Here is a 72,089-nt window from a genome sequence, read left to right on the forward strand (position 1 = left end):
ATCAATTAAATGTACAAATTCGAGAAAAACGTCCTGGCTTACAACACAAAAAAATAATTGTTCATCAAGACAACGCACCAGCGCACAAGAATGTTTTAACAATGGCTAAAATCAACGAATTAAAGTACGAGTTGCTTGACCACCCACCTTATTCTCCTGATTTAGCTCCCAGTGAATTTTACTTGTTCCCAAATCTAAAGAAATTCCTTGCTGGCAAGCGTTTTACCTCAAATGAAGACGCATACATGCCACCAAAGCCCCCTTTTTCGCTTCTACGTCTTCTATTATATAATACACACAACTCTCCTCATCTCTACACCCATGAAAAATGTTCTAACATAAAAAATATGTTTTACCCAAATATATCAAATTGAGATATGTTACAAAATGTTGCAAACATATATTTGTTTGGACCCGAACATATTATGTTTGGATCCAAACAAATATTTGTTTGCAACCGGTCCCAAACATATATTTGTTTGGATCCAAACATATTTCTAACATAATTTTTTCTGCGTGCAGTTACCATGGGGATTATATAAGATAAGAATACAAGTTAGAGACCTAGTAATGATCTTCATTGGCTTTATCGTGGTAAATTTTAAGATTTCTTTATTGACTATTTAAGATTTATTGAAATTGACTAAAATATAGCAAAATTATATTCGCGTTGCATGGCTCAATCTACATTGTCGAACGTATTGAAATTGACTAAAATATAGCAAAATGATATTCGCGTTAAGCCGTGAAACAATTTGTTACTGTAAATAAGAAGAAAGGAATCAGTCGGCGTTGTCCGGCGTCTGTTCAATACCCTGAGCCTAATAATTGTACAAATCTAAAATCCCCACAAATAACGAAAATCGGGAGGCATCGTTATACGAGACCTATTTATGTACATACATGGACTATATTGACAATTTTTGGTAGAAATGTTTTATGAGATCTGGGAACCTCAAGTGTTAAATTACATGTAGTTCGATCAAGAAATGTTGCTAAAACCCTCAAAATACCGAAAATGTAAAGGTGCCGTTCTATGGACCTATGTTAAAATGTTTAATGGAGATAATTTGTGACCTCTGTTAAAAAATATTTTTTTTCCTTTTAATGTTACTTCTTGTTTCTTCAAAAATATTCACTGCAACTGAAAAAAAACTGGTTGCTCAAAAATAGCCGGTTCGTCAACTGGATTGAGGTAGTTGTGGAAATTCGTACTCATGGGTACGAATAGTACTCAATTTTACTTCTTGTTTCTTCAAAAATATTCACTGCAACTGAAAAAAACTGGTTGCTGAAAAATAGCCGGTTCGTCAACTGAGATTCGCAACTTCAGTTGAAGGTTGCCATACATAAAGTAATTTTGACTCCACTCAACGATAATTGCTATCGATAATCGACCCCTAAGATTGCTGTTGGCGTGTAGGATTGAGGTAGTTGTGGAAATTCGTACTCATGGGTACGAATAGTACTAAATAGTACCAAATTTTTTACAATTTGGATTTGGGTGAACAGTTAGAGCTGGAATCCTGAAATTTGTTATTAAGATTACAGTTGGAGTGTAGGATTGGGGAAGTTTTGGAAATTCGCACTTATGGTACGAAAATTACTAAATGGTACGGAACGTAGTACAATTAGGATTTGGATGAACGAATAGAGCTGGAATCCTGAAATGTGGAATCAAGATTACTGTAGGAGTCTAGGATTGAGGCAGTTTTGGAAATTTGTACTTATAGGTACGGAAAGTACTAAATTTTGTACAATTTAGATTTGGGGGAACAGATGGAGAAATGGAATCCTGAAATGTGGAATCAAGATTACTGTTGGAGTGTGGGATTGAGGATGTTTTGGAAATTCGTACTTTTGTGTACGAAGAGTTTTAAATGGCACTAAATTTAGTACAATGTTGATTTGGTTGAATGAATAGAGCTGGTATCCTGATATTTGGAATTAAGACTAGAGCTGGAGTGTACGACTGAGGAAGTTTTTGAAATTCGTACTTATGGTTACGAAAAGTACTAAATGATACTAAATTTGGTACAATTTGGATTTGGGTGAACGGATATAGCTGGAATACTGAAAATTGGAATGAAGATTACTGTTGGAGTGTAGGATTGAGAAAAATTTTGAAATTCGTACTTATGGGTACGAAAAGTACTACAGGGTACTAGATTTGGTACAATTTGGATTTGTGTGAACGGATAGAGCTGGAATCCTGAAATTTGGAATTAAGATTACAGTTGGAGTGTAGGATTGAGGAAGTTTTGGAAATTCAAACATATAGTACGAAAAGTACTAAATGGTACTGAACTTGGTACAATTAGGATTTGGGTGAACGAATAGAGGTGGAATACTGAAATTTGGAATTAAGATTACTGTTGGAGTGTAAGATTGAGGAAGTTTAGCAAAATTTGTACTTATGGGTAGGAAAACCACTAAATGGTACTAAATTTGGTATAGTTGGGATTTTGGAGTTTAGGATTGAGGTAGCTTTGGAAATTTGTACTAATTGGTACGGAAAGTACTAAATAGTACTACTTTTTGTACAATTTAGGTTTGGGTGAACGGAAATTTTGGAATTAAGATTACTTTTGGACTGTAGGATTCAAAAATTTTTTGGTACTACATTTAGAACAATGTGGATTTGGGAATCAGGTAGTTTAGGTAGTTTACGAGTACGAAAAGTAGTAAATGGTACTAAATTTGATACAATGTGGGTGAACAGATAGAAATGGAATCCTGAAATTTGAAATTAAGATTACAGTTATTATTTTGTATTAATGTCAGTGTATTGTTGAGATATATGGTTGTCGAAATACGTACCATAAATATACGCAAATTACTAAATGGTACTCAATTTAACCCACTTAGCGCCGAGAATTTTTTTATTTTTTCATTTTCTCTAAAATGAGTAGTTCTCCTGTAATTGGACTATCTTTTAAAAATGCCGAAATCTTGGAAGGGCAATATCTGTGTATTTGTACATGACAATCCCTTGGTTTTTGGTGAAGAAAATACTCTTACTATATTCCTAACAAATCCCTGACTTTATATGAATGTAAACTTTATGATTAAATTTTTAACGCATATTTAATTTTTTCATAAAAAGTCGAAAATTATTGTTATGTGGGGTTAAGATGTGGAGTTAGCCTTCTAAATACATACTATGAAAAGTACTAAATGGTACAGATTTTGGTATAATTCGTTATTGTGTAAAGGGGTGAGCAGGAATTTTTGAAATTTTAGGAGGAGGTTTCAGAAATTCTTATTTTCTTATACTATAACTGAGTTTGCGGGAACTGATAAAGCTAGAAATGAGAATCGCGGTGGTTATAAATGCTTGATCAGGAGTACGGAAAATATTTTATTGTTGCATTAAAGATAATATATTGAGTTTTTTTTTTAAATACGTACAAATTCTGAAATTTTTCATGAGGGTCGCTGGTTGCGGAAATGGTATTGGAAATACCTACTATAAGGCTACGAAAAGTACTAAATGGTAGTAAAATTTTTCTTGGGTTTATTTGTTTACAAGAATGTTTTACCTTCTGAGGACAGAAAGCCCTTAGTTAAAATGCCTCAAAAATGTGGCTCGCTGTTAAGTAAAGGTGAGATATGGCAGAGTTTTTATACCCTCAGCATTTATGTTAACGAGGGTATATACACTTTCATACGGGCAAAATGTGCCTCATCGAAATAATGGTTTTAGACCCCAAGTATGTTTGGACGAAATGTGTTTCAGATAATTTGGAGTTGATTTAGCCATGTCCGTCCTTCTGTCTGTCTGGCTGGCTGGTGCGCACGATAACTTTCGAACGGAGCAACCGATTCGATTAAAAATTTGGCTTTCGTAATATTTTGCCCAAACTTAGTTTAAGTTCGAAGATGTGTTATATCGGTCCACTCCTTCCGGTACCTCCCCAACAAAAGTTCGAAAATGCTCGGAAAATTTGCGCGCACGATAACTCTTGAAGGGAGTAATCGATTTGGCCCACACTTTGTACATCGTGAAAGTTCTATCAGACTTAGATAAAGTTTAAATATGGGCTCAATCGGTCCACTCCTTTGGGTACCTCCCACACAAAATTACGGAAAAGTTCAGTTTAGGACCTGCTCTCGAATCGCTTAGATTTTTATTGTAACAGCTTGTATTCGCTGTCCCCCAGACGACGGTACAAGTTTCGTAAGGTGCAAGTCCATACTTCCTGAGAAAATAGCCTGAAAGGTGCAAAAAACCCCTATGACACCGTGATTAGTGGTTGGAGCGCAAGATAAATCTCGAACGGATCTGCCAATTCGGTCCAAAATTTGGCCTTCGTAATATTTTTCCAAACAAAGTTTAAGTTCGAAGATAAACCATGTCGGTCCGCTCCTTCAGGTACCTCCCTCACAAAAATTCAAAAATCTTCGAAAAAAATATGCGCACGATAACTCTTGAAGGGAGTGACTGATGTAATCCATACTCTGCACATCCTAATATATCTACCAGATATAGATCAGGTTCGAATATGGACTATATTTGTCCACTCCTTTGGGTACCTTCCACACAAAATTTCGGATAAGTTTACTTTGAGACCTGCTCTCGAATCACTTTGATTTTTGTTGAAGCGATTTGCATTCGCTACCTCCATTACGACGGTAAAAGTTTTTTCAGGGGCAGGTCCATATTTCGAACTGTTCTACCGATATGGTGCAACATTTGGTCTTCATCAAGACCAAATGTTGCCGACTGACACTTTTTTACTTGTTTTTTTTTTTTTTTTTTTTTTGAAAATCGAACAAAAGTGATACGAACACTACTTAAATAAAAATTAATATTTATACCCTACACCACTATGTGGAAAGGGTATTATAAGTTTGTTTTGGTAAAAATTCATGTAACACCGCGAAATATTCGTCGGAGACCCCCAATGTGGTATACCAATCTTCATATCTCGGTGAGATAAAGCGATTTTGAGATGTGTGTCCGTCCGTCTGTCCATTATAAATTTTAATCAAACCCCAGGCCGCAATTATGGACCGATCGTCACGAAACTTGGTATGGGTGTCGGTTTCACATCAGACTAGATCGCTATTTTAATTGGTGATGATCGTGAAATATTTAGCGGGTGAAATGGACCAAAAACATAACTTTTATCCGATTTTGTAGCTGCTCTGTAGGTCGCAATAATAGTTGGATTGCCTCAAAATTTTAAATAAGGTAAGAGTATATGACAAAGAAGAAGCTTGCAATTTGAGAAGGCGATCAGATAATATTTAAAGGGTTAAATGGACCACAACTTTTGTGTGAAAATTGTGAAAAGTTTTAATTTAAAGCTTATATCTTTTTTCCTGGAAGAGACAATCCGGGAAAGTAAGCTATACTTGGAAGAGAAACGCTTGACCTTTCAATTGATGCCAATTATGTTGGTGTACATGATTAGATAACAGAGTTACAGCCTAATATATTCCGTTATTTGTTTGTAGTGTAATAATAAACTCGTTAGAAGTCGCAATTATACATCAATAGTCACGAAATTTTGCACCGGATAAGAGTATAGGTCGAAAAAGATGCCTACAATTTTGAATGATGATCTGATATTCTTTAGCGGGTAAAATGGATCATTACTTTTGTATGAAAAATATAAACATTTTATTTTTGGTCGATATTTAAATTCCTTAAGGACATATATATTAAGGACATATATATAAGTAGCCTACATATGGAAAAAATACTGACCTTTGCAATCTGATGTAAATTGCAATAAAGTGTTTTCTAGATAACGGGCCTACTGCCTAATATATAATGGGTTCTGGGTATAGAACCACATTTTTATCCCATGCTACATATTGTCCCTCCAAAATTTTATGTAGCACCTCGAAATATTCGTCCTAGACCCCTTTTTTGGTATGCCAAAATTCATATCTCGACGAGATAAAGCGATTTAGCGATGTGTGTCCGTCCATTAAAAATTGTAAACAAGCTTAAGGCCGCAATTATGGACCGATTGTAACGAATTTTTTTAAGGAGGTTGGGTTCGGGCCAGAATAGAAATGATTAGTTTTTGGTGATGATCGTGAAATGTTCAGGGGATGAAATGGAATTTTAACCAATTTTGTAGCGGCTCTGTAGGTCAAAATAATAACCCGCAAAATTTTAAACAAAGTTTGAGTTAATGATGAAGAAGAAGCGTACAAACCAACGCGAAGATCAGATAACACTTAGCGGGTTAAATGGACTGAAACTTTTGTGTGAAATTGGTAAAAAAAATTGGTAGCGGTTAAACAACGGAAGTAGTAGTTCTACATAAGTGGGTTTCACTACATTTTAGTTTGTGTGAAGTAAATTTTCCTTTCCTGCTACAAAAATGTCTTTGTCATGCTAGATAACTTTTCGGTTTTGGTCATAAGTATTATACATTACATCTCTGATATTTGATAATTAAATTTTCACAGTCATTGAAAAGAAGTTCGGTGGAGAGCGATTGTCCAGGGATAGTGGTATAGGGTATCCCATGGTCGGCTCCGTCCGACTATAGACTTTTCTTACTTGTTTTTAAATCAGATGCTTTTGTGTTTTTAATATTCTTTTCACCATACCAAAAATTAAAAAAAAAAAATATTTTTTCTGCAGGGAGGGCACCTTCAGAAAAGTGATATAACTCAAAAAACGCAAAAAACCGCTAATTGGAATATGGTTTAGTTGATTCAGAACCGTTTTCTGAAGATATTCCCGGTGGCAGAATTTCAGACAAAGTTGGAAAATTTTTTAAAAGTCTGTAATATAAAACTATAATTTTGTAAAAAATCTTAGGTTGTATCATATACGACGTTTTTTTCCACTGTAACTTTTTGAACATTTTGAAGAATAGTCTGGCTTAATCCTATTGTTTTTGTATTAATATTTTAGAACATCTAATTTATAAGTGGAAAAAGTTTGCCGTTGTTCGCCAAGGGGTGAGGCAGGGAAGATTAGTTTCGATCTTCGCCACAGGAAATCATCAGTTCCTTTGTTTCTTCTTTGTGAGTGTTTGAAAACACTTTTCTCGGGGTTGTGTGAGGTTGCCAAAGACTCACACTCACAAACAAGAAACAAGCGAACTGATGAGATCCTGTGGCGGGTATCGAAACTAGTCTTCCCTGCCTTACCTCTTGGCGAACAAAGCCAAACTTTTCCACTATTAAACAAGTGAGCAAAGGCTACAGCCGGGACGGGGCCGACCATGTGAAACCCTACACCACTACCTCTGAGCATAAGTTTTTCACTGGTAAACATTTATTTTAGGTAATATAATCCGACTACCACCAATCACCTGTAGCGTGATGGCAAAAAAATGGAAGAATTGGTTGGGTTACCGACTACTGTGGTATCTCCCTTGTTTGACCACCTTCGCCATCCTACTTTACACCAATGTGAAGGTAATATTTTCTTCATCCACTGGCAGGCTTTGCCGTTGAAATACCCCTAATAAAAGGCGATATATACACAAAGAATAAAACTTTGAATTTGTCTCCACATGAATTTTCCCCATTCCGTCCCCTAAATATTATGCGACAATCACCAAAATCAATAGGATTCTTCATCTGTGGGCCCCCATGAACACCAAAAATTTCGTGAATATCCGATCAAAATTCCAACCTGTAGCGTGATTACAAAAAATGGAAAATTTGGATATATTACTGACTTTCGCGATATCTCGGTTGTTTGCCCACTTACACCAACATACTTTGCATCAATATAAAGGAGATCTTTTCTTCTTCCATTGGCGGACTTTACTTTTGGAATACTCCTACCAGTAGCGGAGATATTCGCATAAGAAAAAAAAGTTGACTTTTCTCCACATAAACTTTTTGCTTATTCCGACTCCTGAGTATTATCCGACCATCACACAAACTTAATAGGATTCTTCTTCCATGGGACCCGCATCAACTCCCAAAAAAATCGTGACGATGACTTTTTCTCCAAATACATTTTTCGCCCATTCCGACCCCTGAATATTATCCGAATATCGAATAAAATCAATAGGCTTCTTCCCCTCCGGGACCCTCATCAACACCCAAAATTTGGTGACGATCCAATCAAAATTGCGACATGTAGCGTGATTACACGGTTTAGTTGGACAGGCGGACAGACGGACGGACGGACACACTTAGGCAGATCGACTCAGCTCGTCGAGACATTCATTTTGGTATATAAGGGTGTTTTCTTAAGCTGGATAGAACTTTAAATTGTAAAAAGTAACACAAAAAATTAAAATTTGATGAAACTTTTTTTTTTATTTGTTTCAGTATACTCTGACAAATCATTATGAATAGACTCACGCTTGAACAACGCTACGAAATTATCCAAATTTACTTTGAAAATCAGTCGTCGATTCGCGCAACTTATAAACGACTTCGTCCGTTGTTTTATCGCAAAATTGTGTTCAGCGATGAGGCGCATTTTTGGCTTAACGGGTTTGTTAATAAGCAAAATTGCCGCATATGGAGTGAGACCAATCCACAAGAGACCCTACAGTCTCCATTACATCCAGAAAAATGCACCGTATGGTGCGGTTTTCACGCTGGTGGCATCATCGGACCTTATTTCTTCAAAAATGAGGCCGGAGATCACGTTACGGTCAATGGAGATCGTTACCGCACCATGATCAATGATTTTTTGTTTGAAAATATGGATGACATTGATCCGGAGGAGATGTGGTTTCAACAGGATGGCGCTACGTGCCATACGGCGAACGCAACCATCGACTTATTGAAATCAAAATTTGGCGATAAGTTGATTTCGAGAAGTGGACCTGTCAATTGGCCTCCAAGGTCGTGCGATTTGACACCTCTCGATTATTTCCTGTGGCGCTACGTGAAGTCACTGGTTTATGCTGATAAACCAGCAACAATTGATGCCTTGGAGGCCAGCATTGTTCGTGTTATTCGTGACATACGGCCAGCAGTGCTCGAAAAAGTGGCCAAAAATTGGACGTCCAGAATGCACTTCGTCAAGAACAGCCACGGTGCCCATATGCCCGAAATCATTTTCAAATGTTAATGTCACGTATTGATCTTTCGAATAAAAAAATTTTGATTACAATTTAATTTTTTGTGTTATTTTTTACAATTTCAAGTTCTATCGGGCTTAAAAAAACACCCAATACATATATGTATAGGTCTACGACCATTATTTCGATGCGTTACAAACTTTTTGGCCAAGACTAACTTATAATACCCTCCCCACATAGTGGATTAGGATTAAGCCAGACTATTCTGAAAAAACAAATTTGTATCAGCTTTCCCAATAAAAAAGTTACCAACGTTATTTTATGAATAATATAATATATATGTGTTTGATTACACTGTGCAACATTTTTAAGGTGATCTTGTGCAAACAATTCGAACTGAGGATTTTTTGAAAGTACAGACCCAAACGACAAGAAACCCTAGTTGGGTTTTGTTGTGTCAGATCCAGCTCGGATATTATGGCCCCATCTAAACATGGTTAAATATTGAGTTTTTAAAGAAATTCGGGGCTATATCTCTGAAACCAATGCTAATCTTCTTCTGACCTCTGAAGCAAATTTGTAGATAAGGACAAGAATACAATATTTGGAGAAATAATGAACTCGAAAAACCACATTTATTGCCTCAAATTTCAAAATATATGCAAAAATACCACAATTTTTATACATTTCGCGCCGTATCTCAAAAACCGTAAATTTTTTCTGAATATTTTATTTTGGAAAAATATCCCCTGCAACATGTCATTGTTGTAAAATGCCTCTATCCCGTTGTTTTCAGTACATTTTTCAATGACGATTTAATAAAAATGTCAATAATGTAGTGAAATCCGAAATGCGAGAATAAACTGTTGGTGTGAACTGTGTTTGAAATAAGTGTTGTAAAAGATATGAGGCAAAATAACGCTGAAACAACATGAAGTAAGCATTTTAGAGTTTCAGAATGTTCTAAAGAATTGTTGAACTTTATTTGGAAGATTTTTGCAAAAGGTTACTTGGTTCAACTCCCAATAGTTTAGCCGATACTGACCAGAATTTCAGCAATTATGTAAAAATTTCTATACTTTATAGATTTTGATGCCCTAGATGGAGTTTTTCTTATGTGGTTTCTTCAAAAGATAAGTTCTACTAGTTTATGGCTACAATATTGCTAAAGACAGCAAGGCCAAATTCCTATTCGTTTCTGAGATAAAGGACTGATAAATGCAAAAAAGTGTAGATTTAGCCCGGTTTAGATGAGGCCATAAAATCCGAACTGGATCTGACAGGACAAAACCCAACTAGGGTTTTTGTAGTCTAAATATGTACTTTCAAAAAATCCATACTAGATGTTGTTTGCATTTTCAGTGTTGCATAGTGTTATTACCAAACTCTAACAAATTGCGTTTATATTCGGCTCTAAGTTTTAATCTTTTCTAATATTTTTTATTTTGCCTTCGAAATTTCGACTTTTACTTCGAATTATACCACAAATTTTAAATATTTTTGAAAAAAAATTGACATGTTCTTTCTTCAGATCAAAAATCCTGTCCAAATTACCTACAGGGGCTTGGTGATTATATTAAAACCCCAAAAGGAAATTTTCGCATTAAGTAAAGTTTCTGAGTTATGGCGTGGTTAATTTTTTGCGGTTATTGTAGCTTCGTTTTGAGATGACATATCGTAGGTGTCATGCTTAAGTGTTCCATACGTCATTTTTGATAAAGGTACCTTACAAGGTTTTGAAACATGCTCTTTCAGATTTTTTAGTCGGTTTTTCTCTATCTCTTATAAATGCTGAGATATTCTGATGCCAATTTATTCCATATCCGCCTTGCGACTTGCCTTTTTAGTTCCATATCCATATCGTTTGGCGTATGGAACAGAAACAAACAAAATGATGACGTTTGGAACAAACAATTGCCCAATTTTTTTCAAGTTGCGAATAATGTGACGTATGGAACAAATAGTTTTAAAGGACTTGGTTTAAAAACTGAAGAATAATAGTTTTTAAATGTAAATATTTTTAAATATTTTACTGTTATATGAAACTAAATTTATTTTCGCTTAATTTTAACGCCTAACACAAAACATATAAGATAAACTAAACAAAAAATCGTGATGAAGGCTTTTTATTATGTAGCACTTTTCTGACTTTTCCCCGCGACACACTTCGTTCGTTTTTAATTCGTCGTTTTTAATTAGAAAAGTCGTGGGGCTACTAATCTCATTGCGATAAATATTTTTCTAAAAAAATCAAAAAAAGTAATAAACTAAAGCACGTGTGTTGCAAACAATGAAATGACCATCGGGCTGCAATTCACGAGATCTCGAGGCTTTTTTCGCAACAAAACACCGGAAACATTATTCCCATGTCGCTGTATATAGAAACATAAATTCCGGTCCAATTGTTGCTAATTGTCCCCCACTGTAGCAAATGGACCAAAGAACAAAACATGCGGTATACATTAACTGCCCAGTTCCCAAAAAAGGGAACAAAAGTAGCAAAACCAATAAACATACACACAAAAAACCAATACCCATGTCTGAACGCGTATGTGTGTGTCTTTAACCAGATGGAAAAATGGGGGAAATGACCATTTATGTGTAATTTTCTACATTAACAGAGTATGAATGAAATGGAGGGGGTAAATCAGAGTTTAGTTGACCGTATATAATCACATTCCCGAATGTTTCGGCATACATTCACAACTTAATGCGAAGAATATCACATACACAGCCATCGCACATCGATTTTTGGGGGTAGAATTAAATCCTTTTTTAAAAAAAGCCGCTTAGTATGGCATTATAAGAGAGAAATGACCATTACATCCAAACCAAAAAGAAAGAAAATATAGTTACTTGTGAATGAAAAAAACAAACAGGATGATGGCAAAACAATTTTCTTACATTTTGGTGTTTACGTCGTCTAGAAATTTCTTCTGAACTTCCCAAGAACCAACACATTGTGGAACTTTGTAAGAACCATCACATTGTGTGAAGCAATAAATGCGAAACAAATAACGTTTTTTTCTTGAATAAGCTGCAGGGCTAAGCATTGTATCATTGATGAACTGATAATTTGTGAATGAATTTTTCGTTGCTTTGTTTATTTGTTGCATATCGATGTACTGCTGGCCATTTTTTCATGATAAAGCATTTGCTGATGTATTTATCTCAAAATATTTTTTGCCATAAATATTTGAAGCTTAGATTTCTAGAAGAATAACTTTACTATTCGTGATATTAAAGATATGCGTTCAGGTTTTACTTTTATATATATTTTTTAATTAAACATTTGAGACGAATATGTTCAACATTTTCGCACAGTTATAGTGGTCCTGTGTACAGCGATATTGTGTGTTTGGCGGGCAAGTTCATGCTTTCTCGAAATCTAATTTTATGCTAGGAAGCACCGACGTAGCCAAATAATTTTCGTTCCCATAGGCTATTTGCTTATGTTACACATTTTTTTAATTTTTGAGTAAAATTTGTAAACTGTTTTAAATTTTTTAATATATATGAAAATATTTACAAGAAGTATTACAGAGAACTATTTAACTACATTGGTATTATTGTCCAACATATTTGAAAGTATAAATATAATGAACAATTTAGGTTTCTTGAGCAATTTTCTGCATAGTTGTTGTTAAGTTTTAAAGTGTTATTTAAGCATTTAATCTTAATTTTAGGCTGACTGTACGTGTTACTGGGTTCAGAACAATACGTTTATTTGTATTTATTGAACGTTTGTAGCATATTACGCCCAATACTTTGACTTATAAACAAAAATCATTCATGCGATGTTTTGTTTTTGACATTTTTTATGAGAGCAATTCAACAATAACAGATAAAATCTCTTAATTTTTGTGGTTTTAAACATTTGTCAAAATCTCAACAAGTATTTGCGGACAGGAATATACCCTGAGCTTGTGTGAACTGAAACTTTCATGTATGGATAGAACGAATAGTGACTACACAACCGAAATCCTTTAACCCAAAGCTATGTATTAGGAGATTTTCAGAATTGTGTAGCCATTTTCGGACGTATGAACTTGACAACAAACAGACGGATTTTATCATTGATCGCAAGTGTTGCGGAGCAGGTGTCTGAAGAAATGGACCGGACCCACATAGTTCATTTTGAAAGTAGATCTTATTTTGGGAGTCATTTGTTTAAAAATATATTGCGCCCACCAGTCAATTCAGTTCGAAGGTCTGTGAGGGATGTACCCAGTATGGTCCATTTTCGAGCTAAAACTAAGTTTGGTCAAAATATTACTAAATCCAAATTTTAGATTTTAGCTGAAATTTTTGAAATTTGGGGGAAAAATACCAGAAGGAGCAAACCGAAAACCACCATCTTCAAACTTTATATAGGGCTCGCAGAAATAATGCGATAAACAAAGTTTGGACCAACGCAGTATCCATTTCGAAAGTTGTCGTGCGCACAAGCCACTCTCTTTTTCTCTGGAAGTATGGACTTGCCCCTGAAAAAACTTGTACTGTAGTAATAGGGGCCCCGAGAACACTTGTTGCAAAAAAGCAAAGCGTTTCCATAGAGGTCTTTTTATTTATTAATTTATTTATGTTTGTTTTGTTTATTGTTGAAGATTCAATCTCATTTGATTGCTTGAGTGGACTATTCCCCCATTGGCTCAACTTCATTTATTACCCTCTATTACAGAGAGTAATGTTTATCTAAACGAACTGTTTTTCGCAAAAAAGGCATCATTTCAAAAACTGAGAAGGCAATTGATAATTGCCTTCGCCAGGATGAAATCATGATATTGGTAGCGATCAGTAAAATTTTGCAACACTGTCAGTTCGTTTTGAAAAACATTACTCTCTGTAATAGAGGGTAATAAATGAAGTTGAGCCAATGGGGGAATACTCCACTCAAGCAATCAAAATCAATTTATTTATTTCATATTTTTATTTATAACTAAATTATTAGCAGCCATGAAGCCATGACTTCTAAGGTCTTAAGCTTACCCAGGCATATTTACTAATTATCCAGAGAGGTCTTAAACTGCACTTCTCTGAACATTTTTGAAATACTCTGTGGAAGGTTACCGAAAGAGTGGATCGATATGGTAAATTTTTGGACAACATATCACGAAGGCCAAATTTTAGACCGAATCGGTTGATCTGTTCGAATTGTCGTGTTCTCCAGGCAGCCACCCAGACGGACGAACATAGCTAAGTCGTCTCCAAGTTTTCTGAAACAGATTACTTCCAAACACACTTCGGCCCTAAAACCATTATTTCGGTGAGACACATTTTGACTAAAGACTGAGAGTATAAAAGAATGTATACGTGTATAGACCTTGGATTGGGCGCCAGAAATGCATTTTAAAAGAATTCAAGACTGGCTGCCAAAGTTTTCCTTGATCCTGATTCGTTTATGAGAAGAACCACGATAGGAAACCAGTATTTCTATAAGAGAAGTCAAACGATTGGACTCCAAAATTAGTCTATTAACAGATGCACGATTGGGCGACAGAATTTGTCATTTACATACCCGCGATTTGGTGCTAGAATTTCATGAGGGACATCCTCACTATTGCTCAGCACTAGTTCTCTATCAAGAAAACCACTATCGCCCTTCAGAAATTCTTTGTGATAAGATCTACGATTGAACACCAACATATCTTTACGGAAACAACTACAATTGGGTTCTTTATGACAAAAACAACGATTGAACACCCGAATTTCCGAAATTGACAAATTTGCCATATTCTGACACCGCAGCGTGATAAAATACCAAAAAAAGAAGACACGCCTCTCGGCGTTTTTTTCTTTATATATAACTCCTAAATTCTACCTGTAAATATAAAAAAACACTAGTGGATAACGCCATGATATCCAAACGTTCCCTCTGCATAAATCAATTCTCTACTAATCCCATTTTCCTTCCATAAATTACTCAATAAAAATGGAGTGGAAAATTGAAGCCGTGATTTTGAACTTTTGTGAAGTAGGAAACAAAGGAAAGGTCCTCAACATTCCATGTAAACAAAACTTTTCAAAACTTTAGTAGACAATAATTGATGATCAAAAATCTTCTGATATAGGAGAGCAATTACTAATGACGTAGGAATAAAACTTACCATAGTATTTCTGAACATTGAAAAATGGGATTACCAAGCAGGACTGTAGAAAAAGTTTGAAGTTTCAATTAACTGACATAATTTCGCATATGCAGTTATCTAATGAAGTGCGATATATATACTAATTCCCAAGCTTTGCTTTCGTCTGCCACAAAAACAACATTCAATACGCCTGAAGATCGGCTTAACCCCCGTGAAACGTAGCGTAATGGTTGAATGCGAGGGACTTCGGTAGACTCCTATTTTTTCAATGTATATATGGTAACATGGGGCGCCTTCGCCAGCGCCGATTTTCTTGAAAACTATAACTGCTAGAAAAATGCCGTTAAAGGGAAAATTGTTCGCTTAACGAAGATCTTTCATCTCCTAAAAGTTGGCATTTCTATCAAATATATGATTGCTGATGCACGCGGTTTCATGTTTTTGAGGTATTGCGAAAAATATTCATGGTAGGTATATTTTGTGATATCTTGTATACCTTTTGTGATATCAAAATTATACTTTATACCGTTAATAGACAACTGCTGAAGAATATAAATCCAAATAATTTTAATGATAAAAGTAATTATAAATGTCAATATATTCATATTATGTACTATGTAGGGGGTGGGGCGGCTACGCCATGATAGGGGTGTAGTGGGTTAATGTGAGAAATATGTCAGGTTTAACTTAAATTGTTTATGCTATTGATATACCACACTATAATGTGAAGTTGAAATCAAATATTGTGCTAAACCTATCTAATTTGGCAATATTTTCATTTTATACCTAAATTCAAGGTACCTACATACATCAATTAACGGCTGGAATATGTTTCTTTTTGTAAATTTTAGAATCATTTTTGATTATTAAATAGAAAACATGTTCCTTTTATGCATAATGTTGATATTTTAGGAAGAAGTATGGTCAATGTCCGTTTAGATTCCGTTGATGTATGCCCTATGTAGATGGCGAAGCTACCCCATGGGTGGGGAGGCTTCGCCACTTTTTAGACATTTTGTAAATTCTCCAAAATAATATTTTAAAAACAAAATTATAATCATTTATATATCAAAACTTATAGTCAAGATATGCTAATATTTTTACCAAAAATAATATTTGGAAAAACATAAATGGTGTCGATATGAGAACATTTTGAACAAAAACGTGGCGAAGGCGCCCCATGTTACCATAATAGGTCTAATAAGCTCAACTCGAAAGAAAGTAATTAAAAAATTAAATGTTAAGAAATTTCTAAGGTTTTCCGATTGTATACTCTTTCTTTTGGTCTGACCGAAGTGATATCACTGAATTACATAACATTTACCGTAGTTGTGAGTTATTTGATAAATGATACACCCAAAATATATATGAGATTATTAATATATCCATTGTTTAGAACATACATTAACTCTGATATATTGTCAACAAAGTTCTGAAAACAAGGGGAAATTGGCCAAGAAGTCTTACGTCATTTTAATTAAAAATAGTAATGAAAATTATTTATTCTTTAGAGTGTAATTATTGAATTATTTACTCACCACAAATATAAACACATGCTAAATATACATGTTAATATAGTAATATTACTTGATGAGTCTTGAACTCAGTTGTAATAAATGAAAAAAGTAATATAAGTCTAAAATAAGGTATACATCATTGCTAAATAAGAAATTTTCGCTAACGTGAACTTTCAAAATTTTGGTCAGTATAGTAATGTTGGCGATATCTCTTGAGTATTTCAGCCATGGAAAACGTCTCTACAAGTGGCAACTTAGGATATGCCGTTCGGTCTCGGCGATAAAAACTATTATTGATATGTGAATCCATTTATATAAGAGAAGCCTCCCTTGTCTGTACTGGGATGTTTGTGGAAAAATATATAAATTATACATTTCTAAAAATATTCGACAATTCACATTGATTAGCCCCTCCTGCTACATCTTCAAATTGTTTTTGGATATCAGATTCCATTTTGGAATACACCTAAAATAAATAAATAAATATATATACAATGCAATTTGGTATATTTGATAATTGGGAAAATTGCGAGTTTATTGAAGATCTATCGTCCAAAAATTGTGCAATTGTACCTCACATATGCTTCGAAAATAGTTCATTGTGGGCATATACTGTAATATCAAAAATATATTTTATACCGGTAGAAATAACTAACAATGAATAGAAATTCAAAAATTATGCATGCAAACAAATTTATAAATCCCAAAATTATTCATATTCAATTACACACCAAAGAAGAAAGTATAAGTCAGCTGCGCTAACGGTGATATACCCTCAGGCTCTGTTGTATAAAAATATATTTATTCGGTAACACGAATTTGCTTCAAAATACGTGGAATCTGTAGGTATCGTAATATGGGGTTACTAGCAAAATGCCCGCTACTTTGTATGCGGAAAAGGAATAATATTCAAATAAACAATATTTAATATAGTTTTAGCTCTACTTGTTCACCCAATGCCAATGGTATTACATGTAGAAACCTTTCATACATTTAAAGATGGATTTTAATCAATATTCTGATCCAATCTCAACAGTGATCCTCACAACAAATTTCATTTATCGATTCACTCAATACCAGTGCTTCAATATTAAGTATTACTTAATACTTCTAGTACATTTATTGCACGACCACTTCTAAAAATGAACCTGACAAATAAATAATATACCAGAATTCCACTTCTATTCCTTAGCCCAATACCAAATTTATTGCAATTTTGTACTTTGCACACACTAATTAAATAATCCCTGTATCATTGCTACACCAACGTCAAATTTAATACCATTTAGTACATTTCGTATTTCTCAATAAGTCAGCCAGCCGTCAGCCTAATTTCAGGATTTGTATGCATTTCAAAATATCCAAACACCAACACCATCCCTCATACAACAATTCGAAATTCCACCTTTATTCCTTCAAGCAACGCCAAACTGGTACCAAATTCAGTACTTTTATCCAAAATTAAATCCCAACCGCAATTTAGTATTTTTCGTACACATAAGTACGTATACATAATACCGAATTTCACATTTCCAGCTCTACTAATTTACACAATAAAAATTTGAACCAAATTCTGTGCCATTTTGTAATTTTCGTACACTTATTGTACGTATATCCACAACCACATTCATATCTCAACCCTACACATCAAGAGGGTCCATAATACCATAATACCGTCAGCCTAATTTCAGGATTTGTATGCATTTCAAAATATCCAAACACCAACACCATCCCTCATACAACAATTCGAAATTCCACCTTTATTCCTTCAAGCAACGCCAAACTGGTACCAAATTCAGTACTTTTATCCAAAATTAAATCCCAACCGCAATTTAGTATTTTTCGTACACATAAGTACGTATACATAATACCGAATTTCACATTTCCAGCTCTACTAATTTACACAATAAAAATTTGAACCAAATTCTGTGCCATTTTGTAATTTTCGTACACTTATTGTACGTATATCCACAACCACATTCATATCTCAACCCTACACATCAAGAGGGTCCATAATACCAAATTTCCGAATTGCATCTCTAACTTCAACTTCATAATACCATTAATACTTTTCGTATGAAAGTACGAATTTCAATAACTATCTCCAACAGTAATTCCAAATTTTTAGGATTCTACCCTATCCGTCCATCCAAAACTAAATTGTACCAAAATTTAATACCATTTAGTACTTTTCGCTACAATAAGTACGAACTTCCAAAACTATCTCAGTCCTAAACACCAACAGTAATCTAAATTTCAGGATCCCAGCTCTCTCCGTTCACCCAAATTCAAATTGAACCAAATTTAGTACTTTTCGTACCCATTAGTACGAATTTCCAAAACTTCCTTAACCCTACACCAACACCAACAATAACTCGAAATTTCTGGATTCCTGCTCTATCCGTTCACCCAAATATAAGTTGTACCAAATTAAGTACCATTTAGTACATTCCGTACCCATAAGTACGAATTTCCAAAACTACCTCAATCCTACACTCCATAAGTAATCTTAATTATAAATTTCAGGATTCCAGCTCTATCGGTCCACCTAAATTTAAATTGTACCAAATTTAGTACCATTTAGTACTTTCCGTACCCATAAGTACAAATTTCCAAAACTTGCTCAATCCTGCACCCCAATAGAAATCTTAATTCAAAATTTCAGGATTCCAACTCTGTCCCTTCACCTAAATTTAAATTATACCAAATGTAGTACCCTTGTACCAAATTTAGTACTTTTCGTACCAATAGGTACGAATTTCCAAGACTAAATCAATCCTACAGTCCAACAGTAATCTTATTTCCAAATTGCAGAATTCCTGGTCTATCCGTTCACCCAAATCTAAATTATGCCAAAGTTAGTACCATTTAGTACTTTCCGTACCCATAAGTACGAATTTCCAAGACTAACCCAATCATACAGTCCAACAGTAATATCAATTCCAAATTTCAGGATTCCAGCTCTATCCGTTCACCCAAATCTAAATTGTACCAAATTTAGTACCATGTAACACTTTCCGTACCCATAAGTATGAATTTCCAAATCTACCTCAGTCCTTCACTCTTAATTCCAAATTTCAGGTTTCCAGGTCTATCCAAATCCAAATTTTACCAAATTTAGTACCATTTAGTACTTTCCATACCCATAAGTACGAATTTCCAAAACAGTAATCTTAATTCCAAATTTCAGCATTCCAGATCTATCCGTTCACCCAAATCTAAATTGTACCAAATTTAGTACCGTATACAACTTTTCGTACACATAAGTACGAATTTCCAAAACTACCTCAATTCTACAATCCAAAAGTAAATAAATTCAAAATTTCAGGATTCCAGCTCAAGGTCGGGAAGTGGTGTTGATATAAGGAAATGATTTTGGAAATTCATACTTATGTGTACGAAAAGTACTTAATGGTACTAAGTTTGGATTTGGATAGACCTGGAAAACTGAAATTTGCAATTAAGATTACTGATGGAGTGAAAGACTGAGGTAGTTTTGGGAATTCGTACTTATGGGTACGAAAAGCACTAAACGGTACTAAATTTGGTGCAAATTGGATTTGGGTGAACGGATACCAAATCCAATTTGCACCAAATTTAGTACCGTTTAGTGCTTTTCGTACCCATAAGTACGAATTTCCAAAACTACCCCTATATCTCAATCCTATACTCCGTCAGTAATCTTAAATCCAAATTTCAGATTTCCAGCTCTATCCTTTCACTCAAATCCAAATTGTACTAAATTTAGTACCATTTAGTACTTTTCGTACACATGAGTACGAATTTCACAAACCATTTCCTTTTATAGATACCACTTCCCAACCTTCATTTCCATACCAAATTCCAAGTTTCCAGCTAAATCCGTTTAAAATATACAATTCGTACTAAATTGAGTACTTTTCGTACACTTACAGGTCGAATTTCCCAAAACCCTCTGGTACATCTTTCTAACTCTCCATTAGTTACCCTAATTCCAAATTTCAGAACTCTAGCTCTTCCCGTTTGCCTAATACAAAGGGTACCATATTTAGTACCTTTTAGTACTTTTCGTGCCCTTATAGGTCGAATTTTCAAAAACCCAGCCTTATCTCACCCCTACACACCGACAACAACCCACAGTCAAAATTTCAGCTTTTTAGCTTCAGCGGTTTCGTCTGGGCGATGATATGTCAGTCACTCACTCAGTCACTCAGTCACTCACTAAGCTCTTTTATATATATATAGATACCAAATCAATTTCAGTATGCTATCTTCTGAGTTTTAGAAAAGTTTGAGAATTATTTTATCAGATTTGTAATTTTAGTTGGAGCCGGCAGGGGTTTTGGAACTTCTGGACTATTATCTCAGGAAGTATGACTTACCCCGGAAAAGGGACCAGGATAGGGACCGTGAAAAGAACCTTCTTCAAAAAAAAAAATCAAATAGATCTGATACGGGTCCTCACACTGCACTTTTCCTAATTTTGTGTGGGAGGAACTCGAAAGACGGACGGATATAGTCCATATTCCAACATAATACTTGACTGGATGAAATAATACGATGTGTAAAGTTTCGACCTATCAGAAAATCCCCTTGAGAGTTATCTTGCGGATTTGCGGCGCAAGTACAGTCTGCTGAAAAAAATTAAAAACTATTCGAGAGGACTCTAAATTTCTCTCTTCCGAATTTTGTGTGGGTACAATAAAGTATGGACCGATATAGGTTATCCGATCTATATCTGGAAGGAATAGTAATATATGGAAAGTTTGGAGTAAATCGATTGCTCACTTCGCCAGTTATCGTTCACACAATTTTTCGAAAACAATTTTGAACTTTTTTGGGGAAGTTGTGGACCGACATAGCCTACATTCGAACTTAAACAAAGTTTGGGCAAAATATTACGAAGTATAAAATTTGGTTCTAATCCGTAGATCCGTTCGAGAGTTATCGACCGCACCGGCCAGTTAGACATTAGGAGAGACATATGAACGGATAGGGCTAAATAGGCTCCAAATTGTCTGAAACGAATTTCGTCCAAACATATTTGGGGTCTAAAACCAATATTTCGACGAGACACATCTTTGGTCGTAGTTTGTTTGTATCCCCTCTACCCTAAATCCTGAGGTATAAAATAGATGGCGAGGCGACACCATGCTGCAATATTTGTATAAAAAATCCAATTTGACAACCGAACTGAAAATTTCTCTGTCATGATTGAGACAATTTGTAGCATGGGAGGAAATTGTGGTTCTCTACACAAAACCCGTTATATATTAGGCAGTAGGCCCGTTATCTAGCAGACACATTTTTGCAATTTGCATCAGGGGAAAGGTCAGTAGTTAATTTTCCATATGTAGGCTACTTTACTGGTACATGCCCTCCAGGAAATAAAATATGGACCAAATTTAAAATTTTTATATTTTTGGTGCAAAAGTAATAGTCCATTTCACCCGCTAAATAATATCGGATCATCATCCAAAATTGTAGGCATCTTCTTTGACCTAAACCCTTAACTCGTGCAAAATTTCGTGACTATTGAGCTATAATTGCGACCTCTAGTGTGCTTATGATTACACTTTAAGCAAAAACCTGGATATATTAGCCTGTAACTCTGTTATCTGACCACGTAAATCAATATAATTGGTATCAATGGAAAGGGTAAGAGTTGGTCTTCCAAATATTATGTATGTGCGCGAAATGTGTCTTCCAGGAATTAAGATATAACCGGTATATTAAAAATGTTCACAATTTACTCACACACAGCATCTCAAATTACAAGCATCTTCTTTGTCATATACTGTTACCTTGTTCGAATTTTCGAGACCATCGGGCTATTATTGCGACCAACAGAGCAGCTACAAAGTCGGATAAAAATTATGTTTTTGGTCCATTTCAACCGCTAAATATTTCACGATCATCACCAATAAGAATAGGTTTCTATTCTGGTCTAAACCCGACCTCCATGCAAAATTTCGTGGCGATCGGTCCATAATTGCGGCCTGGAGTTTGATTACAATTTATAATGGACAGACGGACAGACGGACGGACACACATCTCAAAATCGCTTAATCTCCCCGAGATATGAAGATTGGTATACCACATTGGGGGTCTCCGACGAATATTTCGCGGTGTTACATGAATTTTTACCAAAACAAACTTATAATACCCTTTCCACATAATGGTGTAGGGTATAGCTATGGAATTTCTGTATATTTCAGGCTGTGACTCTGTTATATGACTATGGAAAGGTCGAAAGATCGTCTTTCAAAAATACCTCACGTGGGCGGAATGTGTCTACCAGGAATAAAGAGATAAGATATATATTAATTTATTCCAATTTTCACACAAAATTTTCGGTCTACTTCACCCGCTAAAAACTATTCCACATAATGGTGTAGGGTATAGCTATGGAATTTCTGTATATTTCAGGCTGTGACTCTGTTATATGACTATGGAAAGGTCGAAAGATCGTCTTTCAAAAATACCTCACGTGGGCGGAATGTGTCTACCAGGAATAAAGAGATAAGATATATATTAATTTATTCCAATTTTCACACAAAATTTTCGGTCTACTTCACCCGCTAAAAACTATTTGATCCTCATGTAAAATTGCAAGCCTACTTCCTTTCATAAGCTCACAACTTATTTAAAATTTTGCGCTGATCGGACTATGATTGCGACCTACAGAGCAGATACAAATTCAGATAAAAATGGGATTACCAAAGCAGGACTATAGGAAAAGTTTGGAGTTTCAATTAACTGACATAATTTCGCATATACATTTATCTAATGAAGTTCGATATATATACCAGTTACCAAGCTTTGCCTTCGTCTGCCACAAAAACAACATCCTAATACACCTGAAGATCGGATTTACCACCCGTGAAACGTAGTGTAATGGTTGGATGCGTGGGACTTCGGTAGACTCCTAATTTTTCAATGTATCTCTAAAGGCCTAACAGCTCAACTCGAAAGAGAATTAATTAAATATCACTATAAATGGCCTTCGCCTTAATAAGGCAAAAATAAATAAAAAAAAAAAAATTGTTTTTGGTCCACTTTACCCCCTAAATATTTTACGATCATCACCACTAAAAACAGCCATCTATTCTGATGTGAAACCGACCTCCATACCAAATTTCGTGACGATCGGTCCATAATTGCGGCCTGGAGTTTAATTATAATTTATATTGGATAGATGGACACACGTATGGACGGACACACATCGCTGTATCGCTTTATCTCGTCGAGTTATGAAAAATGGTATAAAATACCATAATACCGCGAATATTTCGCGGTGTTACATGAATTTTTAGCAAAACAAACTTATAATACCCTTCCTACATTGTGGAGTAGGGTATAATTACCAATATTCACCCACAAGTTTTGGTCCATTAAATCCGCTATTTATTATCTAATCACCATGTTAAATTGCAAGCTTCTTCTTTGTCTTACGACGAATACTTCGCGATGTTACACGAATATTGGACAAAACAAACTTTTCATACCGTTTCCACATTGTTGTGTAAAGTATAAATATTTTATTTTAAAAAATCCGTAAATTGTGGGAAAAGTCGTAAGTCCCTGCAAAAATACAAAACTGTACACGGAAAAGTTCGTAAGTCCAAAGATATGCAATTATCTCCCAAACGCGATGGAGTTTGATCAAACAAAATACATGTATTAAAGCCGAATAAATAAGCGAAGAATACTGCCTTTAACACTATAATAAAAACTATATGGAATGTTTATGAAAAGGGACTTACAACCTTTTCCGACAAGGCAGACGATTTTTTGAATTGGGAACTATTTGCGTTCTTTTGATATTCGAAATCTTGGATATATTTTATTTAAGTATTCTTCTAATCCAAATTATAAGAGGATGTGAGTCATGTATTTTCTACTACTAATCACATCAATTCCTAAGAAACACAAGTGTCAGTGGAAATCAATGTTTATGACTCTGTTAAATTTAAATGTTCTTAAAATTTACTTTGACAAAGATAACCAAAAAATAAAATTTAATTAAACTATTTGTGACCTTTGAAAGTAAAATTGACATGAAATTAAATATTATAAACCATTTAACATCAATTTAACTTTCCTCACCACCCCCACCGCCAACACAAAAACGTTGCACTCATTGAATAATAGCTTTGTAAAAATAGAACTATTTATGTTTTATTCATTCATGTTAATGCTTTTGGCCCCATATTTTCTATGTAAAGTGAATTCATTTAGAAAAAAATATATTCTACAAAAATCGTATTTCATTACGAATTCAAAATACTAATTGTCCATTTTGAGAAAAACTAGTTGATGATGTTCTGTAGTATGTAGTAGTTGTGGTTGTATGGTGTAAACCGCAAAAGTTTTTCTTCATTACCAAGGTCCATTTGTAGTGAAGTGAAGTGAAGTGGTGTGTGTGTATTCTTTTTTTTCGGTAAAATTTTATAGCATAAATTTGCCAGTTAACTTTGAAGGTCACAAATACCAACGGCAAAATGTATACATACATTACAGTTTTCATGAAAAACAACAACAAATATACATACTAGGGTATGGTGGTTTAAACATCTTAATGAGTGCTTCACGTTCCTGATTCCTGGGATTGTACTGAGCAAAAAAGCACACTAGACCATACATCTACGGTGATAATCTAGTCTCCCGATTTTGACTTGAAGTTTTTTTAACAGACTTTTGTCACGTTTTTTGGACATTTTGGCATATAACAGCCAAACCATTGAGATTTTCGATCCAATACTAAGACAAAAATTGTTAGCAAGACAATTATAATTTGTTAAGATTTTGTAAACTTGGAAAACCTACAAAGGTCATATGAAATCCATATAGTAATATTTTTACCGTAGACATATCGCTCATTTACTCAAGGAGAGGCATAAATAAGAAAAGCGTCTTTGAATTAGCAATTTCTATTTTTTCTACGACTCCTATTCTACCTTGTGTTCAATTTTCATGTTGATATCTCTAAAACTCAAAGAGTCACAGCTCATTTACTACGAGTTTGACATTATTCAACAAAAATGTTTGTTGAATTTATAAAGCACTGATATCTGGCTTGCGTTTTAAAAAATATGATCCAAATCGTTATTTTAATTTTTGTGTAATAATTTTTTTAAGTTGGGTCAAAATTTCTGTCAAATATCAATCGTCAACTTAAAACGCGTTTTCCTCTAAACTCGATTTTTAGAGATGCGTCACTCTTTGAGTGATTGAGCGACATGGTCTAGTGGAGTTTTTTGCTCAGTACAATCCCAAAAATCGTCCGTTGCGATTTTTTTTCTTCCCATAAAAATCGACACACCCTGATACGTACACATACATATTTTGCTTGAATCGTTCGTTTTTCTCTCCTTTTATTCGCAATTGAATGAACAACAAATTGTTAAATGTATGGCGTTGAAATGTTTGAAAGTGGAATGTGAAGTTACAACAACTACAATAAGCAATGCTATTCATTTTAAAAAGGGTATCGATTTGGTGTGATCGGAGGGAAATATGAACAATTAAAAAGTAAAAAAGTGCCAAGTTTGGCCGGGTACAATATTTATAACCTCCTACCATGAAATATTCCGAACTAAAGTGGAATAATTAGTTTTCTTTCTGTTACGAAAGTACCAATTTCCACAATTTTACGGGGAAAAATTATTGACACCATGCTAATTCGTTCAGGTAAAAACTTGAAAATACCAGAAATCGATAGGTATCTTTAGTTTTTCAAGTTTTGATATATCTTTGAAGTAGCATATGGGTCTTCTTTTCCATTATCAGATCAGCCGATTGGGTCCAAAATTTGGCCATCGTAATATTTAGTCCAAACTAACTTTAAGTTTGAAGATTGGCACTATCGGCGCTCATTTTCCGGTACCTCCCTCCACACCCAAAAGTTAAATATTGTCACTATAATAGTACGCGCTATATCTGCTGAACGGAGCAACCGTCCGAACCTTGGATCTCCTAATATTTTGTCCAAATGAAGTTCAAAATTTTTGTTTAAGCGCAGTTTAGGATCTGTTCGAAGAACCTTTGATGCTATTCTTTGTTTAAGCGATTTTATGTTGTTCGTGGGCAAGTCCATGCTTCCCCTCATCGTGGCCCAAAACCTCTAAACTCTATGGTGACCAACTGAAATGACTGGTGGCCAAAAAATCTATAAAAAGGAATGAATCCCGAAATACGATCCACTTCCAAAATGGATCCTTCAAGTGCATCCTCCGCAACACGTTTGGATTCGATATTGTCAATAGATGGACGTTTCAATTGACACAGGCTGAGGGTATATATCTGTCGGCAAAGCGGACTGATACTTTTTTACTTGTTTTTATATTATTTCACTTTATGCCGTCGTCGAAGCCACGACAAACGCTTTACCGATCAATTCGTCTGTTTATTAAAAAACTGTTCCTTAATGAAACAGAAAATATCAAACAATTATTGAGCCTTTATCTCAAAATTGCTAGAGTATTCTTTATTAATTTTAAGCCGAATGATTAAAAAAACCTTCGCTAGTTCTATTGAGTCTCTTGCCGCTGGTGGAAGAAAACTCATTTTTTCGAAACACCAAAGTGAATAAATTAAATTGAAGATAAAATGCCTCAGCATCCAACAGACGGCCTCAGCTCGTCTCTACAAAAATGAGGAAGACACACACGTATATACCATTTGATTGTTTGTAAGGCACCAAGTTTATTTCCATAATATTTTCTTAACTGTAACAATGCATTATATTTCTTACACTTCCAAAAATACAAACATTTAATTATTTGAGAATTTTCCCACAATACGTGTCATAAAAAGGCCATAAAATATCAAAGTTGCGCAACCAACTGAAAGACTGAGTGCACAGAAGTAACTGGTTCAACTAACACTGCATCTGCATTAAATTCCTCAGTGACTTAATCAATACAAAATATAAAAATTCTGTTCATTGTATTTTGACCTGTCGCTAGGCACCCACATCGTTCCGGAAATCAGGAAAATGGACAGGGTGGTTCCACAAGTATACCAGCAAAGATGACTCGTACATGCCGATTTCGCTTTTGTCGCATTTAGCAAAGACCTTTGAGGCTTTAATCCTCCCTAACGTCAGAAATAACTCTCCAGTTGTCGATCATCAGCATGGGTCTCGTTAGCAGCATAGCACGAAAACAACGTTGCACGACATCACCAGACATATTAGTTGAGGACTCAACCAGAGCAAGCCGTGTGACAGAACAGTGATGGCTTGACACTGTCAAGCTCTCCACGCTATTTGAGAACTTCGAGCAGGCTCTCCTCCCCCCAAGTTTGAAACGTTGGATAATCAATTATATGTGTGGACGTCAGTCGTACGTAGAATGCGGGAACAAGAAGTCCAAACCTCGTAGAATGAAACAGTGGCGCAAGGTGGCGTAATATCTATAATTGTTCCACAAACATCTCAGATGGGACAAGGGAGACTTCTCTCATATCAATAAGTGCACCCCGATTCATATCAGCTCAATAATATTATTGCCGATTCCGAACGGCGTATCCTAAGACAACACTTGTAGAAAAGTTTTACATGGCTGAGGTTCTCAAGTCCATAGCCGGCAGCACCTAGGAAGAGAGGTCCAACGTTACAAGAGAGAATACCTAGTTCAACAAGCAGGTTCAAATAGGATTCACACGGATGCAGTCGCACTATTGTGTGAATGCGGACCTCGGAGAACATCCCCAATCTATTGCAACTGAGGAGCATCAGCTGCCACGACAAACAGAGTAGTTTTTTTTGTTCAACTACGCTAGGGATGGTGCAGCCGTCTAAATTCATTCAGGGCAAAGATATATGACACTGCGCAAAACACCTGCCCAGAACGTGCACTGGCCCGAACAACACATTGCACCTTTCCAACTGCCCTGCCGAACCTACTCAACTAATTCCAGTAGCTTCCTAGCAGCCACATTCCTAGAATTGTAAATAGACTCAGAGCCAGATTAACCGAACTTAACATAAACAAGTAAGAAAAGTCTATAGTCGGACGGAGCCGACCATGGGATACCCTATACCACTATCCCTGGACAATCACTCTCCACGGAACTTCTTTTCAATGATTGTGAAAATTGATTTATCAAATATCAGAGATGTAATGTATAATACTTATGACCAAAAACAAAAATTATCTAGCATGACAAAGACATTTTTGTAGTACTACTACTTCCATTGTTTAACCGCTACGTTATTGAAATTTTTACCAATTTCACACAAAAGTTTCAGTCCATTTAACCCGCTATGTATCACGTTGGTTTGTACGCTTCTTCTTCATCATAAACTCAAACTTTGTTTAAAATTTTGCGGGTTATTATTTTGACCTACAGAGCCGCTATAGAATTGGTTAAAATTTAGTTTTTGGGCCATTTCATCCCCTGAACATTTCGCGATCATTACCAAAAACTAATCATTTCTATTCTGGCCCGAACCCAACCTCCTTAAAAAATTCTTTATAAATGCGGCCTTAAGCTTGTTTACAATTTTTAATGGACGGACACACATCGCTAAATCGATTTATCTCATCGAGATATGAATTTTGGCATACCAAATAAGGGGTCTAGGAATATTTCGTGGTGTTACATAAACTTTTGGAGAGACAATATGTAGCATGGGATAAAAATTTGGTTCTCTACACAGAACCCATTATATATTAGGCACTAGGCCCGTAATCTAGCAAACACTTTAATGGAATTTACATCAGAGCAAAGGTCAGTAGCTTTTTCCCATATGTAGGCTACTTTGCGAAATATATATGTCCTCAAGGAATTAAAATATCGACCAAAAATAAAATTTTTATATTTTTCATACAAAAGTAATGGTCCATTTCACCCGCTAAGGAATATCAGATCATCTGTTTCTCTTACGAACAAGAAAGACTGTTACAACAAATACTTGCCTGGATCGCAGCAACTGGAACCAACCAGCTTAAGAAATGGCAACGATTTTTGCTGTGCAATAGCAAAGTTCTGTCAATATTCCGACTGTTTTCGGAATAATTAATCCACACTATTATCTGGTGATTTAATGCCAAACCAATAGAAACGATCAGTATTCCAATTTAACCAAAGAAATAGTCTTTTATTGCGGGATTTAGAGGTGTTCTTCCACAACGATTAGCGAGAGACTTAATGACTATACAAATTCAATTCAATTCAGGTAACTGGCGAGTAATGCAATCCACCAAAAAATCCTTCGTTCAGTTCAAAGTGGCCACACTGATCCCCACATTTTCTTAGGATTGCCATCTCTTCCCATTATGCTTCATAAAATCCTCTCGAACGTGAACATTCCGGCCACCTTTCAGTGTTTCGGCCAACGAAACGACTTGAAAACAGCTCACCAGCATGAAAAAAAAAGAAGAAAAAACATAAAGAAAACAAGGATTAGTAAATTGTTTCCTTAAGTGCCTTCAAGATAAGGCACAGTTCATTGATTTCAGTCCTAATTCAAATAAAGAAACCAATGAAATCATAAGAACAAAATCCAATTCAAAATTCAATTTATTAAAAAAAAAATCTCTTAATAATCAAGAGCGCAAAAACCACCAACGATTAATGCCACAACGACTCCAACTGGAATAAAAAAAAACATGATGAATTTGATCATGGTTAAAGCTTATCTTGATGTCTTACATCCAATTTATGGGCTGCACAATCCCGATACAACATATCCGAAGATTGTGAATTGCGCTAGAGGTTTCCCAAACGTACCTCCACTCACGCCATTTCGAATAATCTTCGAGTATAAATCAGCTCCTAATGTTATATAAACAGGAGCAGAAGTATGAAAATGCTCATCTGCTAGCTGAAGTCCAGGGAACTCCTCGGTAATGCGTACGTCAATAGATTTCTTCGGTGTTATTACCTTGTGATTTCGTCTTACCTCAGCATAGGTCTCGACTGTAGCAGACATACCATGGCTACCTCTAAGTCGCAGAAGACATCTGGTTCGATTTCCGACGCTGACAACCGTTTGGCCCATCCGACTGACCAATGATTCCGCTACAATGGAATTTTCACTACTAGGGTCAATCAACGCTCTTTCATGAATGTATCGGTCTCCACATATAATTTTTATCACAGCCGTCGGCCTTAAAAGTACAGTCTCCTGCAGGCTGTATGTAGGAATGACTTCATGAAACTGATCCCTCCGCTTATAGTACGACTGAGCTTTTCGTCCACGGTAGGGGACTACTTCCTTTGACGTCCTCGCGCTAGACTGGCAGTGAGCATTCTTGGACGAACTAGGTCCTTTCTCTATTGCAGGTTTGGACGAACTAGGTCCTTTCTCTACGGCAGATTTAGACGAACTTGGTCCTTTTTGCATTGCAGGTTTGGACGAACTAGGTCCTTTCTGCGATGTGGCTTTGGACGAACTAGGTCCCTTACCGTTAGAAGTTTTTGACGAGGTCCCAGCGGCACCAGTCTGCTGTCCTGCAGAACTTTTCTTCACAACCTCCTTGGACGAACTGGGTCCAGGTTTATGGAGGAGCGTATGGTGCGTATCACCACATTTGCGACACGTCCCCGTGCTCGTACATGTGCGCCACGTGTGATCATGCGCAAGACATCCAGCACAATGCTGGTAAATCGAAATGATCTTCATCCTTTCCGCATACTCCATACTCAAAAATTGTCTGCAAAACCGAAGAGGGTGATCTTTCAAGCAGACTCGACAAACAATACGTTTTTTGCCCACTCTATTTTCGACGTTGTACTTCTTTGCTTTAACCATGACCCTAAAACGTATAAAACAAAATAAATGATCAGTTAGTTGGCAGAACCACGATCTTTACCACCGGTCTTACAACCAGACCACGTGAAGTTCTGATCTCTACAACACGCACCAACTGATCGACACCTGGCAGAACTTTTGTGACCCGGCCTAATCGCCACTCGTTGGGTGGGATATTGTCTTCTTTTATTACCACCATATCATTTACTTTAACGCTTTCTTCTGGATTCTTCCATTTGTTTCTTTTTGTTAGCTCCTTCAAATACTCCTCTTTCCAGCGCAGACACAAACGCTGATTCAGAGCCTTGACTCTTTGCCAACGGTTTATAATTGACTCTGGCGCCCCGTTGATGACTGGTTCCGGTGGAGACAGAATTGGCCCGCCTATTAAAAAATGTCCTGGCGTCAAAACATCCAACGAAGATATATCTTCTGAAAGGGGACAAAGCGGTCTAGAGTTTAGGCAGGACTCTACACGAGCCAGTAAAGTCGCAAACTCCTCAAAGGTATACTTGAAATTAGCTGCTATTCTTTTAAAATGGTGTTTAAAAGACTTAACACCGGCCTCCCATAAACCTCCCATGTGTGGTGCACTTGCTGGGTTAAAATGCCAACGGATACCTTGGGTGGCATAAGATTTCATCAATTCCGAACCAATTGTCTGAAGAAAAGACCGAAATTCTGCTTTCAAGGTTTTAGATGCGCCAACAAAATTTGTGCCGTTATCGGAATACATTTCACTTGGACATCCCCGACGAGAAACAAAGCGCGCAAAGGCAGCCAAAAACGTAACTGACGACAAATCGCTAACAGCCTCCAAATGAATGGCTCTGGTAGAAAAACACACAAAAAGACAGACGTACCCTTTTGTAATTAAACAGGCACGACCAGTGTAATTCTTAATATCATACGGTCCTGCGAAATCGACACCTGTTCGAGTAAAAGGCCGATCAAGCACAGTCCTTGCTAAAGGCAATGATGCCATCAATTGGCACCTAGTCCTTTTCGCCATTATGGTACAAATTCTACACCGACGTATGGACCACTGGATCATATTTTTAGCTCGAGGTATCCAAAATTCTGACCTCAAAATTCGTAGCATCAGCTGGTTACCACCATGCAACGTTGTTTGATGAATAAAATTAATTAAAAGGCGCGAAAATCTACAACCATATGGCAAAATTATAGGATGTTTTTCGCTACGTGACAGAGAGGTGGCATTTCCAAGCCGGCCACCAACACGCATTAGACCCTTTTCATCAACAAACGGATTCAAACAAAGTAAATGACTTTTTGGGGAAATCGAGTTATCCTTGATCAGATCATAATATTCTTCCTTGAAATATACCTTTTGAGCTATAACAACTAAACGTTCTTTTACAATTTGAAGCTCCTCCGAACTTAAAAACTTTGTTGAAAATCGTTTCTTTTTGGCAAGACAGTCAAAAAATCGAAAAACGTATGCCATCTGACGTAATGCCTTCGCATAACAAGAAAAACGGTTCAGGACATCATCATAGTCCTTGATAAAAGTAGCGTAGCTTTTCAATTTTCGTTCTTCCTCCTCAGTAACGAACTCAATATCGTTTCTTTCCCACTGGTTACTAGACGACTTCAGCCAAGAGGGTCCATGCCACCATAGGGAGTTGTCTATAAGATCTTGCGGCCTGATGCCACGACTAATTAGATCGGCAGGATTAAATTCCGATTTGACGTGTCTCCATTTGTCCTTTTCAACTTTATCCACAATCTTCGACACTCTATTGGCAACGAAAGTCGTCCATGAACTAGGAGGCTTTTGCAGCCACGCAAGTACAATCATGGAATCCGACCAACAATAATATTTTGTACTCTTTTCATCTAGGCACAAATCCGTTTTGATGGATCCCATTAGATCCGACAACAAAAGAGCTCCACAAAGTTCTAACCTTGGAAGCGAAACTACCTTTAATGGGGCGACTCTCGACTTTGCCAGCAATAAATTACTTCGTACGGATCCATCATCAGTCACAACTCGAACATAAACACAGGCCCCATAAGCCTTCTCCGAAGCATCAGAAAATCCATGAATCTCTACCTGGGCACTAGGCTGAAATCCTACCCATCTTGGGATTTTAATTTGATTCACCGAAGTATAGTCACTAACAAATTGATGCCATTGGTCGTGACATTTTCCTGTTAATCCCTGATCCCAACCAATGCCTTCACTCCATATTTGTTGCATCAACATCTTCGCGACAACAATCACAGGGCCTAGCCAACCTGCAGGATCAAACAGACTAGCTATTATCGACAAAACCACTCTTTTCGTGAAAAACATTTTATGGTCAATAGGATTTACGGAAAAGTAGAAATGATCGCCCTTAGCGTTCCATCGAATTCCTAAAGTTTTGGCAGTACTCTCATCCTCAATTTCCAGAAAATGTTCACTTAGAAGATGATCTGACGGTAACCCATTCAAAATTCTTTCGTCATTGGATGTCCATTTCCTCATACGGAAACCAGCAGACGACAAGGCTTGAATCAACTGATCTCTTGCCCTGATAGCTAATTCTAACTCATGTGCCCCCGCCAAAGCATCGTCAACATACATCATACGACGCAGAATTTTTGCGGCTAAAGGTAATTCATTTTCGACATCTGAAGCTAATTGGAGCAACGTTCGAATAGCTAAAAAGGGTGCACAATTGACACCAAAGGTCACCGTCCTCAATTCAAAATCTTGCAAATCAGCTTTGGGATCCTTTCGAAAAACAATTCTCTGGAACCTAGTGTGTTGTTCCTCCAACCAAATTTGACGGTACATTTTCTCTATATCTCCATTAAAAACATACCGGTAGAATCGCCATCTAATGGTTAACAACATTAAATCATTCTGTAAGATCGGACCAGCATGTAGAACATCATTTAAACTAAGACCTGTCGATGTCTTACTAGATGCGTTAAAAACAACTCTAACCTTTGTAGACGAACTTTCGGGCTTTATAACTGCATGGTGCGGCAAATAAAAAGATCTAGGCGAAGCCGAAGCTTCACAAATATGTACCATATGACCAAGACTTGTATATTCATCCAAAACATTGTCATATATTGATTTAAAGTCTAGTTTTTTACATAACGAAGCCTCGTTTCTAAAAAACTGTCGACAGGCTCTCGTTTTTGATTCCCCAAGACCTCTTCCATTTGAAAATTGCGTTTTAAATGGCAATGACACAACATACCGACCATCTGGAAGTCGTCTAGTGGTTTTCTTGTAAACTTCCTCACAGTACTCTTCTTCTGGACTGTATTCAGAAATTTTAGGTGGCTCTTCTAATTTCCAAAATTTCTCTAAAAGTTTATCCACCTCTACAGACGTACAGAATGACACAAAAGTCGTAAAAGTACTTGGGTTAAGATTTGAAATGGGTCCAGTGAGAATCCAACCAAAAATTGTTTCTTGTGCAAGAAGAGACCCTAATATATTCCGACGGATCCCATCTAGAATAATTTGTGGATATATATCACCGCCAATTAAAATATCCACCTGATCACTTGTTGAGAATTTCGGGTCGGCCAATGGCACGAGACCTAACGAAAACGACGGGGAAATATCCAATGACAAGCTCGGTAATCTACCAGTGAGTACTGGTAGGACTAACGCAGAGACTTTCACATTAAAGGAATCAGAATGTGGAGACTGCAAACAGAACTCACACTGTTTATTTGCGGAACCGGCCAATGCATCATTAAGTCCAGAAATCCTAGCATTTACCCTTTTAACTGGCAGATTGAGTCTTCGTTGCAACTTTTCGGTTATAAAAGTAGCTTGGGATCCCGAATCAATCAATGCTCTTGCGGTAAAAACTTCTCCGTTGAAATAAATATTGACGATAGCAGTTCCCAAGAGAACCTGTCTCCGAGTATTAGCAAAACAATTTTGGATATTAGATCCTGTGTTAGAAGAACTTAGTCTTGCCTGCTCACTAGTGCTAGGCTGAACATCTACATCTGTAATAGTGTTTGACATTTGAGGCTCTCTATGTAGCAGGGTATGGTGTTTCATATTGCATTTGGAGCAACTCATTTGACTTGCACACTGATTTAACTTGTGATTGCTACTGAAACAATTAAGACATAAATTATTTCTTTTCACAACAACAAATCTGTCACTCTGATTCATTTTCAAAAACTTTGGACACGATTTTAAGAAATGATCTTCAGAACAAGCAAAGCAGAGCCTTTTGCTAATATTGGCCTGATACGATCTTACTCTCTTATTTGGCCGAGAAACAAACGAAGATTCCTTGCTCTGGGAACTCTCGGTCCCATGTGCATGAATTAAGTCATACACGGTTTCCAGTGATTGGAATCTGGAAGTCAAAAAATCATCAAGGTCTGACCACTTAGGTATTTCCGTTTTATTTCTAACTGTTTGCTCCCAGAGTGTTAACGTATGTGCGGGCAATTTAGTGGAACATAAAAATACGAATATTGGGTCCCAACTGTCTATGTTAATCTCATGTAATTTAAGAGCGACGATACAATTATTTATATCCCTTTGTAAACGTTTGATCTCTTCCGCCGATTCGTTTTTAACCGATTCGAGATTAAAAAGTAATTTTAATTGACTGTTGACCAATATTCGTTTATTTTCATACCTGTCTCGAAGGTTAGACCAGGCATTTTCGAATCCCGAATTAGTCAGAGGCGATTTTTTAACTATTTCCAATGCCTCGCCTTGTGTACTCTGGCGTAAGTAAAATAGCCTCTCAACTGGAGTAATGGATCTGCACTCAATGTACACCGCGGTGAACATATCCCTAAAAGAGGGCCATGAAAGGTAGTCACCATGGAATATTTCCGTAGTGCATGGCGGTAAGCGTAAGCGATGATCGCTCACTCTATTCTCCAACGAATCTGTTGGCTGGTTAGTTGTAAGCTGGGTGGACGTCAGAGCGGATTGATTCAAGAAAGTCTGCGAAAGCTCTCCCATTTGAGCGGCACAAACAATATAAGCTTCTCTACATTGTTTAAACAGAGCTGAAGCTTCAGTTTCTTCATCCGTTCCGTCACACTCAACACACAGCTGTTCATAAGCTGCTCTAACCTTCTGCCACAGCCCCTTGAATTCTTCCTTTCGGAGTTCCACCGTAAACATGGTGTGGCTACTAGGGAGAATATCTGTATATTCTTTCTCAAATTCGAGGAATAGAGCGGCAAGTTTCTTAAATTTCAAAAAAATCTTTGGCTGCGACATTTTTTTTAAATCAACTCTAAAAAAAATCAGTCAAATATATTCAATCAGGCAGCTCCAATTTAAAACTCCTTAGCAATTTGCTACAAAAATCCCAAAGACACCGGATTCAATTTATTTATGCAAACTCCTTTAAACAATTTAATCGATATTTGTGTTTATCCAAAGAAAACTTACGATAAACCATGCAAAAAAACCTTTAACAACAGCGTTACCTCGCACCAATATTGTAAATCTAAACGCCTTGTTGTTCAAACGTCGTTTCTATACTCCAAGAAAGAATGCCGCAAACTCAGTGCCAATATACCTTAATTGTCATAAGCAAGCAACGAATAAATGTATGTAAATCGATCTCCCTGTATAGAAATTCAGCAACTTTTATCGCTTGCAAAGTTGTTAAAATTTATTTTGTTTTTGTAAGAACCACAAAACACGAAATTGTTGTAAAATAAGCAAATCTGTTAAAAAGTTGCTGGATTTCCTTTTATTAGTTATATTCAGCAGAGACCACCCCAATGTATTCAAGGTTTCAAATAAGTAACGAAAGGCAAAACAATAATTGTGTAAGTTATTTTCCAGTGGTGAGTGAAACAGAAGTAAAGATCATTTGACAAATACTTTTCTTTGGTTTTCTAGACTGTTTTTATTGACTAAAATATAAACCCAATCTAAAGCGTGCTTCAAATGGAATATTTATTAAAGATGATTACACAGCGTTGTTCATATACTCGTCCATATACCACTAATGTTAGGCCATATACGTTTTGTGACAACCAACCAAATTTGCCCTCTTCTTTCCTATGTCAGCCGTTGTTTACCAACAGAAAGACTTTCTCAGAGATATTAACAGAATATTTTGAGCATCAGTTATGTTGAATTAAGAAAAGTTATGAGTATCTTACCACATCCAACTAGTGCTGCTGTTTGCTGCGGTCAACGTTAGCGCATTTCAATGCTTTATTGAGTTATTGGAGGACAGCAAAAATCAATACTTTCGCTGTGAACTTTTTTCAGAATATTAATTGGGTCCACCAACTGGATTATTTGTAAAATATATTACAATGTGATACTGAATGTTGTTCTTTTCACACAAGTTTTGACAATTTTATAATTGAAAACTTTGCTCAATATTACTGAGGAAAGTTGAGCAGTACAGTTTAGCGAGTAAAAAGACACCCCTATTATCTCCACAATATCAATTATTTCTGCGTAAAAGTATTAAAATGTTTTATTTTCACAATATCAATTATTTCTGTGTAAAGTATTAATATGTTATTAGAAAAACAGTAACACGGTAGCGTTTTTATCAAATGAGAGAAAATTTTTCACTTTCCCTATTTTAATTAGATTACTACTGCTCTGGCCAGGTCTGATCCAAAACCACTGTTTCGTATAACGCAACCACTTGTTATTCGAAGTCTCGAACTACAATTCCTTAGATAAAAATAAAAACGTTTGACGTTGCTATCTCTTATGAATTTACTCTGCGAGTGTTTATCAAATTGACTGTGTAAAGAGAAACACTAAAACATGGATTTGCAATTTCTCTTAATATGTCTGTATCAGAGCACAACAACCTCTTTATTTTGCGTTTTCATAGAATTCATTCACAATAACATAAATTGCAGATTGCCACAATTACCTGGCCGTTTGGCGCCACCTTACAGTTTCTCGTGGGAATATCAACAAACAAAAAAGACAGTCTGCCACAATATATGTACATATATTAATTATCTTTTTAAAATTATTTAAATAACAATTCTTCTTGAAAGTAGAAATGCACTGGCAAACGTACCTCGAGACCGATACAGCGAACGCAATAACAAAAAAAAACCAACAATAATATGCAGTGGTAGATGATATATGCCGATAAATTATATGTTTTGATATCACTTATTTCACTTATTTCTCAATGTTCACAATACACCATGTATTTCCAAGCAATTTAATTTAAATAAATGATTATTTTTCGATTCAAATAATTTGAGGAATAAATGTTTTAATTAATTTGTTCTCACTTCTTCTAGATAAACATAAATCAACTAATAAAGAAGATTAAGAAGAAGCACAGCGAGAAATTCTATAGGCAATTGTTGTTGTTTACTGTCAAATGTCGACTAGTGGTAGCGTTGTTGCCAGATCAATCATTTATAAAACATAAAAGTGGGGAACGCAATTGTATGTGGGAAATAATGCAAAAGATTTTATTTTCCACAATTTCTCAATTTTGTAACAAATTATGAGTTGTATTCTCAATATATACAAAATTACCTTTTTTATATTTTTATTCGCCAAAAATGACAGAGTGTTCCTCTTTGTGCGATCCGGCTCGAAGGACTTATGTTTCTCTTACGAACAAGAAAGACTGTTACAACAAATACTTGCCTGGATCGCAGCAACTGGAACCAACCAGCTTAAGAAATGGCAACGATTTTTGCTGTGCAATAGCAAAGTTCTGTCAATATTCCGACTGTTTTCGGAATAATTAATCCACACTATTATCTGGTGATTTAATGCCAAACCAATAGAAACGATCAGTATTCCAATTTAACCAAAGAAATAGTCTTTTATTGCGGGATTTAGAGGTGTTCTTCCACAACGATTAGCGAGAGACTTAATGACTATACAAATTCAATTCAATTCAGGTAACTGGCGAGTAATGCAATCCACCAAAAAATCCTTCGTTCAGTACAAAGTGGCCACACTGATCCCCACATTTTCTTAGGATTGCCATCTCTTCCCATTATGCTTCATAAAATCCTCTCGAACGTGAACATCATCATTCAAAATTGTAGGCATCTTTTTCGACCTATACTCTTACCCGGTGCAACATTTCGTGACTACAAACAAATAACGGAATATATTAGGCTGTAACCCTGTTATCTGATCATGCACACCAACATAATTGGCATCAATTGAAAGGTCAAGCGTTCCACTTTCAAGTATATCTCACTCGGCCGGAATGTCACTTCCAGGAATTAAGATATAAGCTGTATATTAAAAATTTTCACAATTTTCACACAAACGTTTTGGTCCATTTAACCCTCTAAATATTATCCGATCGCCACCTCAAGTTGCAAACTTCACCTTTGTGATATACTCTTACCTTATTTAAAATTACGCGTTGATCGGACTATTATTGAGACCTACAGAGCCGCTAGAAAATTGGATAAATATTATGTTTTTGGTCCATTTCACCCGCTAAATATTTCACGATTATCACCAATAAGAATAGGGATCTATTCTGATCTGAACCTGACCTCCATACAAAATTTCGTGACGATCGGTCCATAATTGCGGCCAAGAGCGTGTTTACAATTTATAATGGACAGATGGACGGACGGACGGACACACATCTCAAAATCGCTTTATCTCGTCGAGATATGAAGATTGGTATACCACATTGGGGGTCTCCGACGAATATTTCGCGGTGTTACATGAATTTTTACCAAAACAAACTTATAATATCCTTTTCCACATTGTGTATAGGGTATAAAAACTAAGCATGTATCGGCTTAAAAATTTACGGAATAATCTACCATTTGGTACTTCATTGGGTCTAAAGACGCGACCACGCCTGTTTTTTTTTTTTAAATATGCTATATCTCCAATACTACTGAACCGATTTCCAAATTTGCAGCAAACGCTCAATGTTTGCCATTGTTATGTATATTTTATGAATTTCGTAGGAAGTTGGGTACCTTCCCCATGTCTTTCTTTTAAACGCTATATGTATAGGCCGAACTTATAATTATGTCGGTTCCAGCATATATTTTTAAATCCCATCCCCACCTTTTTAAATATATTACATCTTGAAAACTGATGACCACGCCTACATTTTCAATACATTATTTTTGCATAACCCTCTCACTTAGCTGGACCATTACAGAACATTTGTTCCCTAGACCAAACTAAGAAAAGATCTCCAATTCTCTCTGTTTCGTGCTTCGCTTTTTGGAATACCGCGCCTTGTCATCTCTTCATCCACTTGTTTGCGCCATCTTTTCTTTGGCCTGCCAATTCTGCGTGCACCGCCAAGTGGCTCGAATTTTTACGCCTTTTTAGCGGGTTCATCATCGCTCATTTTTATTATATGGCCTAGCCAACGCAAGCGCTGCATCTTGATACGTTTAACTATATTGATGTCGTTGTATAGCAGATACAGCTCGTGGTTCATACGACGCCGATATTCACCGTCAACGCAGATAGGTCCGTAGATCTTTCGATGAATTTTTCTCACAAATACGCCAAGCATTGCCTTATCTGCTTGCACAAGTACCCAGGGTTCGGAACCATACTACCCGTTCTGATGTATGGTTCCGAACCCAATGTTTTGTAAAGCGTTATTTTTGTTTGACGAGTTTTGGCCTTGTTTTTAAAGTCCAATACAATTCTTCTTTTTATTTCACAACTGATGTCGTTTGTTGCTTTACTACCTCAAAATTATAGGAACCAACGTCAACTTGGTCTTCTCGCCTTTTACCGCCAGACCCACTTTAGCAGATTCTCCTTCGACCTTCATAAAGGTATCGGTTACTTCTTTTACTGATCGTCCCATGATGTCTATATCATCAGCAAAAGCAAGTAACATGTGGCTATTGGTGTAGATTGGGACAATTCTTTTGACCTTTGCCTGTCTCCTTGCCTGAAATCTCTTTTGGTACAAAACTCTTCGGAGAGGTTCTTTCTTATTTTAACTGAAGATCTTGTGTCAGCTAGAGTCATTTTATAAAGCCGAATGAGCTTTGCGGGGATGCCAAATTCAGACATGGCTTGGAATACCTTTGAACGTAACGGGCTGTCGAAGGCTGCTTTATAATCGACAAAGAGGTGGTAGGTGTCGATCTGCATGTCTTGGCTCTTCTCAGGATTTGTCGCAGGGTAAATATCTGGTCAATGGTGGACTTGCCAGGATTAAAGCCGCATTGGTATGATCGAATTATTTCGTTGACCATGGGCTTTAGCCGTTCGCACAATATCCCTGACACTATATTGTAGGCGATATGGAGAAAACGTATGCCCTTTAGTTGGAGCATAAAGTCGTATCCACTTTCTTATGGTCGGGGGATGCTCAGGCTCAAATCGTCGGGTACGCTTTCTTCCTGCCAGATGGTGCTAACTAGCTGATGCATACACCTTATCAGCGCGTCGCCTCCGGTTTTAAACAGCTCGGCTGGTAAGCCATCGGATCCTGCTGCTTTATTATTTTTCAGCCGGTTGATTGCTGTTTTTACCTCATCTTGGCCGGGCGGTATACATTCTATACCATCTTCTGGGATTGGATTTGTGGTATCATCGTCTTCGCTACTATTGGATACCAGCAGATTGGAGAAATGTTCCTTCCATATCCTGAGCACGCAATCTGTATCTGTTACCAGATTACCTTGCTGGTCTCTACAGGAGGATGTGCCTGTACCAAAGCCATCTGTTTGATGTTTCACTCTTTGGTAGAATTTTCGGACTTCATTCTGGCTCCTGTATATCTCGATTTTTTTCACACTCCCGCTTTTCAATTTCTCTCTTTTTCTTGCGGAAAAGACGTTTCTCTTCTCTCCTTTTCTCCCGATATCTCTCTCGCGCGCTACACGTTGCTACTGATTGCAAAGTAGCTCTATATGCCGCGTTTTTCTCTTCGGTAGCAGCACGACACTCCTGGTCATACCACGAATTCCTTTGTGGAGGTCTCTGGAAGTATGGATTTTGCGGCTGTTTGCATGGAGTGGGCAATATGTTGCCATTGTGTTGTTATGTTATCGGGACAAGGAGTGCTCGCGTTAAGCAATTGGGCTAGTTGAGTGGAATATGCTGTGGCTATCTGTTGTGTTTGCAGCCTATCGATGTCCAACTTCCGCGTTGAGTCTGTTCGTGCTTTATTTGCAACGTTTAGACGGGTACGTACCTTTGCTGCAACAAGGTAGTGGTCCGAATCAATGTTTGCGTCTCGGAAAGATCGTACATCCAACACGCTGGATGAATGTCTTCCATCTATTACAACATGATCAATTTGATTACTTGTTCTTTGATCTGGAGACAGCCAGGTGCCCTTATGAATATCGAGATGATTAAATCTGGTACTGCTAACTACCATGTTTTTTGCAGCTGCAAAGTCTATCAGCCTCATACCATTGTCAGATGTTTCACTGTGGAGACTGAATTTCCCGACTGTTGGGCCAAAGATATTCTCCTTTCTTAATTTCATTCGTCTAGAATGATTTAAATGTCATGGGCAGGGCAGGAGTCATAAGTTTCTTCTAAGCGCTCGTAAAATATATCTTTGGTCTGTTCGTCCTTGTCTTCAGTGGGATCATGAGCACAAATAAAGCTGATGTTAAAGAATTTTGCTTTTAATCGAATTGCAGCGAGTATTTTATTCACTGGGGTGAAGCTGGAGAGCAGATGTTTTAACCTTCGACCAACTACAAATCCGCAACCAAACTCATGCATGGCAGCTATAATACAGTGGGTCACCTTTAGGTGTTGTTGTGACGCCTTTTCCAATCCATCTTATTTCCCGTATGGCAGTAATGTCGGCCTTGTAGTTTTCAAGTACATCTGCCAATGCGTAAACTGCACCTTCTCTATAAAGAGAGCGAACATTCCTGGTGCAGATTCGCAGATCATGGTCCTTAAAACGTTTGCGGGGTTCGTCAACTTTAGAGGGGTTTGTTTCTCTTTTCTTTCCTTTTTTCAGGCTGTGTTTTCTAGGGAAGGGTTACTAACCCGACGCCCAAACCCAAGTTTTTAACGTTCATATGGGTGAACGCGCGGCACATGTTAGCTCACTACCTTTAACGGGTGTTAAAAGCAGTTCCCCAGGTGACACCACTGGAGTGTCCACTTGAGATGAAAGAGGGACCAAGATAAATCCTGGGTTTTGGCATGTTGAAGCCGGTCAGGACCGTTCCTTGGTATCTTCCATCCCCTACGTCACCCATTTTTGCAAAACCACTAAACCTTTTTTCATGTTATTTTCAGAAAATGTTCAGGAATATCCTGTGATTCAAGATGCTATATATTTGTTGATGAATTTCGGGGGCCTATCAATGGGCGAAAAAATCCGACAAAGTCCGTAAGAGAAAAGAAAGGCTACAGACGAAGTCTGTTGATAAATTTAAAATCCTCCTCGGCTTGACAATGGACAGAAGAAGTGACGTAGAAAATACCTAATTATGAATTATCAAGCATAAAGTCCATAAAAAGTTGTCAGTAAAACTCATTACGACGGGCCAGCAATGCGGACCGGGATCTGCTGGTTTACAATAAATATTTGCTTGCAATGAACAATCTATTATTATCACCCCATACTTTAAAAATTCTCACACCCTTTACACCACCTCAAAATTAACTGAAATGCATTTTAATTAAAGTGCTGTTGTTCCCAAAGAACACAATGCGCTTTAAAAACTGAAGCAAATTGTTGGAATAAAATTTTGTTGGTTTTCCAATTCAACAACAAAATATTGGAAGGAATTCCACTGCTCATGACTGTGACAAGTTTAGAGTAAAAAGGACATTTTTGTTAAAATAGTTTTACTACTTTTCGTCAACACTTTCTAATTGTTAATATTTTCACAAAATAAACGAGAACTAAGTAAAGTTTATCATTTTTGATGAAGCAAACAAGCGCCACAATAAGCGTTAACCCTGAAAAGGCGGCGAAGGGAGGTGAAAGTTACACAAATATTTGAACTTATAATTGTGACAGCTGTGTGTGTGTGTGTGCAGGAGAAGTAGTGAGGAAAAACAAGTTTGATAAATTTACATGTTCTTGTTCCCCTGATGTTGTTGGCTTAATGTCTCTATTGTTGTAATTTATAAAGTCATAAATTATGACAGTGACAATAACAGCAACATCAAACGTTACAACACACAATAGTACCAACCGATGTAGTGGTTGGTAGTAGCGGCAGCAGTAATCACTGGTGTGTGCGTATAGTTCTGAGGCCCCATAGTCATCATCATCATCGCCGCCACCACCATCATCATCAGTGGGAAAACTTAACATTAACAATACTTGGGTGTCATTAATTTCATATGTAAATTATGCATAATTGCCCAAAAATGTTCACTCTGTCACACACATACATAGATACTTTCACTGAGTTTTATATACAAAATAAAATAATGTTTAAATGAACGTTTCTACATAAAACCCCCATAGATACTTTTCCCATTTACAGACACATATATCATAAATTTTTGCAAGCACACGCACACACAGATGTTGTTTTTAGAATTTACAAATGTGTATGTGTTGAGTGTTGACATAGCTGGTGTGAGGTAATGTATGAAATTATTCACATTATAAATGACTACTTCAAAACATTTGCATACGACAGACATCCGCAACACGACCCTTGTGCATTTCATTCTGGGGGGAGGTGATAATGTTGTTGATTGTGCCATATAACTCTCTGAACTCCGCAGTTTATGATATTTTTATACAATTTCTTCCACCTTGCCCTAAATGCCCTAATATCTTTGTGTGTGGTCAAGAACTTCATTATAATTTAAATAAGTTTATATATATTTTTTATAATTTGTTAATATTGCTTTGGTCATGATTTAATGTGGCCACAACCGTTTTGTTAGTTAATCTTTCATGCACTTAAAAATTTTTTGAATGAATTCATTTCCTCTCTTAAAGCCAAACCCGGAAGAAAATGTTAGTATGTTTCTTGGCCTTAAATATATAATTTAATGATAATGATTTTTTCCCTCCGCCATAATATGGAGGGTACAACTATATTTGATACGAATTCTTGATCACCATAACAATCTAAGTCGACACAACCATATCCGCCTGCTCGTCCGTCCGTTTCTGTGTTCATAATTTTTAAGATAGAGCATTGTAATTTGGTACAGAAATTCATATTACTCCTAGGATATTTGGTATTGAAAGTGGGCTATATCGGTCCAAGTTTTTATATATCTCCCACAGAACGAAATTTCCCGATTTGCTGTATTTTTAAGATTTTGGTCTCATTATACCCTCAGCATTTATGTTAACGAGGTTATATACACTTTCATACGGACAAACTGTACCTCATCGAAATAATGGTTGTAGACTCCAAGTATGTTTGGACGAAATCCGTTTCAGACAATTTAGAGTCGATTTAGCAATGTCCTCCGTCTGTCTGTCTCGCCGGCTAGTGCGCACGACAACTGTCGAACGGATGAAACGATTTGGTCCAAAATTTGCCCTTCGTAATATTTTGTCCAAACTTAGTTTAAGGTCGAAAATAGGCCATATCGGTCCTCTCCTTCAGGTACACCCCCGCACCCCCACAACACGATAACTCTTAAAGGTAGTAAGCAAATTGGACTATATCCGTCCACTCCTTCGGGTACATCCCACACAAAATTTCGGAGAAGTTCATTTTAGGACCTGCTCTCGAATCGCTTTTGATTTTTGTTACAACAACTTGTACTCACTGTCCCCATTACGACGGTATAAGCTTTATCAGGGGCAAGTCAATACTTCCTGAGAAAATAGGGAAGGGTACAAACAACCCCTATGACACCGTGTGTAGTGGTTTGAGCGCAAGATAACTCTCCAACGGATCTGCCGATTCGGTCCAAAATATGGCCTTCGTAATATTTCTGCAAACTTAGTTTAAGTTCGAAGATAGGCCATATCAGTACACTAATTCAGGTGTCTCCTCCACAAAAGTTCAAAAATGTTCAGAAAAATTGTGCGCACGATAACTCTTGATGGGAGTGACCGATTTGGTCCATACTTTACACATCCTAATATATCCTCGTATTCCATATGTTGTGGCTGGAGAGCTCGAACCGAATAGGTCCACTCCTTCCGGTACCTCCCTCACAAAAGTTCGAACATATTCTCTAAAACGGTACGCGCGATTTCTCATAGACGTAGCAACCGATTTGGTCCAAACGTTGGGTCTCTAAATATTGTCGAAACTTAGTTTATGATCAAAGTTGGGCCCTATCTGTCCAATCCTTGTGGTACTACCACACAAATGTTCAATAGTTTTGTGTGGTTAAGGGTCTGTACGAGGATCCTTTGGACATTTTTACCGAAGTTTTTCCTAGTCGCCCTGTTTACAGCGATATTATGTTTTTCGTAGACTAGTGTGATAAAAAGCCTTATCTATCGATATCCCCGCAAATTTTTGAGCTTTAATCCTATCCTTACTTTTTTCGGTTCATATGCCCAAAATTTAGGGGGGTTTTCAAAATGTTGGGCATATGAACATCACGGTGCTAACTTAACTTAGCTGACCCATTACAGAACATTTGTTCTATAGGCCGAACTAAGAAGAGATCTCCATTCCTCTCTATTTGTTGCTTCGCACTCTGGAATACCGCGCCTTTTCATCTCTTCATCCACTTGTTTGCGCCATCTATTCCTTGGCCTGCCAATTCTGCGTGCACCGCCAAGCGGTTCGTATTTATACGCCTTTTTAGCGGGTTCATCTTCGCCCATTCTTATGATATGGCCTAGCCAACGCAATCGCTGCATCTCGATACGTTTAACTATATTGATGTTGTTGAATAACAGATACAGCTCGTGGTTCATGCGACGATATTCACCGTCAACGCATATTGGTCCGTAGATCTTTCGAAGAAATTTTCTCTCAAACACACCAAGCACTGCCATGTCTGCTTGCGCAAGTACCCAGGCTTCGGAGCCATACATCAGCACGGGTAGTATCAGTGTTTTGTAGAGCGTTATTTTTGTTTGACGAGATGTAGCTTTGTTTTTAAACTGCTTACTTAAACCAAAGTATCATCTGTTGGCCAACACAATTCTTCTTTTTATTTCACAACTGATGTCGTTTGTTGTGTTTACAGAGGTGCCGAGGTAGACGAAGTCTTTTACTACCTCAATATTATAGAAACCAACATCCACAGTCGGTCCGAGCGCAGTTTGATGCTTGACTCTTTGGTAGAATTTTCGGACTTCATTCTGGCTCCTGTACATCTCGATTTTTTCACACTCCCGCTTTTCCATCTCTCTCTTTTTCCTGCGGAAAAGACGTTTCTCCTCTCTCCTTTTCTCCCTGTATCTCTCTCGTGCGCTACGCGTTGCTACGGATTGTAAAGTAGCCCTATATGCCGCATTTTTCTCTTCGGTGGCAGCACGACACTCCTCATCATACCATGGATTCCTTGGTGGAGGTCTCTGGTATCCAAGTATGGATTTTGCGGCTGTTTGCATGGAGTGGGCAATGCTTTGCCATTGCGCTGATATGTTATCGGGATGAGGAGTGCTTTGATTAAGCAATTGGGCTAGTTGAGTAGAATATGCTGTGGCTATCTGTTGTGATTGCAGCTTACCGATGTCTAACTTTCGTGTTGTGTCTGTTCGTACTTTGTTTGCTACGTTTTAAGCGGGTGCGTACCTTTGCTACAACAAGGTAGTGGTCCGAATCAATGTTTGCGCCTCGTACATCCAACACGCTCGATGAATGTCTTCCATCTATCACAACATGATCAATTTGGTTTCTTGTTTTCTGATCTGGAGACAGGCAGGTGCCTTTATGAATATCGAGATGATTAAATCTGGAACTGCTAACTACCATGTTTTTTGCAGCTGCAAAGTCTATCAGCCTCATACCATTGTCAGATGTTTCATTGTGGAGAATGAATTTCCCGACTGTTGGGCCAAAGATATTCTCCTTTCCAATTTTGGCATTAAAATCGCCTAGAATGATTTTAATGTTATGGGCAGGGCAACGGTCATATGTTTCTTCTAAGCGCTCGTAAAATATATCTTTGGTCTGTTCGTCCTTTTCTTCAGTGGGAGCATGAGCGCAAATAAAACTGATGTTGAAGAATTTAGCTTTTATTCGAATTGCACCAAGTCTTTCGTTCACTGGGGTGAAGCTGGATACCAGATATTTTAGTCTCCGACTAACTACGAATCCGCAACCAAACTCATGTTTTACGTCATGGCAGCTATAATACACTGCGTCACCTTTAGGTGTTGTTGTGACGCCTTTCCCAATCCATCGTATTTCCTGTATGGCAGATATATCGGTCTTGTACTTTTCAAGTACGTCTGCCAATGCGAAGACTGCACCTTCTCTATAAAGAGTGCGAACATTTCAGGTGCAGATTCGCAGATCATGGTCCTTAAAACGTTTTTCTTTTTTTTTTCGTTTTTTCATAGTAGGCTGTTTTTTCTAGGGGAGGGTTACTAACCCGACGCCCAAACCCAAGTTTTTAACGTTCTTATGGGTGAACGCGCGGAACCTTGCACGGGTGTTAAAGGCAGTTCCCCAGGTGACACCACGGGGAGGTCAGTGTCCACTTGGGATGAATGAGGGACCAAGATAAATCCTGGGCTTTGCCATGTTAAAACCGGTCAGGACCGTTGCTTGGTAACTTCCATCCCCTACGTCACCCATGAACATCACGGTGCGCCTCAACTAATTTTAAATGGAAGGTGCTTACACCTGAACATCACGGTGCGCCTTAACTAATTTTAAATGGAAGGTGCTTACACCTGGGAAATTTTTGCAGATTCTGAAACTAGAATGCTCATAGATGAGAAATATCAAGAAACAAAAAAAAATCGCTGGAGGGATTTTCAAATAAATCGCGATTCAAGTTCACATTTTTAGGGGTTCTTTAGGTTTTCACGATTGTGCTTGGAAACTGCAAATTCTACCGAAATGGGACTAAAGACAATGTTGTATTTATGAAAACTCTCTACAAGATTGACCTTTATGATATCTTCGTAGGTTTTGCCGTTTTTGAGATATAGAAGTTCAAATTGAGACAATGCACTGACTGTATCGCCTCCTTATAAAACACTGCCATTACTGCAATTTCCCAAATTAAACTCATATATCTTGAAAATGGTACAACCTAGGAAAAAATGAATCATCCAATCTTGTAGAGAATTTTTACAGCTTCAACATTTTCTTTAGTCCCATTTTAATATGACTTGCAGTTTCCAAGCAAAATCTTGAAGACTTAAGGTAAAAACCTAAAAATTTGAACTGAACCTGTATAACTCAAAAATGGTAAAACCTAAGAAAAAACCTAAAGGTCAATCATTTAGAGAATTTTCACAGCTACAACATTCTCTTTAGACTCATTTCGATACGACTTGCTGTTTCCAAGCAAAATCGTGAAAACCTAAAAAAACCATAATATTGTGAATTTTGATCGCGATTTAATTAAAAATCCCTCCGGCGATTTTTTCTATTTTTTTATTTTTCTTATCTATGAACACTGCTGTTTCAGAATCCGCGAAATCTTCCCATGTGTAAGGGGTTTTCATCAAAAGTTAGTTAAGGCGCACTGAGCCTGATATTGTTTTATAAGGAGGAGATACAGTCAGTGCATTGTCTCAATTTGAACTTCTATATCTCAAAAACGGTAAAACCTACGAAAGTATTATAATTTTCACAGCTACAACATTTTCTTTAGGCCCATATACATAGGACTCGCGGTTTCCATGCAAAATCGTGAAAACCTAAAGAACCCCTAAAATGTGAACTTAAATCACGATTTATTTGAAAATCCCTCCGGCGATTTTTTTTGTTTGTTGATATTTCTAATCTATGAGCAATGTAGTTTCAGAATCTGCAAAAACTTCCCACGTGTAAACACCTTCCATTTATATTTGATTAAGGCACACCGAGACAAACATTCTTTTTTTTTGGGAAAAAATAAGCATTTCAATCCACACAGGCTGAGGGTATATCTCTGTCGGCAAAGCCGACTGATACTTTTTTACTTGCTGAGATATAGAAGTTCAAATTGGGACTATCGCCTGCTTATAAAACAATGTCATGTACGGTGCGCCTTAACCAGGGCATAGGAGCCTAGCCATTTTTGGTCATAGTTACTAGTAAACTGCAATAGTTCTCGTATTATAACAGTGAAAACCTTGGCTTCATGGAAACTATATTTTTTTGTCCTTTACTCATATACCCGGGTACCCGGTACACGGGTACCTCCCCCAGAAATTTCAAAATTTTTCTGTAAAATGGTGTGAGCGATAACTATTGAAGGGAGCAATCGATTTGGTCCAAAGTTTGAACATCATATTATTCCTTCTAGATACAGATCAAATTCGAATATGGACTATCGGTCCACTCCTTCGGGTACCTCATGCACACAATTCAGATAAAATGAAGTTTAAGATCTCCTCTCGGATGGGATAAAGTGAAGTTTAAGAGCTCCTCTCGCATCGTTTTGATTCTTTTTTTCAGTAGGTTGATCTAGCGGCCTCATTTGCAGCCCTACATTTTTTTCCGAAGTAAGTCAATACTTCCTGAGATAATGACCCAAAATCTCCAAAACCCTGCCGCCACATACTAAAACGGCTATTGTGCAAATAACTCTAAAAGTTTTTCAAAAACTTCTTTCGAATTCAGTTTAACGTAATTTAATATTTAGTGTCCTTTATGAAGAAGTTTGGTTACTATAAATGTTTGGTATAGTCCCACATACATACTCGTGATACAAAATCAATATCTATTATATAAAACTCAAATGACGTTCGTACGTGAATCAAAAACTCGACCAATTTACAACCGATTTGTTTCGCGTTTGTCTTAAAATATTCGTATTTATCCAAGGAAGGATCTGACGTATTTTATTTTTGAGATATCGCGAAGAATCCGTGAAAATTTGCAAAAATATATTTTGAAGAAAAATTGTCAGAAAAAATTATATCAAAATGTTCGTATTTAGCCAAGGAAGGATCCAAAGTATTTTATTTTTGAAACATCGCGAAAAACCAGCGAAAATTTGCAAAAATATATTTCAAAGAAAGATTGTCAGAAACTATGGTCTCAACCTGTTCGTATTTGTCCATGGAAGGATCTGGCGTATATAATTTTTCAGATATCGCGGAAATTTGCAAAAATATATTTTTAAGAAAGATTTTCAGAGAATATTGCTGCATCGCCTGAAAGTAACATTGGATATATACATTTTTGAAATTCGACGTTGAACTGGAGATACAGCATCGGGATCGGAGGTATCTCCAAAATATGTAAAAGTTGTATGCGGATATCTATAGAACGGTAATAGATTTAGTCTCCAAAAATTAAGTCTGTGGCGGAAAGTAATTTAGATATAAGTATACCAAATTATATTGAAATCGGCTCAGATTTCTTTATAGCTCCCATATATATTTTCGGCCGATTTGATGTATTTTATGCATCAAACACGCAGTTTGATGTAGAAATAAGTATGTCCAATTCCATAGAAATCGGTTCAGATTTGGATATAGCTCCCATATATATTTTGACCGATTTTATTTATTTGATAAAACAAACACGCTATGTATGTCCAATTTCATTGAAATTTGGAATGTGGTTTAAAATATATTTGTCAATTATATTGAAATCAATTCAGATTTGGATATAGCTGTCATATATGTGGTGCTCAGCGCCAAAACGACCAATCCCACATGACCAAAAAATCAAACAGGCTATAAAGACCTAAACAGAACCTATTGAAATGTCTACTAAAAAACTCCATATTGCATTGAATAACACTAGGTTTTACTTCCTTCTAAAATAATGCAATATGGATTTTTTTAGAATGTATTTCAAAAGGTTCCCGTTTCATCTTTATAGACAATTAAATTTTTGGGCATGTGGGTTAGACCGCACAGTGTCCCAACCGTGGCCAAAAGTGGTAAAAATCAAGTACTTCTGAATACAAATTTATTGATTAGAATATAAATATCTTATTTTTAAGTAAGCGCTTTGCGGTGTTGGCTATAGCGCGAAAATGAATGACCCGATCATCATATATTTTGTGGGCTTATTAAGTACGTAACAATATTGCTTTAAAACGAGAGACTTTAAATAAATGGTGAACAGGGAAAGTCGAAATTCGATTTTTTACAAAAAATTGACCATTTTTTACCATTAATCGGTCAAAACTTTTTTTTAGGAAATGTCTCATATATAAAGACAAGAGTTTGATGTATTCAATATGTTTACAAAACATATGAAGACCAAACACTAAATTTCAGTCATTTCGCGTGGATATTGAGGCCACAACATTCAAAATACCAAAAATGGGGAGGTACGGTTCTATGGGGGCTATAGGAAGACGAGGAAATATACCAACAGATTTCTGGTAGAAAGAAAATACCGAAAATCGGGAGTTACTTTCCTATGGGGGCTATATGATAGCGTGGACCTATGCACGATATCAAAACGTGGACCTACACCCACAATACTCTTTTGGAATGTTTTATACTTCTGCCGAAGACTAACCACCAAATTTAAGTAATTTCGGTTGGTCATTATGCCTAAAACATTTAAAATGCCGAAAATCGGGAGGTACGGTTCTATGGGGACTATATCAAAACGTGGACAGACCATCCCAATTTTTTATTCTGTACATTGTAAGACAATAATAGGTACGTGTACCAAATTTATGTACCTACGATAACTCCTTCCATTTTTGGCCACAGTTAATATGAACCCGCGATACAGTGGGCCGTTTTCGCGCTGAGCGCCTCATATATTTTAGATGTATTTAATGCACTAAACACGTAGCGTGTTTATCCAATTTCAATGAAATTTCAAATTATATTGAAATGGGTTCAGATTTCGATTTCATATATATTTTCGGTCAATTTGATGTATTTGATGCTTCAAACACGCTATGTATGTCCAATTTCAATGAAATTCTGAATGTGTGATGGAATTGGGTATTTGTAGAGTTTGCAAATAATATTGAAATCGATTCAGATGTGAATATAGCTACTGAATATATTTTCGGTCGATTTCATGTATTTGATCAAATTTGGATTATGAGTCGGAATTTGGTATAGAAATAAGTATACCAAATTATATAGAAATCGGTTTAGATTTGAATATAGCTCCCCCATACATTAACACGCTATATATGTAAATATCCAATTTCGTTCAAACAAATAAATTTGCTAAATTTTGTTGAAATCGGCTAAGACTTGGGCATTGCTCTCATATATATTTTCAGCCGATTTTATATATTTGATGCACCAAACACGCTATACATGTCCAAACAATTTCCCAATACATATTGAAATCGAGCAGATTTAGTTATAGCTCGAACATATTTTCGACCGATTTCATGTATTTGATCTGTCGAACACGCTATGTATGTCCAATTAAGTTTGACAAATTATATTCAAATTATTGTCAAGATTTGTAAAATATGTGCAAAATTATTGTGAAATCAGTACAGATTTCAGTTTGTTCTTTTATTAAAAAAATATCAAATATTGAATTTCTGATTCGTTATTTAAGTAGCGATTTTGATGTCAGTAAAAGTCATCATTATAGTTCGCCTGTACTTATAGTCAGAAAGAAATTAACGAAGACTACATTTACTAAATACACTAACACACATAAAAGTATAATTTGTAAATGTGACCTACGTAAGAGTGCCTATAGTCCGAAAGGATTTAAGAGGAGCGTTACCTCCTGAACCATACAAAAATATCATATTAAGCTTCATACATAGCACTGAACTGGTAGAAAACGCTGTCATCCTATATTTATGTAATAAAATATTTAAAAAAAAAATTTACAATTTAAAAGGAAATTAATTATTAGCATTGCTTTATTATGTACCTTATTCGGGGTAGCAAAGCGCACCGGGTTTAGCTAGTATTTTATATACGGCATAATTATTGTATACGGTTTGGTTTTGTTGTTTGTTTTTTTTTTCAGTGGCTTACTGTTGCCTAAATGTTCGGAATCATTAAAAAAAAACAAAAACAATCATTGAGGCTAACTAAAGCAAGTCCACTTGGACGTATGTTTAACCAACCAATGACGTTAAATATCACGTATACACACTCTAACAGTCATTAACGAAGTTTCCCAGCAAAGTTTGACGGAAGGGGTTCTTTGCGATGACGTGATTTCATGTCATCTTTTGCATTGGTTCAAAGGAAGTCGTGAAAGATCCGGTCTTTTCATTAGGATTTAAACCAATGCATAGGAAGTTGTGAAAGATCCGATCTTTTCATCAGCATTTGTACCCATTCCATCGATCCAATAGAGATGATGTTTGTGTTTTTATTTACACACCTGTTTATTTTCATTTTGGTACGTTCCAGTACTGCAAAAATTTACTAATTTTTACTATTTTTTCCGACAACATAAAGGAAAAATTGTTATCGTAGTAAAAATAAGTAGATTCTTGCAGTTTCTGGAACAGACCAAAGTTGTTAGAACTGTCGTCGTGATGTTGTCTTACATTTCCTGCATATCAAACAACTAAAACTTCTAAACAATTGGTATTATATGAAGTCCCAACCATCGAGATAAAAATAGAATCGGACTGCACACATTGCTATTTTAAAAGTTCCCTTGTCTGTTCTAAATCTGACATAGAATGAAATCAATCAAATCTCGCTTCTTGGAATTTAAAAAAAAAGTCCGAAACGAAAAGTCCGAAAAGAGTATAAATTACCAAAATGTTGTTATAAAATAACAAAATTATAAAATAAAAGTAATTTACGAAATAAAAATACTTAAAGGAGTGCATTTGGAGTCCATGTTGAAATCTGAACTGGTGATGGGAAGATAATTGAAAAAACCTTTTGTAAGATGAAAGAATTTCAGTTGCGGAGAACGGAGCAAGTAATCTTTTGCGTTGCAGCGGTGGTGATTACATTGCAATTTTGGATGTAAACTTTTGAAAAACTAAACTGATAAATTAATTATAGCTATTTCGTGAATTCGTTTGTATTAATAAAGAGTTTTGTTTTTCATGAAAACCATATTTCAATACAGGATTTCCATTTTCCAAACAAGACATGAAAATTTCATGCCAAGGGGTTGGTGTAAATGACATGCCAAAGCATTGGTTAAAATGACATGTCAAAGCATGGGTGAAAATGACGTGTCAAAGCATTGGTGAAAATGACATGTCAAATCATTGGTGGAAATGACATGCCAAAGCATTGGTGGAAATAACATGTCAACGCATTGGTTAAAATGACATGCTTAGGATCCAGAAAAGAACGTCATCTTTTGGGGTCCACGCTCATATAAAATTCATCGATGAAGATGCTAAAAAGATGACATGCTAGATCACTGGCACCCATGATTGAATGTCATCTTTGGCATCGAACATTTTGCTGGGTTCCATTTTTCTTTTCCTTACCACAAAAATTAAATTTTAATAATGTAATATGCACGTGTTTCCCACATCCGGTAGTCCAGACAGGCGTTCACAAACATTTTAATTGTATCACACCCGTGTTTAATGATAGACTCTATATGACATGGTTAGTTACTTTTACACGACCACTGGGTGTAATTTTGCGACAAGTGACAAATGTTTATAAAACACATATGTACATGCATGCATAAATATAACGTATACATAATATACTCTCTGGTATATTAATAGTTTCGAATTACTGTTAATTTTCCCACTATTCTTTTGACAAAGTTAAGGAAAAACAAAACAAAAAATATCTCACAAATCATCATTTCCAAAAGGATGGTCATTAATAAATCAACAAACGGCTATTAAATTTGTTTACATTGTAAACACTTATTAAGCCGGGTACCAGGGGTATTTATATCTTGTTTTTTTTTATAAATTTTCTACCACCCTTTTTCAAGGTTGAAACCAGCGGATTAATTAATTTATGAAAAATATCAAAACAAACCGTTATAAATCAAGGAATGTGTTTTGTTAAAGATTTGCTTCTTAAAATATTGCGTTTCATTACATTATTAAAGTGATGATGATGGTACAGTACTGTTTCGACTTAGTTACCAAGACAAGTTTTGCGGAAATTTGGTTTTGTTTTTATTTTGTCAACCTAATTTGTCATGGTTATAAATCTGCCACCAAGTGTTACAACAATATTCGAGTATAAATTATTAAATATCTGCAATTTCGTTTCGTTACATTTTATATTTCTTTTTTGTTGCCACAAATAAGGGTTGTGACCTTGTCGCACAAATAATATAAGCCCCCAATTTAGAATTAATATTTACTTAATAATACTTTTTTGTTCAAGACAATCTGGGTATGCTTAAGAATACTAATACCCTTTACAGACACCAATTAAAAAAATAATGCGACAAATTAGAAAAAGTAATGAAAAACAATATTTTCACGTTTTTTTGTACACACTTTTCATGGACAATTAGGAGATAGGGCTTTGCACAGCACCTCAGATATGAATGTTGTGAGACCAATGATCAAATATGTTAAAAATACATATTGGAAACTTATAATATATGCCACAAAAACGTATGCTTTCTTTTCTCTCCAGACTTGACAACGTCCGAAGTAAATAGACTAAAACAAGTTAATTACAACATATACCTAGCATCGTTATATCCGCCGTTTGACTCGCCGAAATATAGACTTTGTCGAAACTGCAACAACTGGTGAGGAGGATAAAGCAAACAGGCCACGAATGACTAGTAGGTAGTGAGGTTGTGCTAACATAAACAAAAAGGTCAAGGCCCTTTTATATTATTTAAATAACACCGTCCGACCATTTTCAAAAAATTTTGTTACACTTGAACCTGACTATATACGTTTGTAACTATATGCAAAATTGACTAAAATTGTATTTTTAATTTTTCGATTTCTCATCGTTTTGACCTTTTAGAGGACAATCAAATTTCAAAGGTCAATATTTTTCAAAAAAATATTTTAAATACTTGTACTCGTCGTACGATGCTGGTGTTGGTATCATATTTAAGGGGAGAGTATAGGCTTTATATAATAATTATAAATTATTGAATTCCAGGATAACAAGGACATCAAAAATGTCCTTGAAAAATAGAATCATAAAAAAATCTTTTAATATATCCCGGCCTCAAACCTTTGGGGCCCATAACCACGAAAGTGGAAGTGATAGGGAAGAACGCCGGGACACGTGTATTTTTATTTTTAGTCTTTTGTCATGCTGCGGTGTCGGAATATGGTTTGTTCGTAAATTTTTTGTATTTTTGTGCGTGTCGCACAATGATATAGAATAAAATGATTTGTTTTCTTCGAAGAAATTCATGTAAATATTTATTAAAAAATAACTAAGAAAACTAGAATATTAAAACTACGGGAAATGTTGTATTACATGAAGGACATTAACATATATTTTTTTTTTTGAAAAAAATTGCAGGATGTTTTCAAAGGATTTTTTATGATTAAAATTTTCAAGGAGATTTTTGATGTCCTTCTTATCCTGGAATGCCATAATTTATAATTATTACATAAAGCCTATACTCTTCCCTTTAATATGACACCAACACCAGTATCATACGACGAGCACAAGTATTTAAAATATTTTTTTGAAAAATGTTGACCTTTGAAATTTGATTGTCCTCTAAAAGGTCAAAACGATGAGAAAACGAAAAATTAAAAATGTCAATTTACTCCATTCTGCCTACAGTTCCAAACGTATATAGTCGGTTCAAGTGTAATTTTGGCTGTCGGACGGTGTAATCCTTCGATAACAGAATTAGGGAGGAAGTATTAAATATAGCAAATAAGAAACAAGTGAGCCAAGGCTATAGTCGGGACGGGGCCGACAATGTGATACCCTACACCACTACCCCTGTACAGAAGCTTTTGACTGGTAAAACTCAAAATATTAAAATTGAGATAGTTTAGTGCCTTTGCTCTGAATGTCCATATTAATACAGGTCAAATTTGTTGAAACGCATTTAAGTGCATCGCCAGTACAACTTAAATAAAACAAGTAAAAAAGTATCAGTCGGCTTTGCCGACAGAGATATACCCTCAGCCTATGTGGATTGAAATACTTTAAAAAAAAATGTATGGGCGTATGAACGGACAGAAATATGGCTTGGATTAAAGCTCAAAAATTTGCAGGGGATATCGATAGATAGGGCTTTTGTACCATACTAGCCTACGAAAAGCATAATATCGGGCCGCTAGGAAAACTTTCGGTAAAAATGTCCAAAGGATCCTAGAACAGACCCTTAACTACACAAATATGTTGAACATTTGTATGGGGTGGTACACCAAGGATTGGACCGATAGGGCCCAAATTTGAACATAAAATAAGCTTGGACAAAATATTTCGAGATCGAAAATTTGGACCAAATCGGTTGCTACTTTTGTGAGATATTGCGCTTATCATTTTAGCGAATATTTTCGAACTTTTATGGGAGAGGTACCGGAAGCAGTGGACCTGTAAGCACTACCTTCGAATTTCATCAAATATTCGAAGAAATATTACGATATCCAAAGTGTGGAGAAACGCAGTATTCGGTTCGAGCTCCACGGCCACTACATATGGTGCGTAGGGGTTTATACTCCATTCGGGATGTTTTCTCTAGAAGTATGGACTTGCCCCTGAAAAAACTTTTACTGCCGTAATTGAGGCAGCGAATGCAAGTTGCTTCAACAAAAATAAAAATGATTCGAGAGCATGTGTTAAAGTGAACTTATCCGAAAATTTGTGTGGGAGGTACCAAACTGAGAGCACAAATATAGTCCATATTCGAACCTGATCTATATCTGGTAGATATATTAGAATGTGTAAAGTATGGACTAAATCGGTCACTCCCTTCATGAGTTATCGTGCGCTTAATTTTTTCGAACATTTTTGAATTTTTGTGGGGGAGGTACCTGAAGGAGTGGACCAATATGGCTTATCTTCAAACCTATACTAACTTTGGACAAAATATTATGAAGGCCACATTTTGGGCCGAATCGGCAGATCCATTCGAGAGTTGTCTTGCGCTCCAGCCACTACACACGGTCCCATAGGGTTTTTTTTGCAACTTTCAGGCTATTTTCTCAGGAAGTATGGACTTGCCCCTGACGAAACTTGTACCGTCGTTTGGGGGGCAGTGAATACAAGTTGCTGCAATAAAAATCAAAGTGATTCTAGAGCAGGTCCTAAACTAAACTTTTCCGAAATTTTGTGTGGGAGGTACCCGCAGGAGTTGACCGATTGAGTCCAGATTGGAACCTCATCTAAGTCTGGTAATAATTTCACGATGTGCAAAGTACAGACCAAATCGGTCACTCCCTTCATGAGTTATCGTGCGCACAAATTTTCCGAACATTTTCGAACTTTTGTGGGGGAGGTACCGGAAGGAGTGGACCGATATAACCTATCTTCGAACTTAAACTAAGTTTGGACCGAATCGGTTGATCCGTTCGAGAGTTATCGTGCGCTCCAGCCAGCCAGACATACAGGCAGACGGACGGACATGGCTAAATCAACTCTAAATTGTCTGACACACATTTCGTCCAAACATACTTGGGGTCTAAAACCATTATTTCGATGATGCACATTTTGTCCGTATGAAAGTGTATATGGGCAATATTTTTGAAAATTTAACATCGTTGAAGCCAAAGTTTACCCCTTTATAACTCGCGAATAGTGGTTGTATAGTGTACAATTTAAATGCTTTAGGATAAAATGAAATGTTTTTAGACTTGGCAAAAAATATTGGCTATATTTATGTTAAAAAATGGGCAGAAACCAACGTGACTTTTTTTGTTTTCTCTCGATTTGTGATTAAACAACATTTTTCCCGATTTTCCTGTCAAAGTGAAAGTAGAAGCCAACTAAATAAGGATCATCCCACCAATGTATAACTTTTCAAAATTTGATCTGCGTCTACCATTAAATGATGCTGACATTTTGAAGCCAGATCTTAAGTGTTTTTGGAAATTTTATAAAATTTCGTTCCGCAAACAGGTTTTTCAAAATATCATATATAGGAATGAAGAACTCACGATTCTGATTTATTTGATATATGTAGTATGTGTCGTGAATGTAGCCTACACAGCTTCAGAGAAATCTGTATCCAAATACGAAAATTTTGTGCGAACAAATTTCTAAAAATCATACATTTCGGGTCTAATTTGTACAATTGGCACTCGATTTACTCGTGCATGGTTGCACATTTTGGATTTGTACGTTGCGGATCAAATAAATCATTACTCGTTAAAATCCATCTACTAAAACGCGAGATAGGAAAAATTCCAAAGTAGGAAAATCACCTAAAATTGATTTTGAAAATATCGCGCATTTTATCGCGTGTGCTGCTACATCCACGGTTCTTGACTGATTGCCTTGAAATAGGTATATATCGATGCAGATTTTCATGGTGACACTAAAACAGGATGCGGAACGAAATTGTATGAACTTTGCGCAAATTAGCGATGTTTTATAGGTTTTTAATACTTTGATGTAGCCTATGCTACATCTTAGCGTCCAAATTATATTTCGAAAAATATATACGGTAATATTCAAAAAAGTTTTACAATCGTTGAAGTTGAGGTTCACCATTTAATAAGTCGCGAACTGATAATATATTTTATAAAATATGAATATATTTACATTAATTGAAGTGTTTTAGCCACGATCTCATAATATGGGCCATAAAAAAATGGGAAAAATGTGTTGAAGAAAACAAGTTTTTTTGTGTTCTTTATTAATTTCTGGCCAAACCTCGCAAAACTCAAACCTGTGCTCAAAAAGAGAACTAAAGAATACCCCTTGGGCAACAGGGTTCTAGTGTATGACATTTCGATATATACACTGCATCCCCCTAAAATCGATGCTGACATTTTGAAGTTTTGATTTTTTCGAATTTTTCTTATAATTATAGGGTGCAACTAGATAATAATCGAAACTAGTATATAGGATTGTAGAACTCGCGATTCCACGTCATTCGATGTATATCTCATGAGTGTGCTCCGTACAGCTTCCTAGTAATAGGAGTCCAAAGGCGAAAATTTGGTGCGTAAATTTTCTGAAAAAAACTATTTTTTGGCGTTGAAATTTACAACTGTCGCACAGAGGGGAAGGAAACATAGGCCTAAAGTTGCTCAAAACTCAAAATATGAAAATCGTTTTTTTATGAAAAAAATGTTGATAAACGGCAACCAGACTCTTTTCTACATTTGCTATAACCATCCTCGACTTTGTAAGATTAACCAATCCAATGCAGCAGTCGATTGAACTCAGCCATACTGAAAACAAAAAGTAAATTTTCGAAAACTAAGAAATTAGGTGAACATTAAAATGACATTATTTTCGCGAAAATGTATATTTTTTAAGATTTATTGTTTTTGTACAGTCTCCGAACAAGATTAGCATTTAAAATTTTCAGATTGATTTTACATTTTTGTTCTTTAATAATGGTGATACATATCCTCTTTATGAAAATTGTTTATGATAATTTTTAAGATTACTACAATTTCAATAGTGAAAAAGTCTATTTCCCCATCGTTTCCCGACCATAGTTTCTTCTAATGTTTTATGCGCTTGAGTCACAAATATCAGATTCAATCATAAAAACTTGCGCATATTTGCGCCATTCCGAAAAATCTAATTTTTCTCAACTAAAATATGAAATATTTTTATATGGAATTGCAAGGTTTACTCGCACTAAATTTTGTTCCGCCGTATAACCGGGACTCTTATTTATCAGACTAAACCAACACCTATCAACTATGTTTGCATTATTCAGAAACATGCACGGCTATTCTCATGTGAATTGAGAAAAATTTAATTTAAGTAAGTTTCAAAAAATAATATTTGGAATGAAATATATGCATATGGGACTACCCAGCAAAAATACTCATTACAAATTGGCCTACTTTCTCATTATTTTAACATGGGCATGTCATAGGGAGTAAGTACTTACTTTTTGGCCACTAAAAAGTAGATAAATAAGTAGTTACTCCCTGGTTACTTCAAGTCGTAACTACTTATTTAAGTACTTATTTATATACTTTTAAGTGCCAAAAAATAAGTACTTACTCCCTATGACATGCCCGTGTTAAAATAATGAGAAAGTAGGCCAATTTGTAATGAGTATTTTTGCTGGGTATATATACATCTGTACAGATTTGTTTGAAAATTGGCTCAATGTTTTTTAGGCTAGTTCAGGTTGCATGTGTCAAATGTCAGTGAGTTTGGTGCATTTTTATCTCACATCAGATGCGAATATATATGGAAGCTGCATCCAAATCTGGACCGATTTTCATTATTTTCTATAGGATTAATCCTTGTACAGAAGATATGGTTTGTGCAAAATTTTATATCAATCCGACTATAAATGAGCTTTCTAGAGATTTTAATCAAATTTTAACACAAATTTCGCCTCTGTGTGTCGTACAGTTTACGTGCCGGATCTAATAAGCCCTTCCGCGTTCGAATCCATCCACTAAAACGCCGGATATAGATACCTTGAAAGTAGGAAAATCTGCAAAAATATATTTTGACAATTCCGCGAATTGAACCGCGATTTTCTTTGATTATTTTTACATAAATGTAATCCTTTATACGCGATTATTATATTTGCCAAAAAGGTGTGTCACAAATTAAAAAGATTCAGGAGTAATATCCCTATTTATCCCAAAATAGAATGCAGTGGCACATCCGCAGTTCTTGACGAATCTGTCTAAAATAATTTATATTGACGTATTTTTAATAGGGGGCCATTGAAATCGGATGCACCTTATAATCATATGCACATCGCGTAATTTTTGCCCACTTGAAGGTTTTTTGAATAGTAAGATGCAACTGATGGCACACTTTGGCCGCTGAATGAAACATGGGAAAATCCATGCATATGGATAGACATGGACTCCCTGTATACGAAAAGCACATGCACCTCAACCGATTTAAAACAATTCGCGAATTATACGGTTTTTAACTTCTATGTTTTTTCTTTGATTGTAATTTCAATATTACTCTCTACTTCTTATTTCTATTGCTTATTAAAGAAAGCAAATATACTTTCACGACGACTAATTACTTTTCTCGTAGAAGTTTAAGCAAAATACTTCAGGATTTGGATCGCAATTTAGCGAAATAATAGAATAACTCGCAACATTTATTTTTCAAATTTTTCGTATTTAACCAAAAATATATTTTTGAAATAATTTCCAACAATAAGTTTCCGTTCTTTGTTGTTGCTGTAATATGCAAGTTATAAACGCGATCTTTATAATTTTGGTCTCACATTTTTCTACGCGTTGTCTAGATTCTGTACGTATTTTTAAATTATTTTTTTTTGAGATTTTTTGGACTCTGATTTAAAATAAATAAAATTTATTCTTCAATATTTTTTGATTTTCCGCGAAAATAAAAATAAATTTCGCAACTATTTTAGCACCTACGGATAGATATCAAATGCTACTAACGATTCATATATGCATGTTCTTATTACATTTTTAAATATTTTTTCTTTACAAGAGAGTAAAACCGCATATAACTTTTGAGTGCAGCATCCAATTTTGTGAACGCGAACAGATTTGAAACCACGATTTTTTTCGTAACCCATGTACCAAAAATGGCGGATGTGCTCGCCAAAAAAGTTTTTAATTTTTTTTTCTATGTAATTGTAAAGGAAATTTGAAATTTACCATACAAATTAAAAGATATGGTGTTGCTGTACATGAAAATCACATGCGGACAAAACGATTTTGATAATTACGCGATTTACACCTATTTTAATAATGCATATAAGTTAAAGCGGTTTATATGAACTCTATTTCCGTTTAAGAAGTCTAATGATTTATTTCAACAACCCGATAATTTTCCTCAATGGGAAACCTTCTATGTGAATGTAGATAAAGCAAAATCAGCCCATTTTATTGGGAGTTTCAAGAAAAATAAAAGAAGTGCACCTATAGAATTTTCCAATATTTTCAAGTCTAGAATTCATGTGAAAACTATTATTCCAAACCAAAATTTGTTTTTTGTAACACAAATATGTGCTTATTTTTGCTATAATATCTTAACTACTATCCCGATGATTATACGTTTGGTCTCATTTGATTCCCCGTGAAGTCTTTATTTAAAACTGATACTTTTTTTGTAATTTTTGTAAAAAATTTTACATTGATGAAGCCAAGGTTTGCACTGTTTAATTCACGAAATATGACCATAGTTGGATCAAACGAAGTGTTTATCATCAAAGCTTTAAAATGTGGCTACAAAAAGTTTATTTGCGCGTAAATGAATAAAAATAGGTAAAAACACGTTGAAGCAAACGAGTTTTTTTACGTTGTTATCCGATTGGCGGTTAAACCGTTTAAATTCGGATATCTGTCCAAAGTAAAAGTAGAAGAATACAAAATGAGGATTACACTTCTAATGTATCACATTTCAAAATCTCCACTACATCCACCTTTTATAGATGATGACATTTTGAAGCCAGATTTTAGGTATTTTTTGTGTTTTTGATCTAACTGCGACCGAATGCGCGTCTTTCAGAAAACATATAATAGAATCACAGTACTCGCGATTACGCATAATTTGATGTGTATATTGGCTATGTAGGCCAGACAGCATCAGAGTAATCCACTGCCAAAAGCCAAAATTTAGTGCGATATTTTTTCAAAAAACCTTATTTTTTGGGTACAGTATTTACAATATCCTTTTGATTGTGCTGGGATAGATATTTTAGTTTTTTGACGGCCCGGATCATATAAATCTTAAATCGTAAAAATACATCCACTAGAACGGCGAAAGCAGTAACTGCAAAAACCGAAAAAATTGCGTAAAATGTTTTTAAAAATATCGCGGATTTAATCGCGATTTCTGTGGATCGTTTCCTTTTCAATGAAGAAACTGACGCATCACTCGCGTTATTGCGACAAAAGCGGTTTAAAAAAATTTAGTGGCATGGGAACTGTATCCGATTTATCCCAAAAATAGTGTGTGATGCTACATCCACGGTTCTTGATGGATTTTATCGAAATATGCTTAGATCGATGTATTTTTTCATAAATGATAGTGAAATCGGATGCACATAAAAAGTTTGTGCACTTTGTTCAAATTATAAGCGTTATACAGTTTGTTGCACACTAAACTGCAAACGATGCAACATCTTAGCGGCCAAAGTAAATCCTGGCAAATGTGTACAAATTAAGAGAGAATAATTCGCTGTATTGGTAAACCGCATACGGATCAAGTGATTTTGAGGATTTCGCGATTTACACGATATTCAAAATGAACATTACCCGATACAGTTTTATTTCAAGATTATACCTCATGTTAGCGTGTATTCGAGAAGTGATTAGAATAAAAAATGTGATTTTTTTGCGAGAAATTTAACTAAAATACATTACATTTTCTTCAACTAACTCACAAAATAAATGTTAATAAATATTTTCTCTTACAACAATTTTATAAATTTCCTCAATATATTTTTCTGTTTTTTGCTATTATATGCAAACCGCTAAGCGGATTTGTATAGTTTTGGTTTCATTTTAATCTTCGCGATGTTTAGATTACGTACATATATTTTTGTGTATTTTTTAGATGCATACACAGCTTGAATTTTATTATAACAAGTTGCAAACTACCAATTGTTTGAATGCTTTCCTAATTTCTGCGAAAATTTACAACTTTTTCATTAAAGTTATGGGACCTCAGTAAACATATAGTATTTACGAAGGGTATAATTACAATATATGTATGTACGCATTAAGCTAAACCTTAAACAGGAAAAACTACTCCATTTGTTATACGTAAACATTAAAAATTCTTTAAATAATTTCTTAAAATATTAATGTATTAAATAAAAATATAATTGAAGTATAAAAAACAATAATTATCCTCCCTCAAGGGAAAAGGCGCATAAACAAGATGTCTAATACTAACTACACCACATTAGGCATAACCACAAAAAACAAATTTTTATGACTACTACTTTCATGAATATGGACTACATCGGCCCACTCCTTTAGGAAAAGTATAGCTTAACAGCTCTTCTCGAACCGTTTTCAATTTGTTTGAAAAATGTTTGCCTTTGCTGCCCCTTTTACCACGGTGCAATTTTTTGGGGCAAGTCCATACCGCCTGAGACGACGCCAACTAAACTGACTAGTGTCTAAGATAACCCTTGAAGGGAGAAACCGGGTTGGTATTAATTTTGTACATTGTGTTATTTCAAAGAGACTTGGATTACGTCGGATTATGGACTATATCCGAACACTCCTTGGGATTGGATTGTTTTAATTGTTTTTCATTTTTTTGTCTTTGTGGCTCTTTTTACGAAGGTACAATTTTTTGGAGGTCAGAGTCGATTCTTCTTGGGAAATTGGCTAAAAATTTTAAAAACCCATAGAGGCGTTATAAGTATTGAGTTTACTTATTTTCTTTGTGTCCGAGGCTGAGGGTATATCTACGTCGGCACAGCTGACTGATACCTTCTACCTTGTTTTAGTAACATGTAGCGAAAAAGCCCTAATTGGTCATTATAAAATACGAAAAACAATACCTTACGTTTCCAGTAATGACGGCGTATATATGTATGTATGTTCTACGTATATATCTCTGGTATGTAAGTTATGTATTTATGACCCGACGGCCTTGGAAAATAGTGCCCAGGAGTAGTGGAGTAGGAGTAACCCTCTATTACATGTTTATTGTTATGTTTATGTTTCATAGTGAAGTTGGGTTAAAATTCGTCCGGCCTCTTTTACTTGTTAAAAATACTTTTTTTTACTTTGTCAATCTAATTTGTCATGGTTCTGCCACCAAATGTTGTAACAATATTCGAATATAAATTATTTAATATCCGCAATTACGTTTGTTTGAATTTAATGTTTTTTGTCGCAAATAAGGGTTGTGACCTTGTCGCACAAATAAAGTAAGCCTCAATTTAGAATTAATATTTACTTAATAATACTTTTTGTCCAAGACAATCTGGGTAGACTTAAGAATACTAATACCCATTACAGACACCAATTAAAAAAATTATGCGACAAATTAGAACAAATATAATGAAAAACAATATTTACACGTTTTTTGTTTTTTCTTACACACTTTTCAAGGACATTGAAAGTAAGTAAGGTGATAGGGCGTGGTACATCAACTTAGATATGAATGTTGTGAGACCAATGACTAATCATGGTAAAAAAACCCATTGGAAAATGATAACTACTAATATATGCCACAAAAACGTATTTTTTCTTTTCTCTCCAGACTTGACAACGTCCCAAGCAAATGCTGCAACTGGTGGTAGTGTGCATAAAGCAAAGTGAGGTAGTACTAATAGTAGTACCAAAGTACTAACTTTGGCCCAACAGTCGGGAAATTCAGTCTCCACAGTGAAACATCTGACAGTTGAATGAGGCTCATATACTTTGCAGCGGCAAAACCATGGTAGTTAGCAGCACCAAACTATAGGAGCTTGACATTTTTTAAAGCACCTCCCTGTCTCCACACCAAAAGACAACAAATCAAATTGATCACGTTGTGATAGATGAAAAACATTCATCGAGCGGAACGATCGTAATATATTAAGACAGTGGCAAAGTAAATATCACTTGATGTTTACTTTGCACATCGTAATATTTCTACGAGAAATAGATCAGGTTCGAATATAGACTATATCGGTCCACTTCTTCGGATACCTCCAACACAAAAATTCGGAAAAGTGCAGTTTACGACCGGGTGACGTAGGGGATGAAATATAGGAAGGAACGGTCCTGACCGGCTTTAACATGGCAAAGCCCAGGATCTATCTTGGTCCAACATTCATCACAAGTGGACACTGACCTCCGAGTGGAGTCACCTGGGAAGCTGCCTTTAACACCCGTTAAACGTAGCGAGCAAACATGTGCCGTGCGTTCACCCACAAGAAAGTTAATAACTTGGGTTTGTGCGTCGGGTTAGTAACCTTCCCCTAGAGAAAGTAGCCTACTCTGAAAAAAACGAAAGAAAAGAAAAACAAAGTTGACTTACCCCGCAAACGTTTTAAGGACCATGATCTGCGAATCTGCACGTGGAATGCTCGCACTCTTTATAGAGAAGGTGCAGTTTACGCATTGGCAGATGTACTTGAAAAGAACAAAGCCGACATTACTCCATTGCAGGAAATACGATGGATTGGGAAAAGCGTCACAACAACACCTATAGGTTACGCACTGTAGTATAGCATGCCATGGCACAAACGCAAAATTCTTCAATATCAGCTTTATTTGCGCTCATACTCCCACTGAAGACAAGGACGAACAGACCAAAGATATATTCTACGAGCGCTTAGAAGTAACATATGACCGTTACATTACCTATGACATCAAAATTATGCTAGGCGATTTTAATGACAAAATTGGAAAGGAGAATATCTTTGGTCCAACAGTAGGGAAATTCAGTCTCCACAGTGAGACATCTGACAATGGTATGGGGATGATAGTCTTTGCAGCTGCAAAAAACATGGAATTTAGCAGTACCAGATTTAAGCATATCGATATTCATAAGGGCACCTGGCTGTTTCCAGATCAAAGAACAAGTAATCAAATTGATCATGTTGTGATAGATGGAAGACATTCATCCAGCGTGTTGGATGTACGATCGTTCCGAGGCGCAAACATTGATTCGGACCACTACCTTGTTGCAGCAAAGGTACGCACCCGCTTAAACGTAGGGAACTATGTACGAACAGACACAACACGAAAGTTAGACATCGGTAAGCTGCAATCCCAACAGATAGCCACAGCATATTCCACTCAACTAGCCCAATTGCTTAATCAAAGCACTCCTCATCCCGATAACATATCAGTGCAATGGCAAAGCATTGCCCACTCCATGCAAACTGCCGCAAAATCCATACTTGGACACCAGAGACTTCCACCAAGGAATCCATGGCATAATCAGGAGTGTCGTGCTGCCACCGAAGAGAAAAATGCGGCATATAGGGCTACTTTACAATCCGTAGCAACGCGTAGCGCACGAGAGAGATACAGGGAGAAAAGGAGAGAGGAGAAACGTCTTTTCCGCAGGAAAAAGAGAGAGATGGAAAAGCGGGAGTGTGAAAAAGTCGAGATGTACAGGAGCCAGAATGAAGTCTGAAAATTCTACCAAAGAGTCAAGCATCAAACTGATGGCTTTGGTACAGGCACATCCTCCTGTAGAGACCAGCAAGGTAATTTGGTAATTGATACAGATAGTGTACTCAGGATATGGAAGGAACATTTTTCAAAACTGTTGGTATCCAATAGCAGCGAAGACGACGTAGATACCACAGTTCCAATCCCAGAAGATGGTATTGAATGTATACCGCCCAGCCAAGATGAGGTAAAGACAGCAATAAATCGGCTGAAGAATAATAAGGCAGCAGGAGCCGATGGTTTACCAGCCGAGCTGTTCAAAACCGGAGGCGACACGCTGATAAGGTGTGTTCATCAACTAGTTAACACCATCTGGCAGGAAGAACTAGCACCCGATGACTGCAACCTGAGTATCCTGTGCCCCGTCCACAAGAAGGGAGATAAGACTGTATGCTCTAACTATAGGGTCATAAGTCTACTCCCTATTGCCTACAAGATCGTGTCAGGGATATTGTGCGAACGACTAAAGCCTATGGTCAACGAGATAATTGGGCCATACCAATGCGGCTTTAGACCTGGCAAGTCCACCATTGATAAGATATTTACTCTGCGGCAAATCCTGGAGAAGACCTAAGAGATGCAGATCGACACCTACCACCTTTTTGTCGATTATAAAGCAGCCTTCGACAGCCCGCTGCGTTCAAAGGTATTCCAAGCCATGTCTGAATTTGGTACCCCCGCAAAGCTCATCCGGCTTTGTAAAATGACTTTAACTGATACTATGTCCTCAGTTAAAATAGGAAAGAACCTCTCCGAAAAGTTTGGTACCAAAAGAGGTTTCAGACAAGGATACAGCCTTTCGTGTGATCTCTTCAACATCCTGCTGGAAAATGTTATATGAGAGGCAAAAGTCAAAAGAAGTGGCACAATCTACACCAATAGTCACATGTTACTTGCTTATGCTGATGATATAGACATCATGGGCCGATCAGTAAAAGAAGTAACTGATACCTTTATGAAGGTCGAGGGAGAATCTGCCAAAGTGGGTCTGGCGGTAAACGGTGAGAAGACAAAGTTAATGGTGTCGACTCGCAATGCGTCTATTGACCTCGGACCAACTGTGGAAGTTGGTTCCTATAATATTGAGGTAGTGAAAGACTTCGTCGACCTCGGCACCTCCGTAAACACAACAAACGACATCAGTTGTGAAATAAAAAGAAGAATTGTATTGGCCAACAGATGCTACTTTGGCATGGTGTGTTTGAGAGAAAAATTCTTCGAAAGATCTACGGACCAATCTGCGTTGACGGTGAAAATCGACGTCGCATGAACCACGAGCTGTATCTGCTATATAACGACATCAATATTGTTAAACGTATCGAAATGCAGCGATTGCGTTGGCTAGGCCATATCATAAGAATGAGCGATGATGAACCCGCTAAAAAGGCGTATAAATACGGAACGCGGTGCACGCAGAATGGGCAGGCCAAGGAATAGATGGCGCAAACAAGTGAATGATGAGATGAAAAGGCGCGGTAATCCAGAGTGCGAAGCAACAAATAGAGAGAAATGGAGATCATTTCTTTGTTCGGCCTATGGAACAAATGTTCTGTAATGGGCCAGCTAAGTAAATAAGTGCTGGCCAACAGATACAACTTTGGCTTAAGTAATCAGCTTAAGAACAAAGCCACTTTTTCACCAAAATATGTCGAAAATCCGGTACCTCCGGATTTTAGGTATTTTTAGTATTCTAGCTACATTTTTTACCGGACCATAGGTAATTTTATATTTGAGGTTCCCGCTGGTCCTAAAAATTATCCACCGAAAATGGTCAGCATAGGTCCAGCCGCCATATAACTGAACGTCCGATTTTAGGTGTTTTAAAGAATATAGCTACATTTTTGAATGAAGTACCTTTAATTTCCCATTTGAGGTTCCCAGTCGTCACAAAACAACAGAGACGCATGTCCCCCACAAACCGTCTCCTCCTTGTGATATAGTCTTAAAACGTTGAAAACTATATTTTCACTCCATTTTAAATCGCAAATCAAACTATTTAAAGCCGCATTCATTAAAAATCAATATAAGAAATATTTTCCTTAATTAAACACAACTACAGCTGGAGTTCAATAACCCCCATTTAAACGGCACACATCAATGAGTTCCCCACATACTTTACCGGTGAATAAAACTTATGAAGGAACGAATAAATGAATGAAATACCAATAAATCCCATCCAATATCAACAACTGCCTCAATCAAAGGATATTGAATAAAAGGATATTGAATAAAAACAAAAACATAATTTTTTAAAGCTCATACACGATGACGATGGATGATGAGAAGAAGAACGATGATGATGACGACAACAACAACTATAAGTTTTTATTGCTTCGGTAGGTTGTTGATGCTGTTATTACGTCTAAAGTGACAAATAATACATTAAAATGCAAAAAGTAGCAGCAACAATAACGGCAGCCGCAACAACACAGTAGCAGTTAGACAGCAGCAGCAGCAGACACCGACGCCACTATTGGAACCACATGAACCACGAAGACTTTGATAACAATCGTGACAACCTCATCCACCATTATCATCAACCACATGCGAATATTTGTGTACTTCAGCAGACTAGGTTAGTAGTGTTAAACGCATGGGAAAAATTCCTACAGCACAGTAGAGAAATGACTGACACCACTACCACCCCTGCCTACCTGGCTACATTGCGTCTCATCTGCCGGAGAGCAAAAAGCTATGTTGTATATCACATGA

General features: G+C 36.3%; 1 protein-coding gene across 1 annotated transcript; it reads right to left on the reverse strand.

Annotated features, from left to right (window-relative positions):
• Nucleotides 1-31,310: 31,310 nt before the first annotated feature.
• Nucleotides 31,311-38,055, reverse strand: LOC141398416 (uncharacterized). The gene is made up of 4 exons (XM_073975700.1): nucleotides 37,457-38,055; nucleotides 32,489-37,383; nucleotides 31,392-31,750; nucleotides 31,311-31,322 (listed from the first exon to the last, which is right to left on the reverse strand). The coding sequence occupies exons 2-4, from the start codon at nucleotides 36,555-36,557 to the stop codon at nucleotides 31,311-31,313; spliced, it is 4,440 nt and encodes a 1,479-aa protein (XP_073831801.1). The 5' UTR covers nucleotides 36,558-37,383; nucleotides 37,457-38,055.
• Between the last annotated feature and the right edge of the window lie 34,034 nt (nucleotides 38,056-72,089).

This window comes from Musca autumnalis, unplaced genomic scaffold (assembly GCF_047663935.1).
Source record: "Musca autumnalis isolate F117 unplaced genomic scaffold, ASM4766393v1 scaffold_3, whole genome shotgun sequence".
NCBI classification, from domain to species: Eukaryota; Metazoa; Arthropoda; class Insecta; order Diptera; family Muscidae; genus Musca; species Musca autumnalis.

Bases quoted from the DNA above. Each gene is read 5' to 3' on its own strand.
- LOC141398416 (XM_073975700.1), bottom strand. From the start codon at position 36,557: ATGTCGCAGCCAAAGATTTTTTTGAAATTTAAGAAACTTGCCGCTCTA. The intron at 31,751-32,488 runs GTTGTAGATTTT...GTCCCCTTTCAG, and splicing joins TCCTATAATTTTGCCATATG to AAGATATATCTTCGTTGGAT.